Here is a 72089-nt window from a genome sequence, read left to right as displayed (position 1 = left end):
GACGAAACGTACTGCTGTTAGTTGGATCTTCTCTATTTCTTCTATCATTCCTAACTGCTACTCAAGTATCGGTCGTATAAGCGCTTCGTAAGCCACTTCTTTAGTGGATCAGTTACATTTTCTTAACCCATTAGCGCCGTACGTTGTCACATGGCAACGTTTGTAACACTTTTTTAAAATCGTTGATTCCACAACATCAACGAAGCGTGAGTGTTGGCAGCACTGGATTCCGTTCCGCAAGACTGTAAAGATCACTACAATGCAACAGTTTTAACAATACATTTAAATTCGGCGGCGTGAGCAGTGTTGGAAGTCGTTGCTTGCTGAATGACGAAGAAAAATGGAGTATAAGTTCGAGCAAGTATGTTTTACACAGTAACTTACGATATATAATTTCGTTTTTTAGTATGGTTGTGCTTTAAATACTCAACTATATATTCTTTGGAGGTTGCTGCTTGCTGTGAAATAAATTACGTTCATTTAGGCTGTTTGAACGTCGGTGTTGCCATATGGCAACGCTAGGCGCTTGTACTCAGTAAAAGGACAAATTTTCTCTTTTTTGTTTTAGAAGAGGTTTCTCGCTTGCTGAGGCGCTGGAGATTCTTTATAATGACGATAGTGAAGGTGATGTGTTTGTTGAGCCCCCAGATTCGAATAGAGAAGAATGATGGATTATTGTGTGTGCAGTGGCTGGACAACTCAGTTGTCACAATGATCTCTTCTTCATGTGGTGCACAAGAAGTTGGTCAAGTCAAGAGATTCCCGCAACTAAAAAAGCGAAATATGAAGATTCCCAGACCAAAACTGGTAGCCAAATATAATATATATACGGGAGATACTGATCAGATGGATCAGAGTCTAGCATGCTATCACATTGCAATAAGAAGCAAGAAATGGTACTGGTGTCTCTTTACATGGATGTTAGATGTCGCCATACAAAACGGTTGGATTTTGCATAATAAAGCAAGGACCCAAACTATTTCTCAGCTTGATTTCAAGAGAGAAGTAGTAACAGTGTATTTGCAAAGACACCAAGCTTTACCGAAAGGAGCCGGGTGACCATCTGCATCAAGGGCATGTTCCGATAGCCGCGTATCAGATTCAATTAGGTTTGATAGGACTGACCACCTCATCCAGCACACAGAAGGAAAGAAGAAGAAAAGGTGTGCACACAAGGACTGTAAATCTATTGTGCGAACAAAGTGTTCAAAGTGTAATGTGGGATTGGGCACTGACTGTTTTATTCCATTTCATGTAAATAATGCTGAGTTCAAGGTTTGATATTTGATTATTAATTGTACTGTGTCATAAAGTATCAATTGTATGATGAAGACTGAATAATAAATTTGCACAAAACTTGTACATGTAATAAGAAATTTCAAGAACCTACTTATTTTGGTTGAAGTTGTAATCCATATAAATTTAGGTAGTTAAAACGCCTAGCGTTGCCATATGGCAACATCAAAATCTCGCTAATGGCGGTAACGACTTTCGTCGTAACAACTCTGTTGTGTAATATATGCCTTTTACAGACATAATAACGCAATTTTTTAAAAAATCACGAAAAAATTAATTCCGGCGCTAATGGGTTAATATTCTTGCTTTGAATTTAAGTCTGGCATCTGGTTTTCCTGCTGTTTCTTTCAAGTGTTCATTCTACTTACGGCGGCTCTGGATAGTTACTAGTACGTATTTTACGGTGGTTAAGGTTTCCAGCAATATTTCATCAATAGTACAGTTGCACAATAGTGTTTTTTTTCCCCTATGTACGCGCGATATGTTACATTTGTTTCGTGCACGATCAACTGACAGGGTCTATACCATTCATCAGTCCTCCGTAGGTCATTCTGCAAATTGATTGTGTCTTCTGGTGTTGCTACCTTCTTACAGACAGCCGCATCATCAGCGAACAGCCTTAAAGAGCTTCGGACACTTTCTACTAGATCGCCGACCGCTGTGGCCGAGTGGTTCTAGGCGCTTCAGTCCGGAACCGCGCTGGTGCTACGGTCGCAGGTTTTATTTATTTATTTATTGTTCCGTGGGACCAAATTAAGGAGAAGTCTCCATGGTCATGGAACGAGTCAATACATGAAAATATAACGTGATAGTAGAAACAGATAAAATGAAATATAAGTAACATATTCAGGTGACAATTCGTAAGTTTAAATAAAGAAAATCAACAATGTAACACTGGAATTTGCTTAATTTTTCAGCTCTTCCAGGAGCTCCTCGACAGAATAGAAGGAATGAGCCATGAGGAAACTCTTCAGTTTAGACTTAAAAGCGTTTGGGCTACAGCTAAGATTTTTGAGTTCTTGTGGTATCTTATTGAAAATGGATGCAGCAGAATACTGCACTCCTTTCTGCACAAGAGTCAAGGAAGTGCATTCCACATGAAGATTTGATTTCTGCCTAGTATTAACTGAGTGAAAGCTGCTAACTCTTGGGAATAAGCTAATATTGCTAACAACAAACGACATTAAAGAAAATATATACTGTGAGGGCAATGTCAGAATTCCCAAACTATTGAATAGGGATCGACAAGAGGCTCTCGAACTTACACCGCATATAGCTCGAACAGCCCGTTTTTGAGCCAAAAATACCGTTTTTGAATCAGAAGAATTACCCCAAAAATAATACCATATGACACAGGCGTATCAAAATATACGAAGTAGACTACTTTTCGTGTTGAACTGTCACTTATTTCAGATAATGTTGTAATGGCAAATAAAGCCGCATTTAGTTTCTGAACAAGATCCTGAACATGCACTTTCCACAACAGCTTACTATCTATCCGAACGCCTAGGAACTTGAACTGTTCCGTCTCGCTTATAATATGCCCATTCTGTCTGATCAAAATATCAGTTCTTGTTGAAGTGTGAGTTAGAAACTGTAAAAAAACTGAATCTTACTGTGATTTAGCATCAAATTATTTTCCACAAGCCACAAACTTATTTCATGAACTACATTATTTGATAATGTTTCAATATTACACACAAGATCCTTCACTGCCAAGCTGGTGCCATCAGCAAACAGAAATATTTTTGAATCACCTGTAATACTAGAAGGCATATCATTTATATAAATAAGAAACAGCAGTGGCCCCAGCACCGACCCTTGGGGAATGCCCCACTTAACAGTACCCCATTGGGATTGAACATCACTACCACTCTCAATATTGCGGAGAATTACCTTCTGCTTTCTGCTCTTAAAGTAAGAGGCGAACCAATTGTAAGCTATTCCCCGTATTCCATAATGGTCCAACTTCTGCAGTAATATTTTGTGGTCAACACAGTCAAAAAAAAAAAAAAAAAAAAATGGTTCAAATGGCTCTGAGCACTATGCGACTTAACTTCTGAGGTCATCAGTCGCCTAGAGCTTAGAACTAATTAAACCTAACTAACCTAAGGACATCACACACATCCATGCCCGAGGCAGGATCGAACCTGCGACCGTAGCGGTCGCTCGGCTCCAGACTGTAGCGCCTAGAACCGCACGGCCACTCCGGCCGGCCACAGTCAAAAGCCTTCGTTAAATCAAAGAAAACTCCTAGCGTTCGCAACCTTTTATTTAATCCGTCCGAAACCTCACAGAGAAAAGAGAATATAGCATTTACAGTTGTTCAACCAATTCTAAAACCAAACTGTACACTTGACAGCAAATTATGTGAATTTAAATGCTCCCGTAACCTTGTAATACAACCTTCTCAATAACGTTAGCAGACATCGATGGCATAGAAATAGGTCTATAATTTTCAACATTATCCCTGTCTCCCTTTTTATAAAGTGGCTTCACTATCGAGTACTTTAATCGGTCAGGAAACCGACGACTCTTAAAGGAAAAGTTACAGATATGGCTAAGTACTGGGCTAACATACATAGAACAAAACTTCAGCATTCTGCTAGATACCCTGTCATATTCATATCCATGAGAGTTCCTCGTCTTTAGTGATTTAATTATTAACTCAATCTCCCTCTTATCATGGAGGAGCATTTCACGTAACAGTATCGGAACACTTTTTTCTACGAGCGCTATATGATTCCCTGTTGGGACTAGGTTTCTATTTATTTCACCTGCTATATTCAGAAAGTGATTATTAAATACTGTACATATATGCGACTTATCAGTAACACGGACATTCCCACTACGCACTGATTCTATATCCTCGACCTTTCTGTGCAGACCAGCCACTTCCTTTACGACTGACCATATGGTTTTAATTTTATCCTGAGACTTAGCTATTCTATCTGCATACCACATACTTCTTGCCTTCCTAATAACTTTTTTAAGCACCTTACAATACTGTTTGCAATGGCTGCTGCATTTAGATTTTGACTGTTTCTAACGTTTTGATATGATTGCCACTTTGTTCTACAGGATATTCTTATCCCTCTAGTCAGCCACCCAGGCTGCCTGTTTGTGCTAGTACCCTGTTATGAACGTTCTAACGGAAAGCAACTTTCAGAGAGCACGAGAAAAGTCTTGAGGAAAGCATTATATTTATCGTCTACTGTATCAGCACTAGAAACATCTTGCCACTCTTGTTCCTCGATAAGGTTTACAAAGGTCTCTACAGCAACTGGATCAGCTTTCCTAAAAAATTGATAACTATATTTAACATGAGTTGCAGCACAAAAATCTTTTAGAGTTAAAACTTGTGCATCATGATCTGAAAGGCCATTCACTTTTTTGCTAACAGAATGCCCTTCTAGTAATGAGGAATGAACAAAAATGTTGTCTATGGTTGTTCTACTGTTCCCTTGCACTATCGTTGGAAAGAATACGGTTTGCATAAGATTATATGAATTAAGGAGGTCGCTCTGCATAGTTCCTCGTACGTATTTTACGGTGGTTAAGGTTTCCAGCCATATTTCATCAATAGTATAGTTGTACAATAGTGGATTTTTTTCCCCTATGTGCGCGCGATATGTTACATTTGTTTACGTGCACGATCAACTGACAGGCTCTGTACCATTCATCAGTCCTCCGTAGGTCATTCTGCAAATCGACACTGTCTTCTGGTGTTGCACCTTCTTACAGACAGCCGCATCATCAGAGAGCAGCCTTAAAGAGCTTCGGACACTTTCTACTAGATCGCCGGCCGCTGTGGCCGAGCGGTTCTAGGCGCTTTTGTCCGGAACCGCGCTGCTGTTACGGTCGCGGGTTCGAATCCTGCCTCGGGCATGGATGATTGTGATGTCCTTGGATTAGTTAGGTTTAAGCATTTCTAAGTCTAGGAGACTGATGACCTCAGATGTTAAGCCCCATAGTGCTTAGAGCCACGTGAATCATTTTTTTCTACTAGATCTTACTTATAAACTGAAAACAGTAGCGGTCGTATGACAGTTCCTTGAGGTATTCCAAAAACTATCTTTATATCTATCGATTTTGTTCCGCGATGACCGACGTATTGAATTCTGTCTGCGGGGAAGTCTTGAATTCAGTCGCAAATTTAGTCCTATGCTCGGTTAGCTCATATGATTTTCACTAAACGATAGTGCAGGTCGGTGTCAAAACAATCCCTGAAGCCAACGAACATAGCATTAATCTTAGCGCTGTTGTCTGCAGCGCTATAGACCTCATGGAGGAAGAGAGCAAGCTCAGATTGGCAAGAGCTCTGTTTACAGAAACCATGTTCATTTTTATGAAGTAGATTTTCGTTCCTCATAATCATCATAATTCTTGTGCATAAAACATGTTACGTAATTCTACAACAGAGTGAAGTCAGCGATATAGGCCTACATTATGTGCATCTGTCCTGCGCGTTTTCCGTTCGTTACGTATCCTTCGTTGCTCCGGCGACTTACGATAAACTGTTCCTTCAAAGGAGCAACTTCTTCCGCGTAATCTTTGTAGATTCTTGCAGGCAACTCACCCGGTCCTAATTCCTTTCCACTACAAGGCGATTGTAGTTGCTTTCCTATTCCGCGTTTGGCTTTCTCAGTATTTGCAATTTCCATGTTCGTACGATGATTGAAAAGAGGTACCTTATTACGATCTTCCGCGATGAAAGCGTTTCGGAATACTAAATTCAGTATTTCGGCCTTCTCTTTGTTATCTTCGGATTCAGTGTCAGTATGGTCACTAAGTGAGACTGAATAGATGATTTTGAGATGCATACCGATTTTCCGTGAGACCAAAATGTATCACAGTTGTTAGTCAATTCGGTTGACAAAATATTACTTTATGAATATGTCCGAAAGAACAGATACCATCTTCATATAGTAAAGCCTAACCGGCCATTGACCTTCTTCTGTGCGGATGCACACGCATTACCCGAACTCTTACGGGACTCGGTATGATTGTCTTCCGCGAGTAATGAGTGTAATGGGCAGGGGCACTATGTATGTAGTGCGTGGACATTAAATTGGGAATGTGGGTCTCACGGGGAGCGTGCAAGGGATAAATCCCTGCAATCGCACTATCCTCTGTGCTCTTGGTGGTTCAGATCGATAGAGCGTCTGCAGTGTAAGCGGGACATCCCGGTTTCGAGTCCCGGTCGGGGCACACATTTTCAACTGTTCCTCTGGATGTATATAAAGCCTGTCGACAGCTTAAGGTCTTGATTTAATTATAATTTGAAATATTACTTAGGAAGTCATTGAGCGTCTCTCTCATATTTCTCCTTATGCTCATTTGCGCTTCGTTCAGCTATTGTTTGCCTGCTAGGTTTTCAGTTCTCTTGAATCTGTGATGTAGTTTTCTAAGAGACCTAGCTCGGAACATACTTGTCTAAGAAATGTTGAGCGATGCTTTTGAATTTTTTCCATTTGTGCTCCACATCAACGTCCTCAGCGCTGAATATTTGATGTTGACAACTCAGATGCTTTGGGGTTTCTATCCTGTCACTCTTGCTAAGCAAACATATTTTCCTACAATTCTTAACATTTCTTGTAATATCCTGTAATAGTTGTCTTATGATCACTGATACCTTCCTCTACGTTAATTGATTCATTAAGTTCAGGTCTGCTTTTTGCTAGGAGGTCTAAGACGCTAATATCGTGAGTTGGTTCTCTAATTATATGCCCAAAGTAGGTTTCGGACAAGATGTTCACACTAATGCCACACGAATCTTCTGTCTGGCACAAGTTTTGATCGTATAACTCTCCCGACCTACACAGGTTATTGAAGTCACCCACTATTACGACGATACGATCAAGAAAATTACTAACGATATTCTACAAGTTCTCTCTGAAGCGCTCTGCACAACAGTTCCTGACCCAGGCGGTGTATACAGACATCCGATTACCATCTTTGATTCTCAAATCAGCCCAGATTAATTCACATTCGTAATCCGTGATGACATCGCTTGATATTATAGAAGTCTTCACTGCAATAAATACGCCATCATTGGTGACAGACGTATCCTTGCGATAAACATTCCGATCTCAACTTTGGATTGCGTTGCTATTCACTTTCGATCTCAACCAACTTTCTGTTCCTACTTCTGTTGGGCATTACAATCTACAATAAGCGATACTAATACTGGGACCGTGCCTTGCATGCTCTTGCAGTTTACTCATATCGTATTTTTGTATCCGACCTGTGAGGACGAGCATTTCTGAGAACACTGTGACGTATCTTTGAATTTGGTAGGCAATACGTTTGTGATGCCGAGGGGGGAGGGGGAGGGGGGTGCGGGGAGGGATTGATAGTGGCGGTCGAGAAATTTGCATCAGATACCGTCGCAGAATCGTTCAAAAATGGTTCAAATGGCTCTGAGCACTATGGGACTCAACATCTATGGCCATAAGTCCCCTAGAACTTAGAACCACTTAAACCTAACTAACCTAAGGACAGCACACAACACCCAGCCATCACGAGGCAGAGAAAATCCCAGACCCCGCCGGGAATCGAACCCGGGAACCCGGGCGTGGGAAGCGAAAACGCTACCGCACGACCACGAGATGCGGGCCGCAGAATCGTCCAAACCAGAGGAGAGCAATAGACACTAGGTACGATGTTACGAGTAGTCAGCTTAGCCTGAACTCCACGTGCGCTGCTAGTTGCCTTCACCAGATCAGCCGTCCGTCGAACGCAACCGGGGATGGCCTCAAAACCCGAGGGGCAGTTGTCATTCGTGGCACCTGGTGCCAGTATTTACAGCCGGTTGCCTGCAGTGCGCTCGATAGCCACCGGCAGAACTTTCTTCCGTCACGGACACCATGCCCCGGATAAACATACGTAGTGAACACACGCACTCTTTCCCGCGCTACCTGCTGTTTCCCTAAAGGGCACCATTACCCGCTTAACGTTGGAGCTCCCAATGACTAGCATACCTGGCCTCTGCGGACTGGGCAGGAAAAGCGGCCGGTGGCCCAACTGCTAGCTTAGAAGTAACGTAAATGATCTGACGTTGCTGTCTGTCGCTTGCGAGTTTCTTTATCTTTGCATAACAACTATACATTTCCTTGGTCTCCCTCTACCATTTTACACCCACCGAACAGTGTTTCCTACCACGAATTATCACTTCCTGGCAGATTAAAACTGTGGCCGGACCGAGACTCGAACTCGGGACCTTTGCCTTTTGCGGGCAAGTGCACTACCATCTGAGCTACCCAAGCACGACTCACGAACTACTCTCACAGCTTCAATTCTGCCAGTACCCCGTCTCCTACCTTCCAAACTTCACAGAAGCTCTTCTGCGAACATTGCAGAACTAGCACTCCTGGAAGAAAGGATATTGTGGAGACATGGCTTAGCCACAGGCTGGGGAACGTTTCTAGATTGATATTTTCACTTCCTGGCAGATTAAACTGTCTGCCGGACCGAGACTCGAACTCGGGACCTTTGCCTTTCGTGGGAAAGTGCTTCTGTGAAGTTTGGAGGGTAGGAGACGAGGTACTGGCAGAATTGAAGCTCTGAGGACAGTTCGTGAGTCGTGCTTGGGTAGCTCAGATGGCAGGAATGCCGTGGTCCCGTGGTTAGCGTGAACAGCTACGAAACGAGAGGTCCTTCGTTCAAGCCTTCACTCGACTGAAAAATTTAAGCCGGCACGGTAGCTCAGCGTGTTCGTTCAGAGGGTTGCGTGCTCTCTGTAATAAAAAACTGAGTCAAAGAATCCAACGATGAACTTGAACGGCTGTCTTGTGACGTCCGCCCAGACCAAACGCAACGAACAACATCGAACAAAATGAATTAAAAAAAAAAAAAAAAAAAAGAGAAAGATGGTAGAGCACTTGCCCGCAAAAGTCAAAGGTCCCGAGTTAGAGTCTCGGTCCGGCACACAGTTTTAATCTGCCAGAAAGTTTCATATCAGCGCACACTCCGCTGCAGAGTGAAAATCTCATTCTGTCCACGAATTATCCCTTTTAGTCAACTTGTGCTATAAAACTCTTTTCTCTCGAATTCGATGCAGTGCCTCTTCATTTGTTTTTAAGTCTGTCAGTGTAAAATTCAGCTTTCTTCAGTAGTACCACATTTCAAAAGCTTGTATTCTCCTCTTTGTCTGCATTGCTTATCGTCCATGTTTCACTTCCATCTAACGCTGCAGTCCAGGAAGATACTTCCAGAAAAGACTTCGTTTACATTTAAATTTATATTAGGTGTTAACACAGTTATTTTTCGGGAACAGTTTTCCTTCTATTCCCAGTCCGCATTTTTTATCCTCATTATTATGGACATCGTCACTCATTTTTCTTTTAAGTAAAATAGCTAAATCAGGTACTATATTTAGTGTCTCATTTACTAAAGTAATTTTGTCAGTGTCACCGGATCCAACTCGACTGTATTCATCTACCACTGTGTTACTTCTATCAATGCATTCAGCTTACCTTTCAACTCCTTTGCGTTTCTGGGAGAATATTTATGTCATCGGCAAAGTTATTCGAGTAAACAAAAAATATGTGTGAAGAATATCGTGAAACAACTAGAACATGAAAATCCCGGTCTGCACGAGAAAGAAACGAATCTATTTGCAAAACAATCTGCGTAATGGTAGGGATATAGCATTTCCTCACTACTAAGGGATGCTACAAATCACAGTTACACCGCTGCAGTGACGTAGCTTTGTCGACCAGCGGGCAATACGTAGACAGAGTTCTCTGTAGCTTGTGGTCTGGATCTGCAGATGAGACTTGTGGTTCCTATTTACACGCTGCAAAGGTCGAGTGCCCAGATATCTGGGCATTTGCGCGGATGATTTCTGATAATCAGTTTTCATTCCAGATCCTTCGGCATTAATTTGATTGATTTCCACCCATACAGCTGACGGTGACCAATGCAACGTTTCGCGAGACTCAAGTGATATTGCGTTCTCTGTATTTCTATATACAATGTCTGTCTATATCATTCCACCATGCTACAGTAATCCGTCGCACTTATCATTTGCCAGGTGTAAAAGCGTGAAACAGGAATTTCCCTATAGATGGTGCTTGCCGTCACTCTAGGATGCGTGAGACCGCTGCAGCGCCATCTGATTTCTGTAACGGCTGACGACGAATCTCAGCACGCAGTAATTCAAGTCCCATACATCGGTATCAGTTTCAAACCCATAAACATGTCGACATTTGTGCCTACGAGCTACGATTTGAAGGCAGCAATGGTTTTCTGTTATGGAAGGAGTATATAGAGGATCTATACAAGGGTGATGTACTTGAGGAGAATATTATAGAAATGGAAGAGAATGTAGATGAAGGTGAAATGGGAGATACGATACTGCGTGAAGAGTTTGGCAGAGCACTGAAAGACCTGAGCCGAAACAAGGCCCGGGAGTAGACAACATTCCGTTAGAACTACTGACGGCCTTGGGAGAGCCAGTCCTGACAAAACTTTACCATCTGGTGAGGAAGATGTATGAGACAGGCGAAGTACCCTCAAACTTCAAGAAGAATATAATAATTCAAATCCCAAAGAAAGCAGGTGTTGATAGATGTGAAAATTACCGAACTATCAGTTTAATAAGTCACAGCTGCAAAATACTAACGCGAATTCTTTACAGACGAATGGAAAAAATGGTAGAAGCCGACATCGGGGAAGATCAGTTTGTATTCCGTAGAAATATTGGAACACGTGAGGCAATACTGACCTTACGACTTATCTTAGAAGAATGATTAAGGAAAGGCAAACCTACGTTTCTAGCATTTGTAGACTTACAGGAAGCTTTTGACAATGTTGAGTGGAATTCTCTCTTTCAAATTCTAAAGGTGGCAGGAGTAAAATACAGGGAGCGAAAGGCTATTTACAATTTGTACAGAAAGCAAATGCCAGTTATAAGAGTCGAGGGACATGAAAGGGAAGCAGTGGTTGGAAAGGGAGTGAGACAGGGTTGTAGCCTCTCCCCAATGTTATTCAATCTGTATATTGAGCAAGCAGTAAAGGAAAAAAAAGGAAAATTCGGAGTAGGAAGCTTTCGAAATGTGGTGCTACAGAAGAATGCTGAAGATTAGATGGGTAGATCACATAACCAGTGAGGAGGTACTGAATAGAATTGGGGAGAAGAGGAGTTTGTGGCACAACTTGACGAGAAGAAGGGACCGGTTGGTAGCACATGTTCTGAGGCGTCAGGGGATCACAAATTTAGCATTGGAGGGCAGTGTGGAGGGTAAAAATCGTAGAGGGAGACCAAGAGATGAATACACTAAGCAGAATGAGAAGGATGTAGGTTGCAGTGCGTACTGGGAGATGAAGAAACTTGCACAGGATAGGGTAGCATGGAGAGCTGCATCCAACCAGTCTCAGGACTGAAGACCACAACAACAACATTTGAAGAAAACTGCTGCCGAATCGCATCGAATGCTTGTCGATGGTTTCGGTGAACATGCTTTTGGGGAAACACAGTTTTTAAAAAAAAATTAAAAAGTGGTGATTTTGATGTGAGAAACTACAAGCGCGGGAAACCACCGAAAAATTTCGAAAACAATGAATTGCAGATCTTATAGGATGAAGATGATGCTCAAGCTCAACAGGAACCGTTAACACTGATCGTTACCAACAGAAAATGATCGATTTAATTCGAGCGTTATGTGGAAAACGAACGGTATATGGAAAAAGGCAACACAAATTCATGTTGCTCCATGATAATGCCCCAAAAAACAGCAAAACAGGTCAGGGAAACGATCAAGGTGTTCAGTTTTGAAATACTATGGCATGCGTCTTATTCTCCAGATATGACTCCGTCCAATTATCATCTGTTTGCATCACTGGAGCATGTTCTCTCTGAACAACGCTTTAATTCGTGCGAAAATGTCTCGCTGACTGGTTAGCTTCAGAAGAAGAACTGTTTTTTTGTCTTGCTGACTGGTTAGCTTCAAAAGAAGAACTGTTTTTTTGGCGTGGCATTCATAGCTTGCCGGAGAGATGGGAGAAATGTATGAATAGCAATGGAGATTATTTTGAATAAAATATTGTTCATCAGTTCCAAAATACAGACGTGTAATTATTGCAACCAAATTCCGGTTTCATACTTATACACCTGGTAATTTACAGTGGATATTACATTACGGACGATCTTCGTTAATCGGAATCTAGCATTGCCAGTGATCAACCTCTTAACGACCCTCTCCATTGTTCAAATGTGTGTGAATTCCTAAGAGACCAAACTGCTTAGGTCATCGGTCCTTAGACTACACACTGCTTAAGCTAACTCATGCTACGAACAACACAGACACCCATGCCCGATGGAGGACTGGAACCTCTGGCGGTAGGGGCCGCGTAGTCCGTGACATGACGCCTCAAACCACGCGGCCATTCATCGAGGCAATGAACGTCTCCCCCTTTGGTAAACATTTTATTAATTGTTTATTACAAGTTATTTTAAATGACTGCAGAGTGTAATGATGTAAAATTTTATTACAGCCGCGAACACTTCTTCTAACGATCTTCTTGTCTCTTCTTCTTTAGCGTATCTGTCTTATGATAGCTCTCAATTAGAGGCTCTCTATCGTGTCCTGCTCTGAGCGTCTTCCTTCACTACTTGTATGTTCATCCATTTCTAATTTCGTCCATCACTCCAATCCTCTTCTCACCTCTTCCTCTCATTCTTTCCACATTTCCTTTATAATTCTTTCCTGTAGACAACCCTGTGCAACCTATGTTCCAACCAAGAGCTTTTTCCTCTTTTTGATAACTTCCAATGATCTTATTTCTTCCCTAGTTTTTTCATTATTAATTGTATTCCTTTTAGAACTGGTTCGTGAATGTAACGCCCGGCATTTTTTCTGTCTCTCTGCTCATCGAAGGCTCATGTTTGTTCTCTATTCAAGGAGCTGAACAGCATACAAAACAGAAAGTGCATAGCTCCACTTATTGTAGGCAGGAATCGTCATCCTAAGCTGAGTGTTTGAAACGCGTGATGCATGACTCCCACAAGCAACAACAGGGAAATAGTGCGTGACTCAAAATCTTTCGTAAGTCGTTCAGGCTTTTATGATCATCATTTCTAAACAGACTACTGTTATATCTTTCCCCACGACTATGCTTCAGTAGTCTGTACCTATTACTTAGCTGCAGTAAGTTTCGAAGCTCTGAAGCATTCGGTTTAAAGGAATTCAATATATCTATTTTCCTCTAGAGAGGTAGAGTTGGACAGACTACCGTTTTCCTAGGACGATCTGCTCTTGCAACCCAACTTTCGAATCTCAGCAGGAAAAAGAAAGCAGAGGATTAGTCTGATGAATGATTCAGAGACGTGGACGGCATAAAATATACGTAACTCATTGTCCCAATTAATGTCTATAGTTTTCCGCCAGAAATTATCGCAACTACTAGCATTTAAAACGTTTAAATTTTGTTCATAAAGACTGATTAGCGAAAAATTCTTTTGCGAGGTGCAGCAATAGCGCTGAATAGATGAATTGCGTAACATAATGTAATGGCATGATTTGACTAGTGATGGCTGTGATACGTTTCTCAATGTCACAAAACTACAATGAAATGTAACCGTCGTTCACTATTTAACTGACTGTGAAAACATCTAGGAAATATTAATCTTGCAATTTTGCTGCGTACGTTCAGTACCATGGTGTAACAAAAACTATCCTGAGATAACCCAACGTTGTATGACTATAACTGATTATCGCTATTGTAAAGTTAATCTCAATTTACACACTTTGTGTTTACAGATTACAGAGTTCGATTACTACAATATTTTCAAGATAAGGATACTAAAAAGATATTAATATTCAAAGATTCATACAATTATAGTCTGATTACTTACGTCAAAAAGCAAAAAACAAATTATTTATTATCTACTTCCGGTTGCTCAATTTCATCACGGGTGTCTAATAATATCGTTATTATCATCATCATACAATATAAATATCAAGATATACAAGCATCCATTACATTCACCTACACTCCTCCAATTCACATGCACGCATACCACACAGCTCTTGCATATCCGCAAATAAAGGGGTCCAATGTGTGGGGAAGAAAAACACCCTTTCCGACTAGGTTGCTGTATCCACACAATGGGACTTCACAGCCAACAACACCAAAGGACACTTAATTATGATATTGAATGACATACTCGTATGAAATTTTTCAAGATTTCTTAGTATCATTACATCTGACCTTTCTGTTTAGGAAGCTGTACTGCAATAGCTTCCACAACGTAAGTAATACTTTATTATATTCGAAATATTAGTCCGGAACAATTTAAGAGTTATATATGAAGTCGTCACGGGTTGTCAGCCGAGCAGCATCGTCGTCTCGTAGCAACGTTTCGATGGAATGCGTCTCCATCATCTTGAGGCGAAGTGTCGGGATATCGTCGGTCGCAGGCTTATATCTCTGCTGAACCGCTCCCAGCTTCCCGCGGCCGGACAATCACGCGCCAGTGTAATCGCCCGATGCGCCTGGATCGGCCGGTGGTGGGGGGAAGTGTGCGCAGGGTTCGAGTCCCGGCGTCCATCTCTGTCTGCTCCGTCCGCGGCCCTTGGTGGAACGGAACGTTCTTCTCTGATTTTCCTGATTGCAGGCTCCCAGGCTGTGCTGACATGGTAGCCACTGTCGCGGTTGATTAGGTTGTCGTGTACCCGTATTTCTATGGACTCTTTGATTACTGAGTCCCAAAATCCGTTTGTACTGCATATTTTCATTGTGTCCTCGAAATCGAAGGTGTGCTTCTCGACAATACTATGTTCCGCCACAGCAGATTTGTTGGGATGACCCAAGCGTACATGCCTAATGTGTTCACTGCGGCACTGTGAGATGCAACGCAGCGTCTTGTAACACCATAGCTCTAATACTCTACTGATTTATTTTGCTTTTGTTTTATTTAATATTACATCGATGAGCATCCGTAAATGTGTATGTTTGAATAGATAACACAAAATTGTATACTCTTTTCTTTGTTTAAAACTTTGATGTCGCGGTTTGATTCTATGCAATGTAATATATCTGTCATTAAAATTCTTTGTCCCCTATTTGGAGGGAACAAAACTTTCTATATATAATTATAATTTGTGGGTGAATAATTTTTTGTAGAAATGCTAATATGTGCAAAGGTTCTGTTTTATTTAAAATATTTGTTCTCTGTTATGTAAACTGCTGATCCTCACTTAGGGTTCTTAGTTAGTTTGTATGTAAAAGTTGTTGTGGTTCCCCTCGGGAACGGAACTGTGTAGCGCGCGCAAATTGTGGTTGGCCTAGGTAGAAAAGGTGGAACAAGAGTCAGTCGGGGACGAGCTACCAAACTGTGCACTGCCATGTAAAATTTGAATATTGTGCTGGGTCCGAGAGAGATTTTTTCCTGCTACATTCTAATGCCTCGGATGGATGGATAAATAGATGGAACCATTCTCGAATTGGTATTCATCATCGCCACCAAGAAGGGACAGAGTCCAGAAATTCTACCTGCAATTCCACCTACCAACATGCAATCGCCACCTATTGCGCAATCACTGTACTGGAGCACTATAGTAATGTACAGCGAAGGATCAGCTTAATGGATGTGTTAGCGTGCTCAAATATAAGGTAATTTATGTCTGAACTTATGTACCTACCTTGATTTTTCTCCTTATCATAACACCTCTCAGGTTCCTCTCCGTTTGAACTAAAGTGATTTCCGAGTGTCCCTACTGAAAGAACATTAAAGACCAGTGTTTTGCTAATTAATGCCTCTTGAACATAGTAAAAAGAAAGTTAAAGTTAATGTGGCAAGAGAGTGAGTTAAAGTAAATGATGCTTACTGAAAATAATTTTCCTATTAAAACTACTTATTAAAGTGTTGTTGCCAACTTCAAAATTAAAAGTTCTTAAGACGGAGGCTTATAAAGTTTTGCTTAGTAAATGATTACATTGCTGCTTGTTGTAAATCGCAGAAAGTGAGTCAGTATTTTGCAAATTTGTCAACATTGTGTCTCACTGTAATAAAAGTCGTGAATTGAACTTATGGAAAGCTATATACTCGTTTGCTAAGTGTTTGTCTCTCTTGTGTATTGTAAGTGAATATTAAGAGTATAAAAGGATCCACAGTTTGTCTATTGTGTTAATGCTCGGTAACAAGTAACGAAAAGACCACTAATTAGGAAAACCATAATTTCTTTATTCAAATGATAGTTAGAAGCAACCTGTTAGTGGATTCCAATTAACTTTCATTTTAAATAGTAAAGTATTTAACTGAGAGAGACTTAACCTATACCCAATTAATGATTCTATAGCGAATAGTAATAATAACGTTATAAAGACCATTCAGTTTGTGTAAGCCCTGAAAGTAATAGTGTGTTTCGGTATCTGGTATAATTTTGCAAATAGTTTGTGCTGCTCTAACTGTTAGTTTCAATCTTACCGTAAACATATGTATGTGTCAGAGTTCACTGCACTCGCGTGTGACAAAGTATAGGTTGTGTTTATCCATTAAAGTTACTAATAACTATTTTCTTGAACGAGAATGTTAATCATTCTCTTGCCTAGTTAGGCTGGCGACCGTTTTCTTTATCCATTAAACAGTGCAGATAGACAAAATTTTGTTTGTTACTGTTCAAATATTTACGTAATTCTGACTTCCAATTCCGATAAGCCACCTCCGTTAGGTACAACACGGTCAACATAACAAAATTCCTCTCAGAGGGTAGCACTGCCCTGTTGCTTTATACCATGATTGCTATAACAAGATAGTTTTATTTCACGACCTGGCAACAACTTTAAGGTTATGGTGCAGCAGTAGGAGACAGGAGCGTTATAGTCTGTCCTACATATTGCATCCCACACTCGCATCCGATCTTGTACACACCTGGTGCCGTCAGACCTAGTGGATCCTTGGCTGATCCGAGAAGGTCTTTGATTTTTCCTGCTGCGCAGATAATGGTCTTCACTTTATGTTTCTTGAGAATTATCGCAATCCTGGAATGTTCAAACGTGTGTGAAATCTTATGGGACTGCACTGCCGAGGTCATCGGTCCCTAAGCTTACACACTACGTAATCTAAATTATCCTAAGGACAAACACACACACCCATGCCCGAGGGAGGACTCGAACCTCCGCGATCTTGGACATCGGAGGACCCGAGTATGGCAAGATCGCACAGTCCATTGCTTCATCTTCATCCGGTCTCTCTTCTTGTGGCCGGTCTTCAGAGCTATCCTTATTTGTGTCTCATTGTATCCATGTTTCTTGAAGGTGTCCTTTAGGTGTTGCAATTATCCTGGCAAACTTTCCGTATCGCAGATGGACCTGGCCCTGTGCACTAAGGTGTTGAGTACAGCATTGCGTTGCGCAGGGTGGTGGCAGCTATTGGCGTTAAGGTAGAGGTCTGTGTGTGTTTTCTTCCTATACACTGCGTGTCCCAGCGTGCCGTCCATGTTTCTTGTGATCAGGATATCCAGAAAGGGTAAGCTTCTGTTCTCTTCTGTCTCCATGGTAAATTTGATATTTCCATATATGCTGGTGAGGTGTTGATGGAACTCTAGCAGTTTGTCCCTACCATGTGGCCGAACTACAAAGGTATCGTCAACGTACCTGTAGAAGGCTTTTTGCTTGTGTTTAGCAGTGTCCAGTGCTAGTTTTTCGAAGTGCTCCATGTATAAGTCGGCTATGCCTGGTGCTAGGTGGGAGCCCATAGCTACACCATCTATCTGTTCGTAGAACTTCCCACCACACTTAAAATAGGTGGTGGTTAGAACATGGCGAAAGAGCTTGATGATATCCTCCTTAAAGTGTTCATCGAGTAAAGCCAGGGAGTCTCCTATTGGTACTCGTGTGAATAAGGATGTCACATCGAAGCTGACTAGTAGGTCTTCATTTTCCAGCCGCATTCCCTGTAGTACTTTCAGAAACTCAGCCGAGTTTTTCACATGGTGTGGACCGTAACCCACCAATGGTTTTAGCATCTGTGATAAATGCTTAGGAATACCATATGTCGGCGAATTAATAGTGTTTAAAATAGCTCGTAATGGGACACTTTCTTTGTGGACCTTTGGGAGGCTATAGAGACGCGGTGGTGCCGGTGCCCTCGGGTACAGCTTCCTGATGATATCCTTCTCTAGTCCCGAGTAGTCCCGAGTGTATAGAAAGAAAACGCCAATAGCTGCCACCACCTTGCGCAACGCAATGCTGTACTCAACACCTTAGTGCACAGGGACAGGTCCATCTGCGATAAGGAAAGTTTGCCAGGATAATTGAAACACCCACCTTCAAGAAAAATGGATACAATGAGACACAAATAAGGAGAGCTCTGAAGACCGACCACAAGAAGAGAGACCGGATGAAGATGAAGCAATGGACTGTGCGTTCCTGCCATACGCGGGTCCTCCTACGTCCAAGATCGCGTAGGTTCGAGTCCTCCCTCGGGCATGGGTGTGTGTGTTTGTCCTTAGGACAATTTAGGTGAAGTAGTGTGTAAGCTTAGGGACCGATGACCTTAGCAGTGAGCCGGCCGGTGTGGACGTGCGGTTCTAGGCGCTTCAGACTGGAACCGCGCGACCGCTACGGTCACAGGTTGGAATCCTGCCTGGGGCATGGATGTGTGTGATGTCCTTAGGTTAGTTAGGTTTAAGTAGTTCTAAGTTCTAGGGGACTGATGACCTCAGATGTTAAGTCCCATAGTGCTCAGAGCCATTTTTGAGTCTTAGCAGTGAAGTCCCATAAGATTTCACACACATTTGAACATTCCAAGATTACGATAATTATTAAGAAACATAAAGTGAAGACCATTTTCCGCGCAGCAGGAAATATCAAAGACCTTCTCTGTTCAACCAAGGACCCACTAGGTCTGACGGCAGCAGGTGTGTACAAAATCGGATGCGTATGTGGGATGCAATATATAGGACAGACGCTGCGTTGCATCTCACAGTGCCGCAGTGAACACATTAGGCATGTACGCTTGGGTAAGACCAACAAATCTGCTGCGGCGGAACATAGTAATGTCGAGAAGCACACCTTCGATTTCGAGGACACAAAGAAAATATGCAGTACAAACGGATTTTGGGACTCAGTAATCAAAGAGTCTATAGAAATACGGTTACATGACAACCTAATCAACTGCGACAGTGGCTACCATGTCAGAACAGCCTGGGAGCCTGCAATCAGGAAAATCAGAGAAGAACGTTCCGTTCCAGCAAGGGCCGCGGACGGAGCAGACAGAGACGGACGCCGGGAATAGAACCATGCGCAAGCTTCTCCCCCCCCCCCCCTCCCCCCCCCCTCCGCCACCACCGGCCGATCCAGGCGCATCGGGCGATTCCACGAGTGCGTGATTGTACGGCCGCGGGAAGCTGGGAGCGGTTCAGCAGAGATATAAGCCCGCGACCGACGATATCCCGACACTTCGCCTGAAGATGATAGAGACGCATTCCATCGAAACGTTGCTACGAGACATCGATGCTAGTCGGCTGACAACCCGTGAAGACTTCACATATGAAATTCGCCGAGAAAGCCTGCACTCGCAATTTAAGAGTTTGCTTACTTTATCACTCTGCTTAGTTTCTTCTTCGTAATTTATCACTTTGCTAAGCTTGTTCTTCGACTTCTTCCACTCGTCTCTAGTGATCTGTTGATACTATTAATTACAATGGAAGAAATCTTTTGTTTAAATAGTACGCTGTGTTTCAAGTTTCTTTTTTGTTATTGTTTTAAAAATATTTTTAAAAAATGAGCAATATATTGCAGATATAAAAAAGCGCTCCAATTCAGTGATTAGTCTAATTAAGAGTATTGTATTTGATTTCATGATTTATTTTTCTCTGACGCTGTAATATTTCATATTAAACAAATCAATAACATCAATTACTGAAAAATATTGGTTTCACTGATATTTTCTTCTTATTTGAAGCCCTTCTGTTCCAGGAATCAGACAATCTATAATGATGATGTCGCATTCTCCGCACATGTCATGGAATTTGAAATGTACTTCACAGAAGTCATGAATGATACCACAATCTTTTTCAGGCGTATGTCAGACTCAGTCACTAGATCACAACAAATTTAATGCACATCGGAACCTTTATTATGGACTACATTTTAACGCGCTTTAATCAGTAACGAATCTGCAGAAAGGTATTTCGAAAAAACGTGTTGATGTATTAGGTCCTGAATGTATAAAAGGGGAGCAGGTTACGAGAATATGAAATTTCTTGTTCATTAATCACCTTTCTTTATTTGCACTCTAGATATAACTTCAAAAATTATTTCTTGATGTTTGTGTGCTCCATTTTGTCAGATGTGATTCTTGTGCATTCATCTGCACTTTAATTAATAATATATTTTTTAACTTGTGTGAATACGCTGTCTCTATTTTTGCTGTTACAGGTGCAATATCTTACTGATTGAAAAGCTTCATCTACCTCTATATATATATAGTATAAAGAAAGATAAAGGGACTATAAATTAATTTCATTCGATATAAATACACTCCTGGAAATGGAAAAAAGAACACATTGACACCGGTGTGTCAGACCCACCACACTTGCTCCGGACACTGCGAGAGGGCTGTACAAGCAATGATCACACGCACGGCACAGCGGACACACCAGGAACCGCGATGTTGGCCGTCGAATGGCGCTAGCTGCGCAGCATTTGTGCACCGCCGCCGTCAGTGTCAGCCAGTTTGCCGTGGCATACGGAGCTCCATCGCAGTCTTTAACACTGGTAGCATGCCGCGACAGCGTGGACGTGAACCGTATGTGCAGTTGACGGACTTTGAGCGAGGGCGTATAGTGGGCATGCGGGAGGCCGGGTGGACGTACTGCCGAATTGCTCAACACGTGGGGCGTGAGGTCTCCACAGTACATCGATGTTGTCGCCAGTGGTCGGCGGAAGGTGCACGTGCCCGTCGACCTGGGACCGGACCGCAGCGACGCACGGATGCACGCCAAGACCGTAGGATCCTACGCAGTGCCGTAGGGGACCGCACCGCCACTTCCCAGCAAATTAGGGACACTGTTGCTCCTGGGGTATCGGCGAGGACCATTCGCAACCGTCTCCATGAAGCTGGGCTACGGTCCCGCACACCGTTAGGCCGTCTTCCGCTCACGCCCCAACATCGTGCAGCCCGCCTCCAGTCTTGTCGCGACAGGCGTGAATGGAGGGACGAATGGAGACGTGTCGTCTTCAGCGATGAGAGTCGCTTCTGCCTTGGTGCCAATGATGGTCGTATGCGTGTTTGGCGCCGTGCAGGTGAGCGCCACAATCAGGACTGCATACGACCGAGGCACACAGGGCCAACACCCGGCATCGTGGTGTGGGGAGCGATCTCCTACACTGGCCGTACACCACTGGTGATCGTCGAGGGGACACTGAATAATGCACGGTACATTTAAACCGTCATCGAACCCATCGTTCTACCATTCCTAGACCGGCAAGGGAACTTGCTGTTCCAACAGGACAATGCACGTCCGCATGTATCCCGTGCCACCCAACGTGCTCTAGAAGGTGTAAGTCAACTACCCTGGCCAGCAAGATCTCCGGATCTGTCCCCCGTTGAGCATGTTTGGGACTGGATGAAGCGTCGTCTCACGCGGTCTGCACGTCCAGCACGAACGCTGGTCCAACTGAGGCGCCAGGTGGAAATGGCATGGCAAGCCGTTCCACAGGACTACATCCAGCATCTCTACGATCGTCTCCATGGGAGAATAGCAGCCTGCGTTGCTGCGAAAGGTGGATATACACTGTACTAGTGCCGACATTGTGCATGCTCTGTTGCCTGTGTCTATGTGCCTGTGGTTCTGTCAGTGTGATCATGTGATGTATCTGACCCCAGGAATGTGTCAATAAAGTTTCCCCTTCCTGGGACAATGAATTCACGGTGTTCTTATTTCAATTTCCAGGAGTGTACATACCGTTACCAAATAAAGCTTATATAAACAAATCTTTAAGTTATTTGTAATTTAAACTAAAGGAAGGACTTTGTGAGAGAAAAGTCGCCTGTTAAGTGGAAGAAGAGTGTTTAGTGAGCTATATCACTCTCAAATTAAATATGCTTGTATGTTACTCATTATTGATAATATGAACGTCTGGATATACCTGTTTGCCTTATAATTCAATGTTGCTACATATTGTGTAAAAGGATGATGAAATATGGGATATATTATTTGAAAAGTCGGACTACCACAGTTAAAATTCACCATGGTGAATAAAATCTTCCGCTCTTGCTGTTCAAGTATTTTTACTGAAAAGTCACTTCGGTTTTCGCAACAACAGAGAACCATCTTCAGGCTATATATTTTGTAAACAGTCACGGCTCGGCAAAGTGATTCGTTAGAGCAAAGTACCGTCGTTCATCGTCACGACATAAACAGGTAGCACATTAAAAGCGGTAGTCCACGATTACACTGATTGGGATTGTGGAGCACGATGCCGAGGACAGCATAAAACTGTGTACGGCGCCGGTGTTAACTGTTAGTTTCACAGTGGACTGCCGCTTTTAGCGTGCTGTCTGTTTCTGTACTGACTATGAACCATGAGATTTGGCTCTAAGCAATCGCTCTGCCATGCCCTGACTGTTTAGAAAAGCCTATCACCTGAAGATGCATGGATGTGAAACCGATAGTAGCTTGTTAATAAAAGTAGTTTGACAGCCAGTGCGTGAGATTTTAGTCACCAAAAAAGGAATAGATTGAAATGGATAGTGAAAGGGAATATCGTCAAATACAGTGATTAATTATTATACCACAAATGCTGGTATGATGGAAGTCATACAGTGCCTGACAAAAACAGTGAATCTCCAGAATACGTGGTTGGATATCAATGCTAAGACGTATAGGTCCAACCCATCTGCGGGCGTGTAAATGATTAGAGCTACAATTCTCTGTGACAAGTAGACCGGCCTCCACAGAGCATCAGTGTTGTTTGTGTTTACTGGTGTGGCCAAGTCTCGTAGGATACAGAAGTGGCGTGAACGGCTTCAGATGTTGTGTGATCACTATGAAGGACACGGAGATGCCATGTGATCGTTTGAGGCGGCGTTATCAACACATGGCAGCGTTTGAAGAGGTCCTCAGGTTTGTTGGCGGAATCGTGAAACACCCAGATTTGCGGGCACTTGGTTGGGACATTGGCCCAGTGTTGGATTGCGTGGGGATGTGAAGGCGAGCATACTGGTCGTCAAGATTCCGGTCGACCGCATCTGACCACCACAAGAAAGGACTGTCGTGCTGTGCACCAAACACAACGTAATACGTTCACATTTGCGCTTGCAATCCGAGGAAAGTGATGGACTCGCCGCAACATTCTGTCATCCCACACTATTTTCCTGAGACTAGCAGCATCCTGACTAGGAAATTACTGTCTAATGCGTAGGCTGATTAGATGATTATGATGATGATGGTGATGATGATGGTGATGTTTGGTTTGTGAGGCGCTCAACTGCTTGGTGATCAGTGCCTGCACAAAGTCATAATTTTTACACTGTCCAATTTTTACACAATCCAATCGACTTTCACAGGCCTTCCGTCTTGTAGGAAAATAAACGAGCGCTAGAAATAAGGAAACTTCAAACCTCCAGTTGAACCTCTCGTTCCTATTGAGGAGCTGAATAAGTACTTCGCCACGCTTACATATCTACTTGAACAACGCTCAAGAACGCGAATCCCCTGATGTGTCTGTGGTCGACAGAAACGATTTTTTTTTCTGCAGCCGGTAGGTCTTTGCGAAGTCAGGAAGTCAACTGCGCGATTTCGTTCTGCAGCTGTAAGACACGACAATATTACAAGACAAATGGTCAGTTTCCTCGCCGATCCATTACCACCCATAAGAACGTGTATTCTTATCCGTTATCTGACGTCCAGAATCTCCCCAATGGTCGGTAAAAACGGTCTCACAAAACCTCTGCCCAAAAATGAAAATTGCCAAAGAAGTTACTGATTACAGGCCATTTGCATTGTGCTAGCATTATCTCAGGCTTTAGAATACACAGGTCACGATGAACTAACCACTTACTTAAAATCAAATAACCTTCTGGATGAATAACAATCTGTTTTCCGGATAATTCGCATCGCGACGACTGCTGTTATAAAAGTGACTAACGAACTGAAACAAGCTGTGGACGAACAAGAAGCGAATGTAAAGTGCTTCTTGAATTTCAGCAAAGCCTTCAACAACGTCAACTTCAATATTCTACTCGCTAAACTCAAAAGTCAAAACTTTTCTTCGAGTGCTGTACAACGGTTCCACTCATACTTTACATGCCGCCACCCGTGTGAAATGAGCGGGACAAAGAAGACAGGGAAATAGAAGTATTACGGGTTCCACAAGGAACAGTATTGCGCGGATAACTTTTCTCATTATATGTTAATGATGTGTCGACTATTATCTTCCACTGGAAATATCATTGATATGCTGGTGACCTTCAGTTATACCTCCTAAGTGCAAGACCAACATAAATGCTGACTTACTTGCTTTATCAGCTTTGGCACGGACAAAGGTTTGAAACATAGTCCATCTAATACGCAAGCAATCTTAGTCGCTCACCAAAAAACTTATTACTCCAAAACAGCACAGAAATCACCTTTTCATCTTCTGCAAAGTATATGGGAATAATTTTGGACCATCACCTAAACTGGACTGAACACGCAAGTGCTGCCTTTAACAAGGTGTCAGCGTCACTTCATTCATTACAGAAATATAAAAAAAAGTATTTCCTCTCGAGCTTACAAAGCAACTTGTGGGGTTATGAAGACTCCCCATCGTTGATTATGGTGATCGCATTCTTCAAGGACTTTCGTATGACTGTTCACTCCGGCTAGAATTGGCAATTTGTGCGATACATTTGTGATGTACACTATTTCGACCATATCATTGCTGCCCACGGACAATTATCATGGCTAAGAGTCGACAAGAGTAGAGATTATCATACCCTGTATTGGCTGCCCCTGTTAGCGCGACGGAATGTCATGCCTCACGGCCTGGTTTCGATTCCCGGCTGGATCGGAGATTTTCTCCGCTCGGGGACTGTGTGTTGTGTTGTCCTTATCATCATCATTTCATCCACATCGGCGCGTAAGTCGCCGAAGTGACGTCAACTCGAAAGACTTCTACCAGGCGAACGGTCTAGCAGACGGGAGGCCCTAGCCACACGGCATTTCCATTTCCATACCCCGTATTTCTTGCATCGTCTTCCCAATCATTCCACTCCTTCCTTCCTTCCTATTTATCTTCAACCCTTACGCTACCATCTGAACAGCACAGCAACAATACTCGTTCCCAACAACGTAAAATCCTGTCTGTACCGCTAAAAACACTGCCACGTTCTCTAAATTATATTACGTGTCAGGAACCCGATTTTAGAACAATCTTCCTCAGAATATTACAGAAACTGAAATTCTTTCTAACTTCAAAAGACAGCTAACGACCCACCTTCTATCACAACCGCTGTCTCTTCTTGCAGCTTCCTCTCATCAACCATGCATCACCCACCACTTTTCCCTCCCCTGGTCTACAGAGTTCTCTACCGAAATTCTTTCCTAGCAGCTACTGTTACGTTCGTTTCAATCCTGTCCTCTTTCATTACCCCTTCCACTTCTTCTAATACGAAACAAGGCTTCAAAAGCACCAAACTAATCATTATCACCCTTAATTTCTCCATTATTGTGTTATTATTATTAGTGTTACTATTATTATTGTTATTATTATCGTAAATTATTATTTTTTGTTAATAAAGCAGTTTCTTGTTATTGAGTCTGTTATCTAATAACTGATATCATTCTTAATGCCTCCATTATTTTATCATCATTATTGGTGTTACTATTATTATTACTGACCGACCGAGGTGGCCGAGATGGATTTGTGTGATGTCCTTAGGTTAGTTAGGTTTAAGTAGTTCTAAGTCCCAGTGGACAGATGACCTCAGAAGTTAAGTCGCATAGTGCTCAGAGCCATTTGAACCATTTTATTACTGCAAATTAGTATTTTTATTAATAATGCAAATTACTGTTATTGTTGTTGCCACGTATTAGTTTTTTGTACGTGCTGCTCCTCGTCGGAAGTAAGAGAGAGCCTTAAGTCCTTAATTTGGTCAGTCTAAATAAGCAAGAAGTAAATAAATATTTGGTGTAGCAACGTGTTTTGTTTTTAGTGTTTCCACTATGTCTAGCAGAGATGGAGCGGGAAGGTCGCCAGCAGAATACTTGGGCTGCTCACCGAGAGGAAGGCAGGCTTGTTGATGGGGTAGAGGTGTCCCGCAGTGAGCACCAACAGCTTCTCGGCGCGGCACATGAGGATGCGGAGGGCGCGCCTGAAGCGGCTGCTGCCTGCCAGCCACGAGCTGTCGTACGCGGCCGCCGACACCGCCTGGCCCTGCAGCAGAACGCTTCCTGGCTATTCCTGCGTTGTAAAACGACATGTAATCTAAGGTTATGGGATAACGGCATTTCTCTCAAGGAACTCTAGTATCCTTGTCGCGCGTCTTGTGCAGTCTCTTAGTCATTGTCGCCATTCGAAAATAGTGCTTAAACTTTTAGCTTAAAGACTTACATGTTTGTAACTTCGCTAAGAAATCATTCATCTTCCCTGTTGTGAACTCCCGAACGTGTTTTGCGCTGTTTGGTGGAAGGGAACTGTATCTACCTTGCATATGATGTGATAGTCTTCCAGTAATCATCGTAGGTAGATTGTGTATGTAGCCGACTGTGCTGGTTTAAGGGCTAGTGAGAAGTTATGAGAGGCGCTCAAAAATTTTTCGTATGAGGACGTTGCTGCAGCGTATATGCAGCACGGAGCGACTCCCATGCTGGTATACGAGGTTTCTTCAGAAAGTAAATGGTTCAAATGGCTCTGAGCACTATGCGACTTAACTTCTGAGGTTATCAGTCACCTAGAACTTAGAACTAATTAAACCTAACTAACCTAAGGACATCACACACAGCCATGCCCGAGGCAGGATTCTAACCTGCGACAGTAGCGGTCGCTCGGCTCCAGATTGTAGCGCCCAGAACCGCACGGCCACTCCGGCCGGCCTCCAGAAAGTAAGTTCCGATCGGTCGCGAAATGGACACCACAGTGAAAACTCGAAGAAGCTTTGCACAGATGTGTCGGGTAGTGTCTTAAGTATGACCGTCGATCGCATCAAGATGCTCTTTTCAGTTATGAGAGCACTGTGAGCGAGTAAACGTGCCTTGGACAACGATGTCTCCCGCCAAGTAGGAGGGCCCGCTGAGAGGCTTCGCCTTAATGAATGCAGCCCACTTAACACAGCTGCCACGCACTTTCTTCTTTATGGCAATTCTCAGCTCCACTCCGCAGGGGCAGTGAAGACGCTCCTGCAGCCTTTTCGATGGGAAGTGTTCGATCATCCACAACAAAGCCCTAATTGCCTCGTCCTGAGTATCATCTCTGTACACATGAAACAATGGATACAAAGACTACACTTGGGCGCAGGCTACGCGCTGTAGACCAGCGTAGAGAATTGTCGTAAAGCACAGGCGGCGGCCTTCTATGACGATGTTGTTGGAAATTTGGTATAACAAGAATCTAAGTCGGAGCGGCGACTATGTAGAGAAGTATCTGGAAAGTGTAGCTAACTCTTGCAAATAAAATGTTGAATTTCTCTGTGATATCCATTTAGCGACCGACCGGAACTTACTTTCTGGACAACTCTCGTACAAGTATCGACGTGTCGACGTGTTGGAAAGAGATTAGTGCGGCATTAATGACTTTCCAACTTCATGCGATAAATGTGGAAACGTGAAAAATGGCTGTTATTGTCAAATGCGTCCAAACAAGACCAACGTCTTCTTACTGTTTTCTTGCTCCCTGATGGAAGAACACTTGAGGATACCCATCGGAGATTGAAGAACGTGTATGGCGTTGCATGTCTGTCGGAAACTACCGTTGTGGAATGGTGCACCAAGTTCCACGGTGCTCCAAGATAACGCGCTTCCCCATATCGGAGCCGGCCGGAGTGGCAGTGCGGTTCTAGGCGCTACAGTCTGGAACCGAGCGACCGCTACGGCCGCAAGTTCGAATCCTGCCTTGGGCATGGATGTGTGTGATGTCCTTAGGTTAGTTAGGTTTAATTAGTTCTACGTTCTAGGCGACTGATGACCTCAGAAGTTAAGTCGCATAGTGCTCAGAGCCATTTGAACCATTTTGAACAATATCGGAAATATCGCAACACCGAAGTTATGCCAACTCAAATGGGAGACACTCGAGCACCCGCTGTTTATTCCTAATGTCCGCCCATGCGATTATGAAGCATTCGGCCCTTTAGAAACGGTCTTGAAGCGTCGACGATTCCTGTCGGACGAGGATGTACAGCGGGCAGTTAAGGACTTCTTCCCCTTGCAGGACTCAGTATTTTACAACACGGGTATCTTGGAACTGGTGCGTCGGGGGGATGGTTGTCTCAATGCTAGCGGCGATTTTGCTTGATTTGCACACTAATTCTGGACTGTACGACTTTCGAACGGAAAATTTTTTATCGTTCCTTATATTCTGTCACTATATGCCACTATGATGGTTCCATTATTGTGTTATATTTTACTGTATAAAAAATAATTACCAACTGTGAACTTGATGACATCTTTCTTTGACTACTTTGATTGTCTTTTGCCATTAGCGATTTGGAAAGTTTTACTCAGCAGATCGCTGCGTTGTGTCTATAGGACTAACTGTTAATCAAGTGAAATAATGCCCGATGTTCTTTCAGTCAGATTAACTTTACACACTGAAGCTATCTCTTTCATTCTGAACTACTGAAAATACGAGACAAATCTTTCGCAATATGTAATAAATTTCTTAAGCTACTGTGCTTGTTATCAAGAGCAGACAGTCTCTCTCTTTTGGAAAGTTCCGACGAGTGCAATGCAGCCTGAAGTCAGTAAGACAACATAATGAGATTTCTTCCACTGATTTGTCTACAATGCGCAACAGAATGTGACTATACGACTTCTACACGACTGATTAGGGAATTAATTTCATTAATGATTTAAAAAGACAGTTCGCAAGGAGGACTCATATTCTCGCTAGTCCCAGGATATGGAAAGGAGTTGTGGAATGCACATAGGTGAAAAGACCAGTGAACTACACTCCGTGAAAAAGAACATTTATTCACACGAAGCATTCTCTACTCGAGTATCAGTAATCATTTAACAAATGAAAAATCATTTTAATGTTATTGTTTATTACGAGCGTTGATTTCTTAACAAACTCTCTGGACACAGTTCTGTCAGCAAAGGGTCGCGTCACCGAACGCTCGGACAAACTTTTTCTTGTGATTGTATTAAAAATCAAACACTCGCTACAGCTGGAAGGGAAGTCACAGCAAGGTAAGTTCACTAATAAAAGAAACTCCTGATAATTGCTACGAATAGCGAGCTGTTACCGCCAGACCTGGCTTGTGACAGTTCACTCTGCCCAAGGAAACCTCTAGAGCACATTGGAGAAATCCCAGCGTCGGTGAATAATGAAAACATGTCGCGCTTCCAAAAGCTAAGCTGAAAACCTATAAACGTGACGCAAGACAAATTTAGCCGCGTAATTCCCTTGATAACTGAACTTAATTGCTTCCTTGATTATCTATATTATAAAACGAAATATGTGATTAGAATCTCAAACAAAATGTTTTACCCTAAGTGCGGTCAGAAGCAGTACATGTTACTCACCCCACCATCCTACCACAACTAAGAGATCATGAAACTCTGCAAAATTTCCGAGACACTGTGGGTTGATGCGACATCCCTGAGTGGGTGTTGCGAATAGCCAGTTCTCGCGGAAAATGACCCCATGGTGGCCAAATGCTTCACTGCACCCAGAAGTGTAAAATGTGTCCCGTCACTCTATAGAATACAGCGCGGCAATCCATAGAACATTTCCCGACAGCATGTCACCAACTTCGATCCGTGCCAGAAGCTGAAGAGCGAATTCAAAACATTGCTGTAGATCTCAAGGTTCCATTTGCCGCACGGCCTGGGTCTTCTATGTATATCGGTATAAAATAAACCGCAAAGTTTCCGTACTGTTGACCATAGGTGGGCAACTCTCGTGACACTGCCTGACTACCACTATCCGAGGCATGTGCTGCATTGTCAGGTACAGAAAGCAAACCTGTCAATAACTTCCAGCGGGATAGGAAGGCTTCCTCTTCCATGTGCTACACCAAACTCACCCGTCTTTTCGAATTTCAGAATCGTCTCGTTTAAACCAATTAATGATACTAGAGCTCTCCTCAGACTTTTCAGTCGGCGATACTCTCTCAATGCAGCATTATAATTGGTACCTTTCATATAAAAGAGTTTCACCAACAATGCAAAATCTCCCATCTCCATTGCTATACTGTTCACTGGTGATGCGTTTTGTCAAATGACTGCGTGGTTTTAATACCTTCATATAAACATTGTATAGCTCCAGATTTGCAACTGGTAGCAAAACCTGGAACTATTTTTTCCAATTTAAATCGGTTCGTCATTGTTGCATTAGCATGTCTACCAAGTTCCAGTACCAAACGATACTTACAGCCCACAATGGGCCTCCGTGAATAGCTAAACTTTAATTGTAGCCATCCGGTATATGAAGAGCATTTACTTTATCTCAACCCTGCACATCGCTAAAGAGTGTAATGATTGTCGCCACGGCCGCAACTAAGACTAAGCTCAACGCCACGAAAACTCCAACAACAGACGGAAGATCATTCAGTTAGAGGTTAACGACTTGGCTTCGTCATAACATTAAATGCTTAACACTAGTTATACTGGAAAAAACTGGCAGATGCTACACCCTAAAACTCCTCTCATTTCGAGAAACCACGGGAAACGTCATACCATGTGACTAGAAGACAATTTGCTATTCTCTTCGCACGAACGACAGATGCACACGTCACTGAGCGTGACATGCGGATACCTCTGAAGGAACAGGAAACTATCCAAAATAACAGTCGTGACCAATAACGTCTGTCATTACGATTATTTTTTAGATTAATGTTGCACTACATCGTGATTTCATTTTCTCTTTAGTCAATATTGTAAACAGTGTCAGTTTTTAAGATTATTTACAGGACTGTAATTGGTATAATAGTAGCTATAATTATTATCAGGTTATCTTCATTTCGAAAACTGGGTGCACACAGCGACTGTCATGTGACACAAATCATAGAGTTCAGCAATCAGTCGTCCTTTTTTCAGATTTTATTGCGCAAATCCAGATTTCGGCTAGTAGCTAGCCATTCTCAATGCACTATTTTCTATTCTCAATGCATGTAAGTCCCTGTTGCTCGAGCGTCAGTCACAGTTCTTTGAATAATATAGTATTACTTAGTAAGTACTATAGTAGTACTTAGTTTCAGTTTTACGCAGTTCACCACCAGCCACAAGCAAGAGGGTTACCATCCATCACCGCCACCGGCAGATATCTATGGTCTGAAAATGATCTTATAATAAGATCGAAACCGGTCACCATATTAAAAAAAATTATACGATCAAGACTGCTTCCACTTTATTTTAATAATTATAGATCACTGTTTCCTATAATAAGAACTATGTTCTTTAAAATGTTACCAATAGAAATATCTGCCCTTACACTCATTACATACTGTATATACCAAGAAAACTGTTCATGGTATCAGACATGTCACTGACACAAGGGAACATATCTGCGAGACGAGAAGAAAGTTTGCCGTTGAACATCCTGTCTATAACGAGGTCATACGAAATGGTGCACAATTTCACTTAATTGTATTTGGGATACCTATGGAACATGTATAATTGAATGATCACGCGTAGATTGCAGTAAAATGAAATTTGTGTGCCGTAACGAACACTTTCAACTTAGATTTGAAACATGATGTTTATGTCCTTTTCAGATGCAATGGAAGTCTACCGACAATAGAACTTGCGAAACAGTGCACCCCAGTTTGTGATCTATGTAAAAGATATTAACAACGGTAATATTAAAGAGCCAACACAGAGATGTTATGACGACCTGCAATCAGGCCAAACGTTTTTAAGTTTCGACATGTGCTAAAGCGCAGTTGTACCACTACATAATGGCCACACGATCGAAATTGCAATAGTGGGTTGTACAAATAAACAACTTTACACTCAAAGGTGACCATGATATTATTTACAAAACTTTACGCATCTGTGAAGATCAGCTACGGGAAATTAATCTATACATTTTGGCAACTGCAATATGACACTACATCAACGGAGAAAAAAAAAAGAAAACTCGACAAGTATGGATGATACTCGTGCTCTGAGGTGTTGCGCCACAGAAAGACATCATTGGCAAAAATAATTTCCTTAAATTTTCTCCAGCCATCACAATATCAACTCAAGCCACAGAGCTACATAGGGAGTCAGACTGACAAACAGCCGGAGCACCAGTATTCCAAATGATATGGCACATCCCGGAAGCCATTGCTTCACCTCGCACGACTGAGAAGTCTGAATTAAGAAGTCTTCATTAAATCTCCGACTGAAGGCTGGCGATTCGCCATCGTACTCCACGCCTCGCAGAATTGTAACATCTAACTAAATGTAATGCTCCTTCATTACAGCAGACAGCGCCAATTGGCATTTACCGCCGTATTGCATGCTTCACGGAACTATAACACGTAACTCGAAATAATTCGAATAAATATAACGCTACTTCATTACAGCACAGATTGCCAAATGGCCTTCATCATTAGTGGAACTGTGACATTTAACTCGTATAAATCTTACGCTTCTTCATTACAGAACAGAGTGGCAGATGGATTACACCAGTATACTCCATCCTTGGGTATCCTGCAGTTGTAAGAGTCTCCGCTCCAGTCGCATCTCTAGACAATGCGTGTTCTGTACAAATTTAACTATTTATATGGACATTTCATCTTCAGGTTTTGACGAGTGAGTTTGTGATTATCAAAATACGTGTATGGCATGAATGGAAATATTTCTTGATTACATTGACTGAGAAGTTTGAATTTTTTACACTGTCAAGCGACCATAGACTGCAGCTTTGACAAAAATTACAGCGTGATATATCTGAGAATGTATGATTTTAGCACACTATCGTATGGTAGTGCATTATGGATAGTGGGAAATCCAGAAGAGAAGAGAATCAAAGTGTCTAAGATGTAGTTGAGCCGTGGTAAAAATTGCTGTTTTGAAGAGCGCGCCACAGCGCGTAGTGTGAAGCAGTCGCCCTCCATTTCTGCTGGTGGCGCCGCTGTGGCAATCGCAGCTTTGGTGTCTCCCTCTGGTGGGAAAGGGAAAGGTTGCCTGTTCACGTGCATTTAAGGGGCGCTATGAGCTCGCCAGGGTCTCCCTGCACAAGCTGTCCTCCTCCTCCGTGAATCCCGTCGCCTCTATCGCTCCTTCTTGCACACTCGTGACAGGGATTCACTCCAACGCCACCGGCAAATACAGCGACACGTACGGAACCTTATTACAGCAACAGACCTGCACACGACTCAACGCCACCCTCCCTATCAACTCCTCCAAGTACTGGTTCCCCTCCCATCGCCTTACTGGTTCCCATTCCACTCCCCACTACCCCCTTCTCCGTAACGACCACCCCCTTCCTGACATCCTCAGCAAGGCCAACCACATTGCTTCCCACCTTTTCGAGGTCTTCTCCATCCCATATGATCCCCACTTTAATTTTTTTCCCACCACCATGGAATGTGCCGAAACCTCGGTCGCTCCACTTGCTCCTAGTCTCCAGTACATGGGGCAGTTGCCCCCTCTGACATAAACACTCCAATCACAGCACAAGACATTAAACTTATCCTCCGGTCCAAACGCAACACGGCCCCTGGTCACGACTGTGTCACCTACCGCCACCTTAGAGAAAGCTCCTCTTCCTTCCTGACTGTCCTTGCCCATCTATATAACATCATCCTCTCTACTGGCTTTTACCCTGACCTGTGGAAGACTTCCCACGTCCTCTTATTCCTCAAACCCAACAAACCCCCTTCTGCCGCCTCTTCCTATCGTCCCATCTGCCTCACCTCTGTCTTCAGTAAGGTCTTCGAATCCATCCTCTCCTGCTGTATCCATCAGCACCTTAATCAACACCACCTCCTCCCCCTTACCCAGTATGGCTTCCAACCCTCCTTCTCCACTGAAGACCAACTCCTTAACCTCATTCACCTTCTCTCCCTCCAGCTCAACTCCCGTCGCTCCACCATCTTTGTTTCCTTCGACCTCCAAAATGCTTATGACCATGTATGGCATCCCGGTCTCCTCTTTAAACTCCAAACCTACACCCTGCCTATCAATTTTGTCCATCTGGTCGCTTCCTTCCTCCCACGCAGTCTTTCCTATGTCACCCTCCACAACACCAACTCCCATATCTTTTATCCAACTGCTGGTGTCCCCCAGGGCTCTGTCCTCTCCTTTATCTCTTGTAGATGGCTGATATGCCCAAACCACCCCCACCTGTCCACCTTCTCCAGTATGCTGATGACACTGCCTTACTGGCTCTCTATTCTACCCTGCAACAGTCCCAATGCACCTTCCAAACCCACCTTAACCAGTTCACCACTTGGTGTAACCAGTGGTTCCTCCGTCTCAACCCCTCCAAAACCCAGGCAATCATCATAGGCTGCACCACCAACTCCTTCTGTCTCCATGATTGCTACCTCACCCTTTATAGTCATCCCATCCAACTCACCCCTACCCTGAGATACCTTGGCCTCACCATCGACCGTCACCTCACCTGGACCCCTTACCTTCAGACCATTCAGCAGAAAGCCCATTCCCGCCTCCACCTGCTGAAACTCCTGTCTGGCAGGACATGGGGATTGCATCCTTCCACCATCCTACACACCTAGAAATCCCTCATCCATCCTATCCTCTGCTATGCCAGCATTGCCTGGATCTCCACACCCACCCACTTTTACAAAGACCTCCAAATCCTTGAACGCCATGCACTCCACCTTGCCTTCCTTATCCGCCTTCCTTCCCACACACGGCTTCTGTATGAACTCATCCCCTTCCCCCTCCTCCTCCTGTTACTCCAACATTTTCGCATCCATTACATTGTCTGCAGGCGTGATCCCCCTCACCCCCTGGTTTCCTCTTTCCTCTCCATTCCCCGCCTGCTGCCGCGCCTCTATCGCTGTATCACTCCCTCTCTCCACCTCCACACCCCCCATCTCCTTCATCAGGGCAATTTCCAGCACCTCCCCCTCCCGGATGATGAACTTAGCTGTGAAATATACCCTTCCTTCCAAGTATATCCTGGCCTTGTTCCCCCTCCTCCCCAGGGCCACCTTTTTTCCTCTCGCCTCTTTCTCCCTAGGGCGGATTTTCCTCCTTCCCCCCTGAGCCCCTGTCCCCACCTACCCTCTTCCCTCCCAGGCCCTCTCTGGTGCGCCCCCCGCCCATCTCCCCACCTCTCTTCCCCTCCTTCCCTTCTTCCCTTCTCCCTCTTCTCCTTGGGCCTGGCAGATCCTCTGTTTTGATCGTTGTGCCACGTCAGTGTTGTGTTTAGTGCTGTTTCTCCTGTGCATCGTGAGGTGTGATTTTAATTGTGTGCTGGCCATGTACTTCGTGTTTTTGTCAGTGTTTGTTATGGGCTGCACCATCCATTGGTACCTTCCTGCTCCAGTCATACTGCGCCTTGTTTCTTTTAATTGTCCCAGTGTGTGGTTTTTTGTGTGTGCTACCTTTTTAGGGTTTTTCTCTCCATTTTCAAGTTGCCCCCTTTTTTGTCTATTGTCTTCCATGATGTTCCCCCTTTTTTATCTATCTTCACCATTTTTTCTCCTTTGGTATTTTTAATTGTCTTCTATTGTTTGTTCTATGTCTTTCAGCCACAGAGCAGCGCATATGCTGCTGCCAGCCCTACCCGGTGAGGAATCTAAATACAGCAAAGGGGAAAAAAAAACTCGCCACGGGGGCAGTCTGGGTCAGTCTCTCGTTTCCAGCTTGCTAGTCTGTCTCTCGCCCGCATTTGTTAGGCAGTTAGTGTCTGTCTGTTGTTCGGAGTGCTAGTATGTCTGTCGTTTGGACCAACCTTTAAAGCCGGCAAAATGATAGTCTTTCCACACTGCCAGTAAGAGAACTCAGCGAGTGGTCGCCCGGTCGGGGCTTAGTTCTTGCATCTGAGTCTACACGTTAGGCCGCCAGTCTGCTCCAGTTCGCTCAGGCAATGGTCATTGGCGGTTGGATCGATCGGTTGGTCGGTCGCGCACAAGATGACTTGTCCATCTTGAGCGTCGGCACATGTGAGGTTGCCACGTGAGTCCAGTGGGCCGTGGCGTATAGAAAAGGGTAGTGACATTGCGGTCGACACGAGAGCAACAGGAGTCAACCCACGACATCAGTCTGGCTGGTGCGAGCTGCGACGCCGTGAGACGGGAGATCGGCCCGCCTTCCTGTGTCCGTTGAAGTGCTGGCAGCGGACGGTTCGGAAGAGCGATTTGGGGGTGCTGCACCAGGTCTTCTCGAGAAATCGCAGTTTATTAGAAGTTAAGTGATTGGTGATAGGTTGTTTGATTTGCTCTTGTTAAATTCTACTTGTTTTCTTGGTGAGGTCACCAGCCGTTTTGCTTTGGGGTCGTCCCACCATTCTTCTCCGTTTGCTCACCAGCGGGAAGGTGGTTGATTATATATTTGGTGGTCCGTTTTTCCCTTGTGGATTAGGGGCCAGTTAGAGCAATCTGCGGTTTGGGTTGTTCGGTAATCTCTCTATCAGTCTACCGTACGTTAGCAGCTGCCTCTGTCATGTTTGTCGGATTTTGTATGTTAACAAATTTATTGCTTGATGTGTAACGGCCTAATACCTGAAATATGTTTTGATCTTTGGAAACTTTGATATTGTTGCCTATGATCTTGAGAGGCGGTATCTGTGTACTGTAGAGCATCTTAACTATTGTTTGGCCAACATTATAGAATTTTATATAAGATTGCATTTCAGGGTCTTTTATTTAAATGATCATTTTATTATATAAAGTTGCCACCCTTTCATCGTAAGACTTTTCTTAGAAGTTAAAAATCAAGTTACACCTTTGGTGGCAAGGTTAATATTTTAATTGTTTGTGTTTTGTACCATTCCCATCCCTCCGATGGGGCGGGGGGGGGGGGGGGGGGTGCATAGTTTGTGTGCTTGTGTAAATTGTTAAAACTCTTAATTTAAAGTTATCTGGTGTGTTGCATATTTACCTGTGTAGTCTTTCAGAGGCTGTTGTGAGCGGTCGTAACTACGGCCGTGTCAAAGGGATCGGCAAGGTTCTCTGCCCAAAAGCTCATACAGACAAAACTTGTTTCTTTCTGCCTCTGAATAAACTGTAACTTTGATATTTAGAGGGTGCTTTCTGATTATAATTTTAAATCTGTTTCTTTTAAAAAATGATTTTAGACACTATTAAAGGGAATAAAATTCCCATTTGTTAAAAGGAATTTGATTGTGATTTCATCAGTTACTGCCTGGCAACTACTTCCATGCTTACACAGTGTGATTAAAGGTGTTAATGTTCTTGATGAATCGCTAGTAAATAAAATAAATTCTTAAGAATATTCTTTGAAAATAAACCACGGTTCATTACTGGTAGCAGAGCATGGTTAGCGTTCTTGAAACTACTCTTTGAGTAACTGATGGAATTGTAGTTGTACTTATTTTATAGTTTCGCTTTGGCCAAGTGACTGTTTAGCTGCATGTTTCAGGTTGTCATGGCGGCCAGAAAATGTCCAGGATTAGGCCTGTTGCGCAGAAGTCAACTCTTATATGAGTTGCGTATTCGTAATATAAACAAACAAGGCACTGTTCCTGAGTTGCTTGCGGACTTAAAAGATGCCTTGCTCAATCCAGTCCAAATTTCACCAGAAGTTACTGGTTCCTTTCCGACGGCCATGGCAGCGGTGGCAAGAGAGGTTGGTGAGTTCCAACAACATTTAGACTGGTTTTGTGTTGATCAACCGAGTCGCAAGCAGTTAGCTAGACTACGCGCACATTTGGTGCACGTGTTTAACCGGGTCTCTGATCCAGAACAAGTTGTTGTAAACGAGGCTGATCTTAAGGAAGTAGTTGAGTTGCAGCGGAAGGTGGCTGCGTTGCAGATTAGGATAACTAGGTTAGAGTCTAGCTCCGAAGAATCTCGTGGGCAGGTCCAAATCGATCCAGCGCGAACAGGAAGCGAACTAAATAACCCGAACCGCAGGTTGCTCTAACCCGCCCCTACTCCACAAGGGAAAAACAGACCACCAAATTTATAAACAACCACCTTCCCGCGAGCGGGCAAACGGAGAATAATGGTGGGACGACCCCAAAACAAAACGGCTGGTGACCTCACCAAGAAAACAAGTAGAATTTAACAAGAGTAAATCAAACAACATATCACCAATCACTTAACTTCTAGTAAACTTCTCAAGAAGACCTGGGGCAGCACCCCCAAATCGCTCTCCTGAACCGTCAGCTGCCAGCCGCTTCAACGGACACAGGAAGGCGTGCCGATCTCCCGTCTCACGGCGTCGCAGATCGCACCAGCCAGACTGATGTCGTGGGTTGACTCCTGCTGCTCTCATGTCGAGCACAAAGTCACTACCCCTCGCTATACGCCGCGGCCAACTGGACTCACGTGGCGACCTCACATGCGCCGACGCTCAAGATGGACAAGTCATCTTGTGTCTCAGTGCGCGACTGACCAACCGATCGATCCAACCGCCAATGACCATTGCCTGAGCAATCTGGAGCAGACTGGCGGCCTAACGTGCCGACTCAGATGCAGGAACTAAGCCACGACCTGGCGACCACTCGCTGAGTTCTCTGACTGGCGGTGTGGAAAGACTCTCATTTTGCCGGCTTTAAAGTTTGGTCCAAACGACAGACAGACACTAACTGCCTAACAAATGCGGACGAGAAACAGGCTAACAGGCTGGGAACGAGAGACTGACCCCCTGGCGAGCTCATAGCGACCCTTAAACGCATGTGAACAGTCAACCTTTCCCTTTTCCCACCAGAGGGAGACACCAAAGCTGCGATTGCCACAGTGGCGCCACTGCCAGAAACGGAGCGCGACCGCTTCACACTACACGCTGCGGCGCGCTCTTCAAAACAGCAAATTCTAACACGGCTCAGTAGTGTTACAGCAGAAGGTTGATAATCAGGTGGATTGATAAGATAAAGGAACAGGAGGTTCTCCATGGGGTCGGTGAAGGAAGAAACATGTGGAAAACACAGAGCAGAAAAAGGGACAGATTGATAGGACTTGTCTTAAAGCATCAGGAAATAACCTCCATGGTACGATAGGGAACTGTAGAGGGTAAAAACTATTGTGGAAGATAAATGATTGAATGCATCCAACAAATAACGGAGGACGTAGGGTTTAATTTCTACTCTTAGATGAAGAGGTTAGCACAGGAGATGAATTTGTGGCACGGTTCCTGAGAAAAAAGTGTTTTAAGAGAGGGATGGACAGGCTGAGGGACGACAAAGCTGCCCTACATGGGTTTCGCTTTTACCGATTGACATACCGAACCCATAAAAGATAAAGAATCATGCATAACAGAATCATTCTAGGGAGAAACTTATAACGCTTTCTTTTTTTTGGATGTGTTGAATATATATTCTTAGTTGAAAGACACTACAGAAATCGGTAAACATTACTATGACGCTTTGATATATGTGGTGATTAAGAAAAGTCATCGAAAAGTGTTGATAATTAATGGTCTGCGCTCTGTGAGTTCAAATGCCCAGAAAGGCCGAACCAGGTCTCATCAAAAAAAAAAAAAAAAAAAGAAATGAAAATCCGAAGAAAAAATGTTTTAGCCGTTTCGTGCCACGACCGACCTAATAACGTACTCTGTTTTCTCAGGAGACTGGGGTTCAGTTTCAGAGTTGTCCACAACCCTAGCAACTAGGCTTCTTGTAGGGGCTGTACCGCAGTATGCTCCGTTCTAGAGATAACTCCTCAAAAAGATATAGTGGTTACAACTGGTAACTGAGCTGTCCATGAAACTTGACCGTCCTTCCGAATACAATGTTGTCTACACTGGACATCAGGAAGCTTTCCATCGCCGTTTCCTAAATATGGTAATGGTCCACTGTACTCAAAATTATGGTCTGGGAATTATATATAAACTTTAGCTCTGTAGTTAGTGTATATAGCTGCTATGTGGAGGAAACGGGTTCGACGGTCGGCACTGTCAGGGATTTGTCCCTGGTGGGAGGACTGGTACGATGTGTACTCACCTTCGTAATGCCAGCTGGGGAGACATTTGCATGAGAAGTAGCGGCTTCAAGGCCAAGAAAGGCATCAGCGTCTGGGAGAGAGGTGTGCTGCCCCCATCTCCTCAAGTCGCATCCAATGACGCTCCTGCCAATGGACGACATGTCGGTCGGTCGGTTCAGACTGGGCACTCAGGGTGAGAACGCGAAGGTTTTTAGGTAAGCCATGTCGTGTGAAACAGCATTTTGCGATACTGTTTTGTAGACTACTCCAGTCAGTCTCGCTACATGCAATAATGTTAACTTTAGAGTACGTGTTTCCTTTCTCGTGGAAATGATGTTGAGTATTCAACGATTGAAGGATGGTTGGCGGTGTACCCACGGAGCTGAAAGTCAAAGCGCCAGCGGTACGCAGTGTGTACTATTACTATAAGACTCTAAATAAATTTCACTAAGAATTATAATTATTTTGATACACTAGCAAAGTACAACTTACACAACAAGTGTACTTTGTAGCAAAGTATATCTTGCATATTAATACTTTGTAGCACTGTAGATGGTTACGCCCTTAATGAGTCAGAACACTAACGTTTTCATCTGGTTACATGCAGCATGTACTGACAAACAGAGATGCATAACTTGAGGTATTCTGTGCCTGCCCTTCTGATAGTAGTTGGCTCACCTGTTCCATAATGTTGTGAGCCGCCCGGCAGTAGAGGAACACCTGCGCTCCCGGTGTTGGCAGGAAGACCGCGCATCTGCCGGCGACGCTCATGTCGTCGCTCTGTGGCGAAAGACAGAGGCGAGCATCAGGTATAGCACTTACATAGCAACCAGATCTTACGAAAAAGATGTTTTATTCTGTGATGGTATCAAATTGTTAGTAATCTTTAAGGAATGTGTAATATATTGAAACTTGAACACGATGAAGACTGCATACAACAAATGTCAAATTGGCATGAAATGAAGTAGTGCTTGTATATATAGGGGGAGCGATCAATAAGTAATGCAACACATATATCTTCTGAAAGCGGGTTGGTTCTATTCAGTATTCCAATACACTATTTTGGAAACTTGTGGTAACTTCCTATGGCGTCAAACTGCTGAGATCATCGGACCCTAGCCGGCCGGAGTGGCCGAAAGGTTCTAGGCGCTACAGTCTGGAACCGCGCGAGCACTGCGGTCGCAGGTTCGAATCCTGCCTCGGGCATGGATGTGTGTGATGTTCTTAGGTTAGTTAGTTTTAAGTAGTTCTAAGTTCTAGGGGACTGATGACCTCAGAAGTTAAGTCGCATAGTGCTCAGAGCCATTTGAACCATTTGATTTTTCATCGGTCCCTAGGCTTGCATACTACTTAATCTAACTTAAACTAACTTACGGTAAGAAGAATACACACAGCCCATGTCCGAGGAAGGACTCGAAGCCCTGACGGGGGAAGCCATGCGAACCGTGGCAAGGCGCCCTTAGACCGCGCGGCTACACCGCGTGAGCGAATATACTATATTGTTCCCCACTCTTTTGGCTACAAAACCCAGTATTTGAATATAATCTGCTTTCAATACAATGGACCATCTTACTGAGAGGGCCTCTATGGCCACCTGGTATCACTTCGTTTGTTGACGGCGGAGAAAACGTCTTGCTGCGTGAATAACCTATCCATTATCCACGTAGCGCTTCCCAGGGAGTGCGTGCTTCATGGGCCAAACGAGTGGAAGTTGGAAGGTGGGACAACAGAGCTGTAGGTTGTATGAGCAAGAATCGACCAATTAAATTTTGTGAGCTCCTCTCAGGACCTTACGTTGCCATGAAGAACAAGGAGTTCCTTTGCATTCTTGTGGCGACTAACGCGCTGAAGCCGTTTCTTCAGTTTCCTGAGGATAGCACAATAAACTTCAGAGGTCACCCCTGCACCACAAGCGAGGACATCACTTCAACCCGTTCAGAGTCCCAGAAGACGGACGTCATGGCTCAGGGCACCGCTTTGAACTTTTCTTGATAAGAGAGCTAGTGTGGCGCCACTCCATGAATTCCCGTTTTGTTTACGGTTAGAAGAGATGAAGCCATGATTCATCGCCTGTGATGGTGTTCGACAAAAAATTTTCACGATCAGTCTCGTAAACCGCAAGCAATTCCGCCGTTGTTCTTCAAGGGCTTCAATTAGGCGTCGAGCAACCCCAAGCGATGAGCGAGTCTGTCAGTACTACCAACAGAGACGTACAGTTGAGCAGCGAGTTGTTTAACTTTGTCCCGTCTATCAGCTGGAATGAGAGTGTCGCACGTTCCAACAGTGCAGGAGTCATATCTGTGTGCAGCCGGCCGGACACGCGGGAGATGTGACAGGTTTGCGTGACTTCGTTGCGATTACGACAGACGCCCCGCCCAACGACTCGCCGTGCTTTTGTTCACTGCCAGGTCTCAGTAGACTTTCTGCAAGCGCCTGTGAACATATGCTGTGCTCTTTGTTTCCCTGAAACTCAATGACAGTTCTTTGCTTGGAACAGACCTCCGTTACAGACACCATTTTGAAGGCTACATGTACCGGAACTTCATGATAGTATGAAGGTTGAAGCAGGAATATTTCATGATGTTCTACAACTAATTATGGATATTTCAACAGAAACTGACTGAAAAAAAATGTGTTGCATTAGTTACTGAAGGCCCCTCGTAATGGACTACAAATTCAGTGTAACTACACAAAGTAGGAAAGAGCACTTCATTTACATTCCTTACATTATAATTGTAGCAATTAGGGCAGGTAGTGACAAATGTGATATTGTTCTAAACCCATTACCCGAAATTACTTTGAGCATTTAATCAGAAATATCTTAGATTTCCTCGCTAGAGGCCCTAATCAGTGATCACAAAGGTGTTATAGCATCATAAAATATGGCTCGAAATAGTGAGGTAGCTAATGATTTCTGACTAGTATGTGTGATAAGAAACGTATTTCAGATTTATTTATGCACACTAAACCGTGTAATGAAACTGTTTGCCAAGGGCGGGGTTCGAAGCCGAGTCTCCTGTTCACTAAGGCAGGTGCGCTAACAACTACGCCATCCTGGCACAGTAGTTTTGTACAGCTCCACGGACTACCCTACGTCTCCTGCCTCCTCAATTCGAATTCCCATTCACGTCTCGTTTCATTCGACGCTGCAGTCTGCATATATACATCATAGGTGTTTGAGAATTGAAAAGGTCACTAGAACCATATAGTTTCATTTGATTACAGCAACTATGCCGGGGTTTCAGCTATAATGTCACGTTTCGTTCGACGCTGATGTGCTATTCTAATACAGTTGGAGAGCGTTTGGAGTGCAGTTTGAGTTTAGGGTGAACAGCAGGTGAGCTGAGGTGCGAGTGAGAATTTGGATTCAGGAGATGGGTGCGCTCGGGTAGTCTGTGCGTTTGTGCAAAGCTATTGTGCCAGGGCGGCGTTGTGGTTAGCACATCTGCTTAGTGAGCAGGATATCCGTCTTCGAATCCCAGCATGGTATAAATTTTCATTCCCCGCTTCAATCAGCATATACACGTCATAAGTTTAGAGTTCAGATTCCTTGAGCGGTCAGCGGCCAGCACCAGGACTGAAGCACAAATTGACAAAGTTCACGACTACTATACAAGACATCTTAAGACAGAAATGTGTCGAGCGATGTTATGAGGGATGGGAAAGACCCGCTACAGCTCGACGGCGACGTTAGAAAGTTGCCACGAAAGCAAAGAAAGACAGATTCACTGCTGTTTTAAGGTAGTCAAAGCGTCATAGCCGAACAAAAAGTGAACGATACCAAAATTAATGTAAGGAAATCCCGTCGTGAAGCGTTCAACGGATTCAAAGTAAAATCTTGAATGAGATTTTCACTCTGCAGCGGAGTGTGCGCTGATACGAAACTTCCTGGAAGATTAAAACTGTGTGCCGGACCGGGACTTGAACTCGGGACCTTTCTTTCAGGAGTGCTAGTTCTGCAAGGTTCGCAGGAGAGCTTCTGTAAAGTTTGGAAAGTAGGAGACGAGGTACTGGTAGAAATAAAGCTGTGAGGACGGGTCGTGAGTCGTGCTTGGGTAGCTCAGTTGGTAGAGCACTAGCCCGCGAAAGGCAAAGGTCCCGAGTTCGAGTCTCGGTCCGGCACACAGTTTTAATCTGCCAGGAAATTTCAAAGTAAAATCTTATCTATCGATCTGATAGAAAGTCCTAAGAAGTTTTTCTCTCGCGTCAAATCTTACTAAACAGTCAAAACCATTTTTTCATACACACTGCGAAAAAAACAGCATCGAAACCGAGAACAATAAAAGGATGGCCGAAGTACTAAACTCATTTTTCCGAAACTATTTCGCAGAGTAATATCGTACTGTGGTTTCACCTAAAAAAAACCACACGAACGATAAATGATAGATACCTAAATAAATGGCCACAAGATACAAAATCGATTGAAATCGTTCAACAGGGGAGAGTCCACCTGACCTGACAGGATAGATATGCGATTCTAGGCCTATGTAGCAGCAGTGTATCAAATAATATGTTGACGGAGGAGTGAACGTTCGTAGTGATTGGGAAAAAGCACGCACCATTCACGTTCTTAACAAGAGTCATCGAACAGACGCATAAAACTATAGTTACATATGGCTTACGTCAGTACGTGATATAATTTTGGAACATGGTTTGTGCTCGCGTGTTACGACATTTCTGGTGACTGAAAGTCTCCACTGTTGGAATCAACATGGACTCGCCAAACAACGATCGTGTGAAACCCAACTCACTCTGTTCGTCCAGGATACCCAGAAATCTGAATACAGATTCCACCCTCCTTGACTTTCAGAAGGCGTTAAGCACTTCCGCCTATTGATCCAAATGCTAGGAGAAATTTGGAAACTTGTGGTAAGGTCTTATGGGACCAAACTGCTGAGGTCATCGGTCCCTAAGCCTACACACTAATTAATCTAACTTAAAATAACCAACACACACATCCAAGCCCGAGGGAGGACTCGAATATCATACAAGATGTTTGATTCGACTGAAAAGTTTCTAGCAAACGGAACACAGTATGCCGTTTTCAAGGGAGAGACATCTTCAGACGTAAAAATATCCCCAAGGCACTGTTATAGCATCATTACTTTCCACAAAATCTATGTCACTTACATAGTAGATAACGCCGAAAGTTACATGACGCTTTTTCTGTTGTATACAGAGAAATTACAACAGCAGATAACAGTGGCAAAATGAAGGAAAGCCTACAGTAGATCGACGCTTGGTACAAAGAGTGGCAATTGATGATGAGCACAAACAGGTGTATCATGTAAATAGGCAGGACACGTTCTTGTACGTCGCAAGATTGCAGAACTATCACTACGCACAGCCACATCCATAAAATGTCGAAGAGTATGTGCACGGAGCGATTTAAAGTGGAACGATTGTATAGAATAAACTGTAAGTAAGGCAAGTACCAAACTGAGATTCACTGGAATAATCGTCAGGAAATAAAGTTCATCAAAAAGGAGGTCCCGAGTTCGAGTCTCGGTCCGGCACACAGTTTTAATCTGCCAGGAAGTTTCATATCAGAACACACTCCGCTACAGAGTGAAAGATCCATTCTGGAAACAAAGGCGGTAGCTTACAAAGCCCTCCTCGATCAATAGATAAAAATTCCTCATCAATCTGTAAGAGTAAATTAAGGTATGTTGTATGAATTGCTGGGAGACTCCGAAAGGCAGGTTCAGCCGCTCAATTGGCAAGGCTTTTCCTATTTTTTGGGTCCTCAGCCACCTTTACTTCACGAAGTAGGAGAGCTTTGTTTGGTAGTGTACCTGTCATGTGCACACGACTGAATGTGTTTGTACGTAATGCCACGTACACATTGGAAATGAGTGAAGAGAGAGTGTGGGAAAGATGCCGGCAGATAGCCCACTTCTCTAGGAGCACCAAGATGCCCGCCGAAAAATTTTCATCCGACGGACGGGTCACCATCAGCTGTGCTGCATCTGCTCAATTCGTGAGACCCTGTGGAGAAATTTGGAATTCAATTTGGCGAAAAGACAGGTGATCGGGGACTTTGTGCCACCACCCCTCTAGTCCCCTCTGCCTTAAAGGGAAAGCTGTCAACAGCAGCCGGCGCACTCGGGCGGTCATTCATCCAAACACTGGCCACGCCCGATTGTGTCGAGGAGCGACGTACCCACCTCTGCACAGCCGTCATCATCAATCTGTAATTCGTACCAGATAGGATGGATGGGTGAAATAGAGAAGGTCCTTGGAGGTGCACGTTCGTTACAGGTTCAGTTAATAAGTGCGAAAGTGTTACGGAGGTTGTCAGCTAACTGTAATGTCAGAAGTTACAAGAGAGACATCGTGCATCACGGCGTGGCATTCTAGTAAAATTCTGAGGGTGGAAGTTCCTAGAATAGACAACAAAATTTTTGATCCTCCAAGGTATATCTCGCGAAAATGCCATGAAGGTAAAATTAGGTTCGAGCTCACACGGAGCGTCACCAGCAACCGATCTTCCTGCAGACCATTCGCGACTGGAACAGGAGAGGGGGCCAAGTTATGGGGGTACACATGGTAATTTCCGCCACACACAATACAGTGGCTTTCGGAAATGTAGATGTAGATGAAGTGAAACACTACGCGGTGTGCTTCTCATCCACAAATCGTTTTACGTTTATGATCACTGCTGTAACACATACATATGTAGGAGATAATGAAGAGATGACACACTAGTTACGACTATGAAAATGTAAGGTGACACAAGGTGATAGAAATGAACTTTCCCTTCTTGCAAAAGTAAGGTGAGGTTCGTCGTGTTTAAGAAACAATGCTTAACTACTAATTTGTACGTAATCTGAGGTGGGTAAAAGCATAATGTCGGCCTTGCCTCAATGCTAACACAGGTTCCTGTCAGATTACTGAATGTAAGCGCTGTCGAGCTGGGCTAGCACTTGGACGGGTGACCTTTCAGTGCTGCCGATCGCTGTTGTCAAGTGGGGTGCACTCAGTAGTTGGGAGGAGCTACTTGCTTGAGAAGCAACGGTTTCGGCCACAAAAACCGTCAACAGCCGCTTGAGCTCCCTCCATATTCGCATCCAGTGATGCCTATCGGCTGAGAATGATGCGGTGGTCAGTCGGTACCGTTGGACCCTCAGGCGCCTGTTCGGACGAAGTATAGTTTAATTTAATAATACACATAACGCACGAAGATATCGCAGATAAAATAAACCTGAAGTTAATCTTCTATTAAGTTAGGTGGCACACTGGTTAAGTCCTGTACCGGCATTATGGAAATACGGTTTTAATTTTCCCTTTTAACCATTCACATTGATGGTTTTCCTTTTTTTCTTCTTTTTCTTCTTCTTCTTTTTAGTCCATGAGTCTGGATACTAGGATGTTTTCTCCGAATACAGTACGGTTTATTCTCTACCCATTCTTGTCCTGTGTGAGCTTGTGATCTATCCGTAATGATATCGTTGTCAACTAGATGTTAAGCTCCACTTTGCGCTCTGTTCGATTAAGCTTCCATACTGTGAAAGACACTGAGGAAAACGTATCTCTCTCGTATTCGACACATACCCAAAAACATGCGAATTGTAGAAAAACAGGAAAAAATCAACAGAAACGAAGGAAATTTTTTCAGAAAAAGCAGCATTAAACAGTGGCATAAGGATGCGAACGCAGATTGTCTAACTGTGTGGATGGTACACATTATCTTTATTGTATAAAAGTAACATGTAAATATTACGATAATAGAAAAGCAGAAACTGAAACATTTCAAAATAAGTGATTCCAGTTATTTTCCCCTTGAGCCATGAGTCTTCTGAAGCTCCCCGCCAAAAAACTAAGTTCTTGTGCCAACCTCTTTATCTCAGAGTGTCACAACACGCTACGTTCTCAATCAATTGTTCCATTTATTCCAATCACTGTCTCCTCCCAAGGGTTTCGCCCTCTATAACCTTCCGTAATACCGCAAACTTCCCTGTTGTCTTAACGTATGTTGTACCGTCCTGCCCCTCCTTTTTCTCAGTCCTTTCCATATGCTCCTTTCTTCGATAATTCTGCGAAGGATCATCTCATTTCTTATCTTCCCAATCCACTTCATTTGCAACATCCTTCTATCGTACCTTATCTCCAACACATCAATTCTATTCTTTCCCTGTTTTCCCATAGTCCACTGCCCTTCAATGTTGTGCTCCAAACCTAAATTCTCCAGGTTTTCTACCCCAAATTAAGGTCTTTGTTTGATGCTAACGGACCAGTTCTGGACAGCAGTGTTAGGCAGCTTACATGTCCTCCTTGCTTCGTCCCTTCTGTGGTACTTAGCTTCCAAAGTAGCAGAGTTCTGTAACTTTTCTAACGTCCTTAATTTTTTATTTAACGTAATCATCAATTCTGATGTTAAATTTATTGCTAATTTCTTAACTCTTACTCCTCATTAATTGCATTTTTCTCAAGTTTACTCTCATACCATACTGTGTACCTGTTAGATTCTTCATAAAAAAAATCCTTCAAATAATAAAACATGACCTATACAAGGAATCTGATAACCCTGTTAGTCATGAACGACGATAGAAGTAAATTAGGTAATTCAGTACAACTATTATATAGATGCGATAAATTACTTTAACGGGGTCCAAATGAACAATTAAAGTCAATATAATTCCAGTAAACCTGCAAAAGTAAAAAGTTATTGTAGGGTCCTACATAGGCATCGCACATCTGCTAGATGCCCACATAATACGTAATTTTGTTTTGAAGCTGATAACGAACGAGAAAATAGGTGCAGTTTTCAAGCAGTAATGGCGGACAGCATCAGCTGGTAATATAACGTAATTTTATGGTAGCTAATTTTACTACACAAAAAAATGTACTCGTTCCAAAAGAAGTTACAAACAAACATGAAAATAAAATTATAATGAGCAGCAAAATGTCTGAGAAGAATTTTGAAAGGAAATTATTAATTGAACTTTAATTTGTCGTGTTTTCAACACTGTCAACAAGACGAAATAATGGAAAGAAAATTTATTGGGACTAAACAAAACTGAGATATTGTGAAAGTATTTTTAAAATAGTTAATCTAACTGCAATTGTCTTTAATTTTGAAATGAGAGAGAGCATAATAATTTTCTTTTAATATCTTAACTGTTGCTGCAGGCAGTACGATGACGTCAGCGGTGGTCCACGCGGATGATGTGTGAAGCGAATCCTGGTTCGTGGCCTGAAGATAATGATGGATCCTCCTGTTTCATTAATACTCCAGTTACGGCGGTGGTCCACATCTCCGTTGTAGTCGAATCAGCTGGCAGCACGGGTGTGATAATAATAGTTCCAGTATGTGCGTTGTCGTTACGCGCGTTACGTTTTATTATTAAAAGTTTATTAATCGCGCGGTGCGGGTAGGTCGGAATTATGCAATGTCTTTAGTATTTACGATATATATCCGGTTAATGCCAATACTTCGCACAGTTCTTTCACCGTGTTGCCACAGGAAAACAGTCACATGTGATCATCACTATAACAGTCCATTAAACATCAGTTCAATTTACGTCGTCGTCTTTAAGACAGTTTGGACGATATAACAAATGTTTCTTGACCAAATCACAGCACTGTTCTTTTACTTAACATTTTGGTTTGTTCCACTTTCACAGTTAGTGTTTCCACACGACAATGGTGTCTGATTCATGACTAATTGTCACAAGTTCACAAAGTTTGTAAAATCGTCACCGCAAACACTCAATATACTTTTCAGGTTTTACTGTTCACTTAATAATGCACGATCTCCTATTAACACAGCGGACGCACTGTAATTAATTGTTCCTCCGCGTATCACCGTCTTTCACACCGCACTTTGTCACGTTTTTCCACCCTCGAACCGGCCGCGTACAACAACAACTCGCATGCTCTCTATCGATAGTTGTTCGCTCTCTCTCTAACCCACTACTTCTCGTAGATTTACAAAGCACATAAAACCAGAAATTCATATTCGTACAATATAAAATATAAAACAGTAGCAAAATGAATGAAGAAACAATGTGACGTATTAACAAATAAAGAATACTTGAAAAAATGATACATACTTACTATGAGAAGGTAATGCACAAAAGAAAAAGAATATTATCGACTTTTGGGGAAAGCAATGACTTTACAAGTGCCCCCCCCCCATTTGTCATGAGATGTTCCACAGTACATCTTATGATAAAATGTCCTTACACATATAAGCCATATGCCACAAGTGATTTGTTTATGTTTAACTTTGGCACTTTGTTAATTTGCGTTATGAATTGTCAATCAATATTAAAAGAAATGAATGTATCTAACAGCAAAAAAATTACATAACTTTCACATATTAAGCAAAACATATCTCTAACTGAAGCAAATAACTAATTCATTACACTATGGAAATTAGACCATAATGAAAAAGAAGAACAAACATTATGTGCTCAGTCCAAGAAACTATATATAGCTACAATTATACACTATGAACCTGAATATATACACATATGAGTTCGTATTTTCCCCACACAAAGTCTTGTCATTATGTTTTTTTTAAAGCTTGCTGTCTCTCTCACTTCACATTTTAACCACAGCATCATATTTTTTATTTACCCACACTGTCACAGATACAAAATGAATATTGTATACACTGCCTGTCAAATACCAATTGCATACATTTCCTACATATATAGGTATGTCTCATCTTTTGGAGTGAGTATTACCTAACTGTGTGTCATATCATTAAATATAATTTGCAAAATTTCAGATTACCGCATCATATTGTCTGTTTTCTTTGACAGAAATTGGTTTAATTTGTCACAATACAGTCACTATTTAAAACTTCAAAGGCTGACATATGTATACATAAAGTTTATCGTCTTACCATCTCATTAACATTTGGCTCTGTTCAGTAGTTATAGGTCATATTCTGCTCCTCACATAACTATTTACTAAACAAATATCCAATTAAGGTTTCACATTCCTTGCCCTATAAGTCTTTAAATCCACAATATTTTTGAGAACAAACTTCTTTTTCGATTTTAAGTAAACCAGATGCAATGCATTCGGGTGGGGTATACTAGCCATCTCAAATGGACCTTTGTACACATCAAAGAATTTAGAAATCTCACTATTTATTTCTTTAGGCTTCTCATATGTTTTAACTAAAACTAAATCCCCTCTTTTTAATTCAACACCTTTTATTTTATCACGTCTTTTCTTCCTTTCCAACAGTTTCTTCTCTACTGGCTCTCTTACTCTTTTCTTCTTTTCGTCCCTACTTAATTCCTTCTTAGTAGGGAAAGATAACTTTTCCTCCACCAAACTTTTCTGTCTCTCACCTTTCATAATCTCCTGAGGAGTAAACACTGTTACATCACGAACAATTACATTCATAACCTCTTCAATATTTCCTGCTATATCTCCACAAGAACTGTGGTTACTGCTACAGTAGGTATGGCAGAATCTGCCAATCTCCCTCATATAACGTCTACGGGGTTCTCCTGTGGGTGATATGTTGAAGCGTAAATTACTGTAATTCCCTGATTAGTAAGACCTTCTTTCCACTTCTTACAAGCAAACTATGACAAATTGTCAGACAATATGGCCTTAGGTTTCACAAACTTCTAAAAATAATCGCCTTCCAAGTTGCTTAAAACGGCTTTCCCGGTAGCTTTGCGTAACGGATAGAGTTTTATAAATTTAGAAAATACTTCTAAGTTTACAAAAATGTACGCAAAACATCCCTTAGTCTTCGGTAATGCACCATAAAGATGCACAGATATCAGTTCCATCATATCATTCGGTTTAATATTTTGCATAGGAAGCTTACATGTTTGATTTGTAACTTTTCCTCTTTGACTTTTGTGACAGGTTTTGATTCGGTTGTTCACTCTCCTTACCATGTTGTCAGAATACACACTTTCCCTTAATTTCTGTACACACGTCTTAGCACCTACATGCCAAAAACTCAAATGTATATAATGTGTTATCTCATCTATATATTCCCGAGGCCAACACACTTTACAGTCATCTGAATTTTGCATCAGATCGCCTAAACAATACCCCATCATTAATTTTGTAATATTTTGGCAACTTATTGTTACTATAGTTCCTTTACAACTCACGTTTCACCATCTTCCATATTTCATCCTGATTCTGGTACCTTCTCATCTTTTTACAAATCCCTTCAATTTTCTTTTCCCCTTGAGCTCCTTTCATATAAAATAATTTTACATGTACCTCATGCACATCGTACCCTACCTCATTACCTTCACTCAACAGTAACCTGGATAAAGCATCTGCAATTTTGTTGTGTACCTTTAACATAATTTATCTCAAAAGGAAACTGTCATAACAACAAAGTCCGTCTTGTTAACCGTCTATGTACCAGCCGAAACTTTTTGAAAAATATAATGGCTCTGTGATCAGTATAAATGATGGTTTTATTTCCCCATAGGTAATCTCTAAACTTTTGAAATCCCCAAACTATTGCCAATGGCCGGCCGAAGTGGCCGTGCGGTTAAAGGCGCTGCAGTCTGGAACCGCAAGACCGCTACGGTCGCAGGTTCGAATCCTGCCTCGGGCATGGATGTTTGTGATGTCCTTAGGTTAGTTAGGTTTAACTAGTTCTAAGTTCTAGGGGACTAATGACCTCAGCAGTTGAGTCCCATAGTGCTCAGAGCCATTTTTTTTTATTGCCAATGCTTCACACTCAGTCACAGTGTAATTTCTCTCATACCTGGTAAATGACCTACTTGCAAAGGCTATGGTCCTATGATCTTCATTTTCCTCATCCCCAAAATTTTGAAACAATTCCACTCCAATACCGTACCCACTCGAATCGGTCCCCAAACGAAACTGTTTACTAAGATCAGGATGGTGTAAAATCTTTTCCTCTTTCAAAGCTTCCTTAAGTTCATTAAAGGCTTTCTGACATTCTTCTGTCCAAACACAGCTCACTTTAGGACACAGTAAGTTATTCGAACATGGGTTGTTCAAAACTTGCCCTGATACAAAATTACAGTAAAAATTACACATACCCAGAAATGATTTCAACTCTTTTCTATTCCTCAGGGATGGACACTCTTTAATTGCTTTCATTTTGTCTGGATCGACTTTAATACCAGTAGTTGACAGAATTCTACCCAAAAACTTTATCTCCTTGCGAACAAACTCACACTTTTTGAGTCTCAGTGTCATACCCCCTTTCCTTAAGGTTGGAAACAACTCATTTAATAAACAATGTTCTTCCTATGACTCAGTGGCAACTAATAGGTCATCCACATATATTGTTAGTTTTGAGCTCAACTCTGGTCCTAATACTTGATCAAGGGCTCGTATAAAACCAGATACACTAATATTCAGCCCGAATGGGGCAACAGTGTACTGATAACGCTTCCCATTTACCAAAAATGCTGTATACCTCCTATATTCCCTGGCAAGTGGAGCCTGCCAGTATCCGGAGGTCAGACTGAGACTACTGAGGTAGTTTACTTTGTGATATCTCTGTAACATCCCCTCCATACTCTCTGGCCTATCAGTTTCTCTCCTTACCACTTCATTTAACATTCTGGCATTAATAACTAGTCTCACACTACCATCTTTCTTGCCCACAACGACCAAAGGTGAATAATATTCACTCTTCCCTCGCTCTATAACACCACAATCCAACATCCTCCCAATCTCTTTATTCACCACTTCCCTCTGCGCGAACGGTATGGAGTATGGTTCTTTCGAAAAAGGTTCATGTGGTTTGATAGCCAACTTACATTCAAAATTATTTACTCTTCCCAGTTCGTCAGACAAAACTTCTCTATTTACCCACAAAACTTCTTTCAGTTCTCCTTTCTGGCATTCATCTAACCCTTCTACCTTAGACATTTGGTTCTCCAGTTCGTCTATAAGTCCATTTGTATTCTCCTCACTTCTATAATCCAAGTTCAGCTTAACGTCACCCAAACTAGTCACTACAGGCATCATCTTCACTTTCAAATGACCTAATAAGTGGTCCTTGTCTATGACCAATCCATCAAATTTCACACTGATCCTTGATCTATCACCCTCAAAATTAACAAAAACTTTCAGCCAATTTATCTCTGCTTTGCACTCTGTCAACCAATCCATGCCCAATATAATATTCACTGTTAACACAGGTACGAGAAACAGATTATGTACTTGACCTATGTCCCCAATCTCAAATTCCAGAATTATTTGATGTTTAATAACCTTGCTTAATTTCCCTGTAGCACCCACTATCTTCAAACCTACTACTGGTACATTCATCACTTCATTATGCTCCTTTATGTTATTAAATAAAATTTCAGCAATAGCTCTAATTTCACTACCTGTATCCGAAAGAGCTTTTTGTTCCCCACCATACATTCCAATTCTCACAAAAGGTTGCTTAATCCTATCCTTCTCATCATTACTTTCTTCACGTAACAAATCCTGCTCAATTTCACTATGAACCCAGTCATCACAATTCAACTTTGAACTTTCATTCCCTTCTAAACATTTCTGAAGCGCACAAACATCTACTTCCTCCTTATCATCATCTGCTATTCCTACATTTCTATGAATAATAAAAACATTAACATCTTCCTCATTAATTATTCTCTCTTTATGGTTCTGAGTATGTGTATTCATCACTTCTCCATTGACCTCAGAAATTGACCCTTTCCCTTAGCTTAACATCTTTTGTTAAACCATCACATTCATGGAAAGCACCCTTTTCATTACTTTCTTTCTCTCCTCCCCTGCAACCGTTACTCATATTCTTCCCTTCACTATTATCACTAGCATTTTGCAATATCTTCTGTTCCTTTATCACCCTCTTTGGCTGCCCTTCATATTCTTTAACTCCCTCATACATCTGGGAAAATCTTTACATACATGGATCCCCTAATTCCTTACCACCTTCACCAATAACTTCAGGTCCAATTTCTTCAATCACCAAACCATGATGACTACACACCCTATCACCATAACCATTATTAATACTATTACACATCACTTTCATTACCATGGTGATTTGAAAATTCAATAGGCCCTAACCTATGACCCACCTCAGCACGGGCCATCACTGTAGTGGGGTACCGTTTCCCTTTCGTGACTCCCCCACTGTCTGATAACCTTCGCCATTTCCTCTGAAATTTCCTCGGCCTCTTCCTCTACGTCTAACATTTACTTGGTTCACTCTTCCTATTCTATACTGATTCTCATGATGACCATCTAAATGGCTATTTTCAATAAATGAACAGCCCACTTGCCACCTATCTACATCCCTCATTCTGTTCAGAAAATCTTTAATAGTATTAACATTTCCTATCAACCAACATCTTTCATTAGGAGACAACTTCCCTATCAATACTTCTATAGCGTCTTTGTCACTCCATGGGCTGTCCAAATGTTTGAATTTACTGATCCACTTCTCACAATATTCTCTCAAATTCTCCCTCCTCCTCCTATCATACCATGGGCCCCTCTTAATAGCTTCTATGACATCACTTTGTTTTTCTTTCGACCAGTGCTCTATCAAAACCGCTGACACAAATTTCTCAAATGTTTCATATTTTTCTGGTGCATCAGTTCCCCAGTCTAAACCTTCTCCCTTTAAACAAGCACTTGCTCTCCTTAGCTTATCTTTTTCTGTTCAATCTGTAGTAAACTGACCCTTCAAACTATTCACAAAGGGCACAGGATGTACATCTCCATTAGGAGCAAAATTTATGTTGCTGAAACTACTCCCATCCTTTATCTGCACTTCTATCGGTGATACAGTAAACTGCTTATCCTGTACCATCTTTTCTAAACTCCCTACTTTATTCTCAATCTTAGAAGTGGTCTCTTTAATGTCTTCCACTTCTGTCTTAGTCTTCCGCCTATATTCACAGAAAATTCCTTTGCAATAATCATTAATTTCCTCTTTCCCTTTCATACATTCGGTAGCTTGGGCTTTAATGTTTTATCCAAGCCTTCTATACTTTCCTTTACACTGTTGTCAGATTTCTTCCGCTTATTATTTTACTCAAACTCTGTCTCTTAAATCTCTTTAACATTACCTTTAAACTTCTCAAAATCTTTATTAACATCAGACTTAAAATCCAATTCCTGTTTAAATCCCTTCAGATGTCATTCAAACTTTTCATCTAGCCTTTTAATTTCTTCTCCCATTTCTTTGCTAACAGCTTCTATCTTGCCACCCAGTCACTTTTCCATTTCCTTCATATTCGTTAACAGCAATGCTAACATACCTTCTACTCCTCCTCATCTACTTCTCTTTTGACATCCAATTCTAATTTAATGGCTGTCCCTATGTCTACTTTTTTCATAACAAATTCCGTGTCTTCTTCCTCATTTTCATTATCTTCCCACATCTGAAAGCTAGCTACTCTTTCTTCCCCTTTGATCGTCATATTGCCCACAAAATTAAATACAGTTAACCCAAGCAAAACATAAATTACTCTGTCAAACTCTGAACTCGTACCCGAAGACTGCAAAAATTCGACAAGACAGCATTGAAACAATACTGTCCTGTCGCTAAACGGTCGCCATCTGTATAGAAACTGGTACTCTAGTTCTAAAAGAAAAGAAAAAAAAAACTTTCAGATGATAGAACATGACCTACACAAGGAATCTGATTAACCCTGTTAGTCATGAAAGAAAAAAAAAGTTAGGTAATTCAGTACAATTATTATATAGATGCGATAAATCACTTTAACAGGGTCCAACTGAACAATTAAAGTCAATATAATTCCAGTAAACCTGCAAAAGTAAAAACAAGTTATTGTAGGGGCCTACATAGACATCGCGGATCTGCTAGATGCCCACAAAATACGTAATTTTGTTTTGAAGCTGACAACTAATGAGAAAATAGGTGCAGTTTTCATGCTGTAATGGCGGACAGCATCAGCTGGTAATATAACGTAATTTTATGGTAACTAATTTTACTACACAAAAAAATAAAATATGTACTCCCTCCAAAATAAGTTACAAACAAACATGAAAATAAAATTATAATGAGCAGCAAAATGTCTGAGAAGAATTTTGAAAGGAAATTATTAATTGAACTTTAATTTGTCGTGTTTTCAACACTGTCAACAAGACGAAATCATGGAAAGAATATTTATTGGGACTAAACAAAACTGAGATATTGTGACAGTATTTTTAAAATAGTTAATCTAACTGCAATTGTCTTTAATTTTGAAATGAGAGAGAGCATAATAATTTTCTATTAATGTCTTAACTGTTGCTGCAGGCAGTGCGATGACGTCAGCGGTTGTCCACGCGGACGATGTGTGAAGCGAATCCTGGTTTGTGGCCTGAAGATAATGATGGATCCTCCTGTTTCATTAATACTCCAGTTACGGCGGTGGTCCACATCTCCGTTGTAGTCGAATCAGCTGGCAGCACGGGTGTGATAATAATAGTTCCAGTATGTGCGTTGTCGTTAAGCGCGTTACGTTTTATTATTAAAAGTTTATTAATCGCGTGGTGCGGGTATCTCGGAATTATGCAATGTCTTTAGTATTTACGATATATATCCGGTTAATGCCATTACTTCGCACAGTTCTTTCACCGTGTTGCCACAGGAAAACAGTCACATGTGATCATCACTACGACAGTCCATTAAACATCAGTTCAATTTACGTCGTCGACTTTAAGACAGTTTGGACGATATAATAAATGTTTCTTGATCAAATCACAGCACTGTTCTTTTACTTAACATTTCGGTTTGTTCCACTTTCACAGTTAGTGTCTCCACACGACAATGGTGTCTGATTCGTCACCGCAAACACTCAATATACTTTTCAGGTTTTACTGTTCACTTAATAATGCACGATCTCCTATTAACACAGCGGACGCACTGTAATTAATTGTTCCTCCGCGTATCACCGTCTTTCACACCGCACTTTGTCACGTTTTTCCACCCTCGAACCGGCCGCGTACAACAACAACTCGCATGCTCTCTATCGATAGTCGTTCGCTCTCTCTCTCTAACACACTACTCCTCGTAGATTTACAAAGCACATAAAACCAGAAATTCATATTCGTACAATATAAAATATAAAACAGTAGCAAAATGAATGAAGAAACAATGTGACGTATTAACAAATAAAGAATACTTGAAAAAATGATACATACTTACTATGAGAAGGTAATGCGCAAAAGAAAAAGAATATTATCGACTTTCGGGGAAAGCAATGTCTTTACAATTCCATTCTGCACGTCCTTAATTCTTCTTCACTTTCACTGAAGATAACAATGTCTCCACCAAATCTCATCATTGAAATCACCCTGAACTTCAGTCCCACTTCTGAACCTGTCTTTTTCTCATCAACGATGATGTAGACATTGAACAATAGGGGTAAAAGACTGCGTCCCTGTCTTACACACCTTTTAATTACAGTTAGAGAATAATATTGCAAATCAGACGTACGATCAGCGGATGAAACGACAATAATTATAATAACAATATGTGAGGACAAATGTCCATGTTAGTAGACGAGACAGAGTGACGAAATGTCCTAAGACACATCGGTGTAATTAATCTCGTAACTGAACAATTTATACCTTGGAAAAAGTAGGGGAGAAGAAATAAACTGGCATATCTATTTAAGATAATTGATGACGGTTTATGAAGTTAACACGTAACGATAAAAAAGTGAGCATATGACAGAAATCCAAGTAAATAGTAGATCAAGCAAATGAAAAAAAAATTTTGTCTTACATATGTGGCTTGGTACAGCGCGACGCACGCTACCAAAACGCTGGAACCGAACTGTGTCATCGCTATTGGATTCATGACAGTTTCCAAGTAGGAGATAAATCTGAAACAGAAAGAATTGCGATAACCAAACAGCTGAAAGACTATAAGAAATAATTATAATATTGATTTTGTGTTATAGTGATAAATATACATTTCCTTAATTGCTGGTAACATTTATACCTAATCATTGCATACGCAAGCGAAACTAAAATATATACTGCCTTAATTTGAATATTCGCGCCAGGACAATAAATTTCTTCGAGAAGATAATTGTACTCTGTTTATATAAATACTTTCTCTCCTTTACTATGAATGCTGTTAATTAATGCATTTGTCCTCTACAACCATTAACACAATTCGGTTTGGGTTTAATGAATTCCACATTGTTCTTGATTGTGCTCACATCAGACTATTTTATTCCTGTAAATAGATGCACGTTCCTAAAGACTTTCAGTATAGCCTAGTAATATCAAATAAGAATTACAAACGAAATTTTAAGTTAAAGATTGTTATAGTTTCTCTCTTTAACATGAAAGATATTTGTCACGTTGAGAACGTTTCGGAGAACTTTCGTAACTCTACCACTTGCGCGTTCTTCAGGCAGCGGGAACAGCCATATTGTGAATCAGCAAAAACTTCTGCAACATTTCATTCATTTTGCAACCGTATTTAAGTTAACTGATGTGTTATACTTAAATCACGATGCAGGTTTAGTATTTTCTACAGAAGATTCAAAATTTATCCGGCCGAGGTAAGAAACGTCAACAGGTAGTCACTAACAATTGGTACAGAGAAAAGACCTTGTTTTTATAGAACAGAAACACTGATCATCTAGTTTTGTATTGTAAGAAATAAATTACTATGGATTACCAACAAGAAATGCTACATAGCATGAGGTTGTCATGTGCTAAGGCGTGCATATTGGTGAAAACATAAACTGCAAAAACGACATAATATACCCCAGATCGAACGCTTAAGTTCAACAGGTTTTACCACGATAATTACGACCAAATTTCTGGACAAAGAAATCGATGCGCTAAAATGTATTTTTTATTGTTGCGTCCCTTGATGTCCAATAGGATTACTTTTAGCAGAAAATCTTCACTTGTGCATAAGTATGCATTCCACAAGAAAATAAATGGGATTTATGTGAGGGATACACAGCTAGCATATATGAAAACAGTAAGAAATGTGAACCACAGCGTCAGTGATGCAATTTATGAACAAGACACAGCGTAACTTTGAAAACAACGGAGATGTTCATAAATACTGTACTAGAAAGAAATAATCTCCTTTAACTTTCAAAGAGCCGTGTATTAGGAGAGAAGTGAGTGAGTACAGCGTTATCCAACCATGGTAATACAATATGTCAGACCGATGAAGAATTTTGCAACGCCCATTAAATTTGTTTCTCCGTGATATCTCTTTGCATACCAAAGAGGAATTATTTATAAGGGATCAGCATGCTTATACTGTTTTAAAAGAGTATTCAATTTTATCCAGTTGAGACGACCTTCATCGAGACGTTTACCGTGAATTTAATTTATGCAGCACGTAATTAGCTAAATGAAAATACTCTTAACTCATTAGGGGAAACGATTTCATTCTAGTGACTGTCACACTTGGGACATTGCCGCTTCGCTCTCCTGGAGCCACTGCGGCGACACAGGAACATTCACAATAAACATTTAGGCTGTAATTTATCTGGCCAAATACTTTGCCTTTTTTGTCTAGCTCACACTATTTTATACGTTCTTCAGTCAGAATACAAGGGCAGAACTGGCTTTAATGTGTGGTACCAGGACCAGTGTGTTCCACATCTCTACCCTCATCTATTCCGTATGTCTCTCATAAATATCCCCAGGCAATTAGCATTGAATGGAAGGTCAATGACGGTACTACCTAAATTTCCTGCTATGGCCTATGAGTAAGCTCTACTATGGGATAAAATGAAAGAAACAACAAATGGTCCGAGGAAAAAACAGAGTGATTTTATATCTTTCATAACCTTAAGAAGACAATAGTATACTAGTTGGTGCAATGCCTTGGCTTCAACGAAGCTTGCGATGCGGTTATGTTTCGGTAGCCTACTTACGGAATATCATAAAGGATTTGCTATTGGACTGCACACTTACTAATAAACATAACCCATTGTGTCGTTTTTTATAGGGGAAACATAATTAAAGGAAAATGTAGTATCCAGTGGACGTCACATATGTGTGATAATACCGTTAGTTTCGACGGTATATATGAGGGCTGCTTCTATTCTTTCAACATTCGTTCTATCGGAAATGGAAACCAAAGTAAAAATATTTTTTTGAAACATTTAGCTACACTTTCCAGTTACTTCTCTACTAAATCGCCCCTCTGACTCTGGCATTTGTTGTAGCATGGTATCAAATTTCTAATAGTCCCATCATAGAAGGCGTGTGTGCGTCCTATTTCCTAAGCTGGTCTCCAACTCGTTTTCGGTGCCAAAATGATGTCCTAACAACCAACAGTTCACGTGAGCGAAGAGATGAAAATCAGAGGGAGCCAAGTCCGGTCTGTGCGTTGTGTAATTAAACACATTCCATTGAAAACGCTGCAGCAGCGTCATCGTTGCATCTGCGGTGTGCGGTGGAGTATTGTCGTGAAGAAAGAAAAGCAAAGCAGTTACATTATGTGGGGTGAATGAAAGCAGAAGAAACCCGCGAGCAACGCTTCACATTTGGTGGGGGATACTATTTTCTAGGCATCTCTAAGTGCTCACTGCGCGCTCAGAAGCGGAAAGTGCTACATCACGCGATTGATGGGGACACCAGAGGCACTGTGTACCACATATGCATAAAGCTTCACTGGATTTTCACTGTAGAATCCCTCGTATAAATGATCCGACAGATAATACCTGAAGTCATCTGATGCCTATTGCAGAAGAGACACACTTGTGTAATAGGATGTGATGTAATCAAAACGTTTTTACCCAATGCTCAACACTTGTTCAAAACACTGTCAGCTGGTCGTAAATGTACAGAAATGAAGATCTCGCCCTATCTTTATGCCCCCTCTGCACGAACAATCATAACTAAAATCCACTGATATAGTATCCCATATTTAGAAAGTTTATCCAGCTAAGTAGCCAAAACTCTCAAATTTTGCAGGTTTAAAATTTCATTGATGTAAGGGGCACCACAGTTTATATCTTACACAACAGTAAGGATATAAATTTTTTTTAAAATAATAGTGGTGTTGACGAAATCACTGATATTGAGTTTAACAAATTACATACTGATCAAACAGGACGGGCTAGAGTAGTTAGAGCGACTGCTCTGAACATAGCTGGAGAATGAGATTTCATGTTGCTGAACATGTGCCGAAGGAAGTTCGTAGATTGAAAGGCATCATAGGGAAAAACATTTGTCTATTACAATCTCTAGAGGTAAATCAGGATTTAGCCCAAAACGACCAACCTCGTTCTCAATGACCAGACCTCAGTCATAATTATCACATTTATCTCCATATAGCTGAGCACAATACAATTGTCGTATATCTTATTTTGTGTTTCCTCACAATCTTTAGTATTACAATGACACAACTTGTATGCTTCAGTATCGTGTGACACATTTAATTACTGCGTTCGATGCTATCGATGACGTAAATTGTAATTTAACGCTGGAATTTAACCCGCTTTTTGCTTGAGGTGAGTGCAGAGCATTCGATTTGACATTTCTGACCTAATGTCACGACGAATGACTGTGTGTTTTAATGATTACTTCGTTTTAAATGTTCGATTTCCTACACACTAGTGTCCCTTATTGATGCTAAGCAGTTGTTTTCCTGCCAGTGACTCAATAAGCCAAAACAGGTTTGAAATAAACAAGTATTAGTGGAATAAACAGGGCAGACCATAGGGGGACGAGCCGTGCCACAGCATAGGGTGGCAGGGTTTTGGGGGTGACAAAATGTCTAATTTTAATATATTTGCAAAGGGACGAACTAAACAAGGTGTGGTGTCACCGCCAGACACCACACTTGATAGGTGGTAGCCTTTAAATCGGCCGCGGTCCGTTAGTATACGTCGGACCCGCGTGTCGCCACTATCAGTGATTGCAGACCGAGCGCCGCCACACGGTAGGTCTAAAGAGACTTCCTAGCACTCGCCCCAGTTGCACAGCCGACTTTGCTGGCGATGGTTCACTGACAAATTACGCTCTCATTTGCCGAGACGATAGTTAGCATAGCCTTCAGCTACGTCATTTGCTACGACCTAGCAAGGCGCCATTACCAGTTACTATTGATGCTGTAAAACATACCTCACGCCAGCCTGCGTGAGCTTAAACGCGTGCCTTTCGGCTTCCTTCATAGTGGATTGGCTGTCTTGCCAGTCCACAACACAAGGCAATGAAAGTTTTGTATAAACGTAGAAGTGTAAGAAAGAAATACAAAGCAATAATAAAATCTGGTATCTTACTAGGAAATATCTACTGTATATTGAAGCAGATGACAAATGAAGTTCTGTAGTTGGTGACCTGGTTTGCGTCTTTAAAAGTAGCAAAACCTGATAGTGACAGTGTTGCCAACTCGATTTAATTACAGCGCCTACACAAACATGAAAGATACCTATGTCTGCTTGAAAGCCCCGACACAAACGAAAAATTTTATAAAAGAGAAAAAAAATAAATGTCAGCATATGAAGGCCTAACGGTTCCTAAAGAGGAACCTTCAGCTTATATAGCACTGTCACTGAGAAAAAAAAATCGTAATAATAAACAAAGAGTAAGCGAAATGTGAGCTGCCCGTCACATGCAATAGTTTTCTGAATCCAAACACTGTAATTAAGCAGCGTTTACAGGTGGTAAGATTCGTGCATCCACTACTCCCTCCCCTTTGGATCTGCCATTCATATCACTTATACTATTCTTCCAGTCACGCTCCACTGAATTATTTTTCTCGGCTGTGTCTCAAGTTCTGTTTTTAGTTTTGCCTTATTGAGTATTTAACTATTACTTTTCGCTACCGTAAATGAAAGTACTTTCAAAAGTGCTTGTTTTCGAACCATTAATGTTGGTCGTGGTATGTCGGAAAGCACGTATTCTCGATATCCGAAGATAGCCACTTTTCCTTTATGTGCTACAAATGCACTAAACAGGCACTGGTGATTTATACACTTCTTTTTAACTGATTTTGTAGCTGTAATAGATAATCTGGTTTGGGACTTACAGAGGTAGTCTTAAAAGAAGTTAGAGGAAATGAAAATAATTTTAGACGATATGAGGGAGCAAGGCTGTGATAACGGTTCTAATGTGGAAAACAAGAGCACAGGAGTGCAAAAGTGCAACTTTAAATACAAAAAACACTCTAAGACAGAAAAAAGACGCATCATGAAGGAGTTAATCAAATTGGTCGCAAATTGATATTCATAAAGGTATAGATGGAAGATGCAAAACCGCGCGGGACTAGCCGAGCAGTCTTAGGCGCTGCAGTCATGGACTGTGCGGCTGGTCCCGGCGGAGGTTCGAGTGCTCCCTCACGCATGGGTGTGCGTGTTTGTCCTTAGGATAATTTAGGTTAAGTAGTGTGTAAGCTTAGGGACTGATGACCTTACCAGTTAAGTCCCATAAGATTTCACACACATTTGAACATTTTTTTTTTGAAGATGCAAAACAGTAAACTCTGGCTGCCGATGGAGGAATGTGTGACGATGCAGTGCAGTTTCACCATGCAGCTATCAAGGGCCGGCCACTGTGGCCGAGCGGTTCTAGGCGCTTCAGTCCGGAACCGCGCTGCTGCTACGGTTGCAGGTTCGAATCCTGCCTCAGGCATGGATGTGTGTGATGTCCTTAGGTTAGTTAGGTTTAAGTAGTTCTAAGTCTAGGGGACTGATGACCTCAGATGTTAAGTCCCATAGTGCTTGGAGCCATTTGAACCATTTTGAAGCTATCAAGGATAGTAAACAAAGGACATGTCGATACTAGGAAATGTAATCTTCGTGAACTGGATAGTAACTAAGCCTCGCAGACAGCAGGCGCGTCAATAAAATACGTGGGTGTCAGCAGTTGAGATAGTGTAGTTGGGCTCAGAGAAGCAGATTGAAGTAATTGGCGAATAGTTCGACATCTGAATAGGAGCAATGCCACTATTCGACGATGTTGGAAGGAGTGGGTGAACCATCGCCGAAAACAGCCACAACAGACGACAGAACACGAGGACCGAGGAATCGTCAGAGAGGCACTCGGAATCCCTGATTCGTCATTATCGTCGACCAACGCGGTGCAACTGGTGCTTCGTTAATCACGAGGGACATTAACAGGCGGCTCATAGAAACGGCCGTGACCTCACAGCGCCCCTTCTGCCTACTGGCATTGACCTCCGACATCAACAAACTCATTTGCAGTGGAGTCGGGCACATTGGCCTGGAATCTCTTTGAACGTAGTAGAATTGTCTACAGTGGTGAGTTCCGCCTCGAACTAAACCTCGATGATCTGCGAAGAAGCCTGCTGGAGAAGCCCCAGACGGCAACCTGTCGCTCGCCATATTTTCATTTGATAGCAGGACCTCTTTGGATATCATCTACGGCACACTTACAGCATACCTCTACGTCGACGATATTCTACTCCTCGTTTTGTTCCCCTTCACGGCCAGCGATCCTGGGCTTACATTTCAGCAAGATAATCTCCATCCACACGTGGCGAGAGTTTTTACTGCTTGTCTTCGTGTCTACCAAATCCTATCTTGACCACCAAGGTCGCCGGATCTCTTCTAGACGATACCTTTAGGGGCATTAAAGGTTGGGCCCTCCAACCACCTTGTGAGTTTGACGATCTAAAGTGCCATTTAGACAGAATTTAGCACGATATCCCTCAGAAGGACACACAAAAGCTCCATCAATCATTGCCAAGCCGAATAACTGCTTAAATAAGGGCCTGAGTTGGACCAACGTGTTATCATCAAGTTTTTCTGAAACTTTAATCATTTGTAGACGCATGTACATCATGTCTACCGATTTTCGATTCGATGGTCAGCTTCGATGTGGTATCGCTGTTTACCATGGTTCCACTTAATGATGTATTGGAACAGTTGGATCGAATTTTTCCTGCCGATATTTCAGAACTGTTTAAGTGTTGTTTGACGACCACATACTTCAAGTTGAATGAACAGTTTTATGAGAAAACGGGTGGCGTGGCTATGGGAAGCCCCCTAAGTCCCGTAATTGCAAACTTATTTATGGAGAAATTCGAAGAACAGGCCTTAGGTACTGCCAGCAAAACACCAAATGTATGGTTCCGATACGTGGATGACACGTTTGTGCTGTGGAGACATGGTAGGGTGGAACTAAGCCGGTTCCACGAACATCTGAACAGTATAATCCTGAGAATTCAGTTTACAATGGAGGAGGAGGTAGACGGCAAATTACAGTTCCTCGATGTGCTTGTTTTTAGAAACGGAAATGGTAGTTTGGGCCACTCGGTATACCGCAAACCCACGCACACGGACCGTTATTTGCACCGGCATTCGAACCACCACCCACAACAGAAGCGGGGTGTTATCAAGACGTTAGCGGACAGAGCTAGAAATATTTGTGAACCTGAGTTGCTCGACGCTGAGATGGAACATCTCCACAATGCACTAATGAAGAACGGATATTCGTAGGCCGAAATAAAACGTGCGTTGAGGCAGCCACGCAGAAATCATACTGATGTACAGGCTACCGCAAAATCTAAGATTTTCCTGCCGTTTGTTAAAAATGTAACGGAAAGAATAGGGAGGATCTTGACGAAGCGGAATATTACCGTAATTTACAAGCCCACCAGGAAGATACAGGAATACCTTAAGCCTGCCAAGGACGCTCACAAACCTTTGGAAAAAGCTGGAGTGTATAGGATCCCATGCAGCTGTGGTGATGTTTATGTGGGTACTACTAAAAGAACTGTTTCTAAACGTTTGGAAGAGCACAATGGAAATGGTAGAAGAAGAGAAACGGAACTATCAGCTGTTGCGGAGCATACTTTTCAGCCGGGGAAAAACAATATTCGTTTCGAGGAGACGCAAGTACTAGCGGCCACAAGCGGATACTACGAAAGGCTCTACAGGGAGGCAATCTAAATCGCTAAACACCCAAATAATTTCAATCGAAAGGAGGAGGGCGTGAAATTAAACGGTAATGGATGCCGGTGTTAAAGATGTGTACCACCCGTCCACTACTGGGTGATGGCAACGGCGATCGACGGCGACGGACAGCGGCCAATTGCACTGACGTTTTCAAAACACGTGACGTCACACCGCGGCGCGGGAGCGCGCGGACACGGAATTTAGCGGCAGTCAGTAACGAACCAGTGGGTGTGTTGGACCTTCCATCGACCTACGGACCCCCTTCAAGATGTCACCCGCAGTCGGAGACGAAACTTTGGGAACTGAGACAAAATTCATCAACCGACCACGGCATAACAGCCCGGATAACTGTAATGGACATGATATTTCCGGCCGTGAAAGTCTACATTTTAGTATCTGACTAAAAGCTGTCCTTGTGGCAGCCACTCCTAAGTGAAACTGCAAGGGATTAAACAGTTGCTATCTCCCACTGATTGTCTTGTCGCTTGCGCAGCACAAACATTGTTTCTGAAGATACCCGAATTTGTTAACATCACAGGAGACGCCACTCACCCAATAATCTTCTGGTGGCTGCATATACAGGCTCGCAATTTCTTGTACATCTCATCACGTGTCACAGGTTCTCCACTCCCATAACACATGCCCGTGGCCGAGCCCTCGCTACTTGGAACGTTGTCCGACAGCAGGGCAGTAATTCGCAAAGACAGTATTCTCAAGCAGGCTGTTGTATGGATCATCACCCCGGTGGAGAAGCAGTCCATTCCGAGACTAATGTAGATGTGGTACCCAGAAGACAGGCACTGCAGTGCGTACATTGTGCCGTAGGCCGGAGACGTCGTCGAGTTGATCCGCGGGTGCTGTATGAATGGCAGTTTCCCTTCCCCAGCAAACGCAAGGGCTATGTGCGAAGTGACAAAAGCATAAATGAAGACTGACAGGCGTTGTGCGGTCCGGCGCGCTTCCTTCGCGATGGACATCATCTGCTGGTTGTCCCTGCTAAACTGGCTGGAGTCTGACAGGACTTCGTCCATGAGGCGGACCAGGACGTTGTAACTGTAGGGGTCCCTGAGGAAGAACGCCATTTTGAAGAAGCCGCCGGCAGTGGTGAACGTATTGGGCAGCACCAGTGTTATCTCTTCCAAGTCACCATGGCTCAGGTAAATCCCAACCATACCTTCCACGATATTCTCCAGGCCCAGAATCCAGATTAAGACACTGTAAGCGCGGAAGAGCTTCCAGTCTGTCAGCGGCCATACACCGCTGAGGCAAAGTTCTCTGATGTTGATCTTGAGAACTGAGTTTCCGGATTCATTCCATGTCATGGTTTTAGTGGTTGTTAATTTTGGCATGTTGTCTCACAGGCGCCCGGCGATACTGAAACGTTTACGAAATGGCCTACCATCCATCTACAAGAGTCACTGTAGTTCTGCTTAGGAATAACTAGGATCTGCATACGACCTATCGATCTCATAAATATTTCTTTCGAAGCCACTGCCCCAATTATTAACCTCCATCTTCGATATTCCTCAGAAAACGTACTTTTATTAAATTTACCATGATACGCACTCGTTCCAATAAAGTAAACCCTTTTACTAGCGACAGTGTAAACAACGACGCTCTCTGTGTTACAATTTATAAAGTGCTCTAACTTCCGGAGAATATCTTGCATCTCTCAGAATAATAAGCAGCACCTCTTAATCCCAACTTAAGTAGGGCGACTGAATGTAAGTGTAACAAGAAAATAAATGAAGAAGTGTGCTTGGCGCTGTCCATTAAGGTAATTACAAACGTTAACATGAAAGGCGGTGACTGGCCTCGTCCGTGTCGTGCGCCACAGAAGTCGAAACGAATTACCTTCAATACTAATAAGTTGGTTCCTGTGACAAACGTATCACAAGATCGAAAGCTGGGTGATTATTAATAAACTGAGATGCTAGTCTCAAATTCATTAACACTTTCGAAACAACTGCTGAACTGCTGACGCATTTCGGACTTGTTTGTTTAAAAAGTTGTGAAAAGATGTGACCGCAACGGACGCCTTGGAAATAAGTAAACGGATAAATTTGCACACTGAGGCACTTTCAAATGAAATTTTGTTCGTCAGATTTCGCAGTTTGTGACTGCAGGTTTCATTTTTCTTCCCCGTGTGTGCCCTATATATTATAATTTAATAATATACACACACGTTTGTAGAAACATGCTCCCATTGCAAATGCTTCCTTAAGGCTGTTAAAAAAAAGAAAAAAAGGAAAATGATTTTAATTTATGTAATACTTATTTATATTTGTGAATTGCGATCTGAGCTTTGTGTACTCATGATATCACGTTTGATGTAATCTTTATCATCGTCCTGAAGTCTATTGCAGAGGTAAAGTGAATAAGAGGATAGTGGAAACCCAAGTTGTGTGTATTCTGTTGTACAGAGGACTTCCTACAAGAACTGACTGATGACGCAGACATATGAGTCGCGGCTATTTACACTGAGGACCTAATGACGACGGTTTATATCGAGATCCCGCCACTACATTAAATTTTAACCTTTGCATTCATAACACATTATGATTCTGGTTTAATAATCTGAAGACATTCCCCTTTGTATGAAATCTAACCTATAAGTGGAAAAAACAACATAGTGTGCTTAAAACTTTGAACATAGCTGCTAAGGTTCAGTGACCGTGTCAGAATCATATTAGAACAAATAAGCCCTCGGTCACAAATATTAAGTCAAAATTGTCCAGGTTTCGACGCTGCTATGACGCTCATAGCAGCGTCGAACCCTGGTCAATTTTGACTTATTATTTATGACCGAGGGATTATTTGTTCTAATATAATAGTGTGCCTATCGTATACGCTCTACTGACCAGGAATTTTCTCATAGAGCAACATAATAATGAAAAGGGGATTTAAGATAAACTAAACCAAAATACAGGCGTTGAACAAAAAATATGAAAAAATCACGACAAATGAAAGCTTGAATATAAATGCAGATTCTAGGCAAGCTGACAGGTTGTGCTGTCCTATTTCACACAAACGGTACCTTAGCAATATACCCAATAGCTTGCAACTGTAACTCATGGTGAGAACAGCATTTGATGTAGTTGTGAGTGCGTTATGTCGGAGCCTAGTCAATTAGAACGTGGGCATTGTGGTGTTCTTGTCGTGAGTGACTCTGTAACCAAGATATCAGGCAAAACTCACTGCAGAACTGAAGGTCGCACTCACGAGTCCTGTCAGCAACAAAAGAACAGGAAGGGAGCTCCATATGCAGGGAATCGCAGAGAGCGAGATGGAATTCGAAAATGTTCATAACAGGAAAACGTGGTGTCGAAGCCATGGAACTCTGACTGTGGAGCAATAGCAGAAAGTCATTTGGGTCTGTTACGTCTTGTTTGACACTGGTCCAACTTCTAGTCGATTTTGCGTTCCAAGAATGAAATATGGCAGTGGTTCGCTGATGATGTGTACAGTCACAATATGGTATCCCATGGGCTCCATGGTTACTCAGCGACGTCGCATTACTGCCAAGGAATAAGTGACCATTTTGGCTGACTAGGTCAGTGCCATGATGCGATGTTTGTTCCCCAATGGTGATGGTGTGTTCCAAGATGACACGGCCCCTAATCACACAGCTCGCATCGTCCGGGAAAGGTTGTGGGAGCAGTAGAATGAATTGCCTCATTTCCCCTGCCCACCACAATCACCAGTTCTGCATATTATTGACTCTTTGTGGTCTGGAGAGAAAACTGTGTGATCGCTGTCCAGCTCCATCATTGTTACCTTATCTTGCCTCTATTTTCAGGAAGAATGATGTAATGTTCCCTCGAAAGCAATACTGTAGCCGCAGTCATCAATTCCGAGACCACTGGAAGTGGTTTTGTATGCCAACGGGTTTCCTACACCCTATTAAGCACGGTAATGTGTTGTGCTCTTGGTGTTTCCATACCTTTGTCCAACCTCTGTGAGCTGAACCAATAATCTTTACGGCGGATCTCATGTGGCTGCACTACATCTGTGCTACTGGATCACACCCTGCACGTGTGATTGATGAGTTTGCACGCTGTCTCCTACAACGCATAATAAATTGAGATGAGCTCATATGGCAGCTAAATACCGACGTCTTGGTCACTGCAGACATGTGCCTTCAAGCTCCATTGCAACACGCACTTACATTATTTATTGAAATTCGCGCTTGGAAAACAAGAAACTATTACTTTTTCTGAAGACACTTTACTCTTTCTCGTCGTTAAATCTAATGAAGGTGAACGTAATCCCTTCTCGAACGAATGTTTTGAGTCAGTGCATGCCAGCATTTGAATAACGAGTACAGGAGTGATAAATAACATCATAATAGTCCCAAATTATATTAATACTGAATAAACATGTATACGTCTTAGATACAAGTGCCTTTCAACGGACCACGTGACTTTACATGACCATACATTTACAAAAGGTAGAAAAATAATCCAGTGTGAATATTAATATTAACAGTATCGTTTAAGGGGTAGAAAATCAGTACGATTAACATGCAAACGTGAATGACTGAACAGAACATGGCTATTGATTCCTTATGTACTCCATCCTAGTTGTGAAATGGAACAAAGAGCTCACATGAAATACAAATTGTAACGTTCCCTGGCAGCACACACACTATTAATGAAATGAAATGACACACAGAATTGCTGAACTCGAGCGTGCACATTTGCAAATGCTTAACAACAACTGTGGCACGCCTGTTAGGAACGTGTACGGTAATGAGAACACTACGTACAGTTCATACCAACAAAAAAGCAATTCGT

The 72089-nt window shown here is 42.4% G+C and overlaps 1 protein-coding gene across 1 annotated transcript; it reads right to left on the bottom strand.

Moving 5' to 3' along the window:
• Nucleotides 1-26460: 26460 nt before the first annotated feature.
• On the bottom strand, nt 26461-68615 carry LOC126419412 (odorant receptor 43a-like). Its single transcript, XM_050086601.1, has 4 exons — nt 67846-68615; nt 59166-59265; nt 41141-41242; nt 26461-26667 (listed from the first exon to the last, which is right to left on the bottom strand). The coding sequence occupies exons 1-4, from the start codon at nt 68613-68615 to the stop codon at nt 26461-26463; spliced, it is 1179 nt and encodes a 392-aa protein (XP_049942558.1).
• Nucleotides 68616-72089: the final 3474 nt, after the last annotated feature.

This window comes from Schistocerca serialis, chromosome 9 (assembly GCF_023864345.2).
Source record: "Schistocerca serialis cubense isolate TAMUIC-IGC-003099 chromosome 9, iqSchSeri2.2, whole genome shotgun sequence".
Taxonomy (NCBI): domain Eukaryota; kingdom Metazoa; phylum Arthropoda; class Insecta; order Orthoptera; family Acrididae; genus Schistocerca; species Schistocerca serialis.
This window is presented reverse-complemented; position numbering and strand designations above follow the sequence as displayed.

Excerpts from the sequence above, each read along its gene's own strand:
- LOC126419412 (XM_050086601.1), bottom strand. The coding sequence starts at position 68,615 with ATGACATGGAATGAATCCGGAAACTCAGTTCTCAAGATCAACATCAGA. Across the intron at positions 59,266-67,845 it reads AGCCACCAGAAGATTATTGG|ATTTATCTCCTACTTGGAAA; the intron begins GTGAGTGGCGTC and ends TTTCTGTTTCAG. Across the intron at positions 26,668-41,140 it reads CTCACAACATTATGGAACAG|GGCCAGGCGGTGTCGGCGGC; the intron begins GTGAGCCAACTA and ends GTTCTGCTGCAG.